General features: G+C 39.8%; 1 protein-coding gene across 1 annotated transcript; it reads left to right on the plus strand.

The window, feature by feature from the left end:
* The first annotated feature begins 421 nt into the window (after nt 1-421).
* foxo6b (forkhead box O6 b) lies at nt 422-28,314 on the plus strand. Its single transcript, XM_043216947.1, has 2 exons — nt 422-1,657; nt 26,190-28,314. Exons 1-2 carry the CDS (start codon nt 1,199-1,201, stop codon nt 27,861-27,863), a joined length of 2,133 nt encoding a protein of 710 aa, XP_043072882.1. The 5' UTR covers nt 422-1,198; the 3' UTR covers nt 27,864-28,314.
* The last annotated feature ends 43,775 nt before the right edge of the window (nt 28,315-72,089 follow it).

Genomic DNA, 72,089 nt, shown 5'->3' on the forward strand with positions numbered 1-72,089 from the left:
TATATATATATATATATATATATATATATATTCCAGTGTTCCTAACTGAGCAGACGCTCGTATAGGCGAACTGTTTATTAGACTCTAAGCTTTATTCGATACATTTTCTTCATCTCACTTGAATTAGGCCTATATTGGCTCCAAGTGTATAACGATGGCGAGCAGGATCACTTAGGAATTGTTAAAGTAATAAATACACTTTTCCCCATTCATAAGCCTATTGCAAAGAAACAGCAAATAACACCGAAGCGTGAGATGTAATATAGCGTTTTCTTGTAGAGCACGCTTTAGTAATTAGTTGCATTTGCTAATTCGCGGATTCTGCACATGCAAATCTGTCTAAAGAGGCACGCATGTTGTGTGGTGGAAGATGCGCGTCCCCCGGATAAACCTGTTCTGGAGGGAGTGACTTGATTCAAGCGCCGTCCAATTATCTGATAGCAGCATTTATCCGCCGCTACAGCCCAGTCTAGTCATCCGCAAACAGGCGTGAACCGATGTGGAAGGAATGTTCGTCTGAATATTTTATCTAACGCAAAGACAAGGGGAGAAAGAATCGCGCGGGGAAATTCGCAATCGGGAGAAGACGCGGCTGAATCGCGCGGCTCCGTTCGCGCCGTGTCTGCTATCAGTAACAGCGACCGCGCTCGTGCGAAGAGAGACCGCTTACAAATCCGCGGAGAGACAGAGAAAAAAAAAAAAAAGGGACGGGAGAGCTCCAGACGAACGGAAACTGTGGCTAGACTCCAGAGGAAGTCAATTGATTTCGCCCTTCTTGATGAGATAGATTTACAAGCGTGTCTGTCAGACCGTCTGTCAAAGCAATCAACAGTTGGTGCTAGCGCGCGATTAAAGGGACTTTGCATGCGCGAGACGCTTCAGTGATGGGTGTGTGATTTCAGCACCTCAGCCCTATGGACACCCGCTTGCGTGTGACTGAATTGTTCAGTAATATGGAAGGCAGACTGTTGCACATCGTGATGCATTGGATGCTTTTGCGCGTTTAGTACACCACAGAAGAGCGGAGACACGAGAATGAGCAGTCTATTCACGGATCCCGGTGCGTTTATTCACGTTTTGCATTTGCTGTAAAAAAAGACTACAGACAGAGAGAACCCCACACAGTCCACCCTCACTGGATTTAAGGGCGCATTGTTGCTTTTCCCCTTGACCTTGCCTTGTGACGCTCAAAAGCAGCATGTTAATGATGGAGAGCGGCGGGATAGACGCGCATCAGGTTGAACTGGACGCCGACTATGAGCCACACTGCCGCCCGAGGTCGTGCACCTGGCCCCTGCCGTGTCCGGAGGAGGAGAGCCGCGCGCTGCCGGTCAAAGTGGAGCCGCGTAACGTGCCGGCGTGCCGGAGCGGAGGGGCGCCGACGGAGTTCAAGCATCCAGCCGGCGCCCCTGCGCCTATTGCGGCCGCCCCTGCGTGCATGTCCGGCGCCGCGCTGGATGTGGCCGGCCAGCTGCGAAAATCCAAGTCGTCGCGCCGGAACGCGTGGGGCAACCAGTCGTACGCGGATCTGATCACGCGTGCCATTGAGAGCACCCCCGAGAAAAGGCTCACCCTGTCACAAATCTACGACTGGATGGTGCGCTTTGTGCCCTATTTCAAGGATAAAGGAGACAGCAATAGCTCCGCCGGCTGGAAGGTACGGTTGCCATGCACCTGATTTCGCGCGCGCTTGTGTGTGTGTGTGTGTATGTGTTAGAACCGCATGCTCTGTAGGCATCTCGTATCATACAAAAGGCAGTTCTTCGCTCGTACCAGATGTCTACATGCATTTGACACGTTGCGGCGAGGGCTGGTCACCAAATCGCGCATTCGAAGCGCTTTCAGAGCGTCGGGGGGTCGAGCTAGAGTTCAATGAGTTCATTGCACTAACAATATTTTAAAGCGTAATATCGGCCGCGCGTGACGCGACGATCGTGTTTTATGACGCATCGGGCTTGATTATGACGCGGTCAGCGCGATGAGCTGGAGTAGGCAGGTCACCTGGGGGACACGCGCGGTCCGGTCCGCTTCCCCGCGCGTCGGCCACGCACGCACGCACGCTCGCCTGTCTGTCTGCTCTGCTCCGAGATCTCCAACACGCACCCTCCTCCTCCTCCTCCTCCTCCTCCTAACCTCCCTCCCTCTGCCGTCTCCTGTTCAGTCCTGACACCCATCCAAAAGACTATGGGAAATAAAATAGGCGGTGTAAAATTGTAATTAAAACATTACATAATCGAAAAGGGTTATTTAGTGAAGCAAACGCAACCGCATAATTGCACCACATCGGTTGGCGATAGAAAAAACCGCGCTGAATGTTTCAGCTGTTCATTTTTTGCGTCGTATGGTTCAAAGGTTTTAATTAGATCAGATTTGATAGTTTGAACTGTACGCACATGTTCTCAGCGCACAAGCTCCACGGAGAACCCAAGGGACCTTTGTCTGTCTCCCTCTCTCTCGGTTCCCTCAGCACTAACATCTAAGTTAGAAAATGATAGCCAGACAACTGAATCTGAATTCTGTTTCTCCCTGTGGTTTGTGGCTTTCTGGCAAGCATTTTAGATCACCGAGATCACATCACAAAACATCCAGAATGACAGAAAATTACCAAGTCAACCAACTAGAGGTATTTATTGTAGCCTTTTATAGGCAAAATACAAAACCAGCCAGAAGAACATTGTGTTTTTGCATTAGAAACCACGGTTAACATCCTAGAACTAATGCAGAAACAAAATCTTAAAAATAAATACAATTTACTAAATAAAAAGAACTGAAATGTATGTTGTTATTACACCAGTATTAACAATATTAAAATGAATTAAATCTAATCTATGGCTCTGTTTGCTCTTGGTTTAAGAGGGAGGCGTGCTCTCATCTCGTCTTACAAAATGTTTTTTTGTTTTTCGCGTATCTGTGCAATAGTTGATACGCGCAGGCCTTTTATTACATCATCAAAACAACAGTTTTTAATATTTCCAAATGGGATATTTACCTCGCGCTAAAGCCTTGTTTTCTCATTGGCTACGGAGGACAAAGAGACGGGCTAAACTAATCTTAAGCCTGTAGTTTTAAACTGAAATTAAATCTGGTTTAATTCCTTACACGACTTGTTTGTGCTACCCAGGCATGCGCAGCTGTATGCCGCTCATATGTTCCCATAAGGCCGGCGATCTGATTGGCTGGCGGGATGAAAAAAATGGAGAAAAACAACTTGATTCAATCAAAATAAGGTTGTGGAAAACAGACCGTGCTCGCACATGTTGGCCTCGTAACATTTGGCGGTGGGTTTTAATGCGCATTTAATTCTGACACATGCGGGCCGTGAGCTCACGCAAAACAATAACAACCAAAAAACATGCGAACGTATAGATACAGATAGACAGAGAGAGCCGATGGAAGCAGTCTTTAATAGCTGTTGCGTAATCCTGTCCGAGGACGGCTTGTCTAAACTGTGGCAGTCGGTTTCGTGTCTCTCAGCTGGCCTGGCTCGGACATTGAGCCTCGCCGTCTTTGGCATCAATTAGCTGCTATTAATAGTTCTGGTTTTGTGCGACGGCTCGGATTATGGCTGTTTTACGGCGGGCAGCAGGGCAGAGGAGAACACGCGTGGCTCACTCGAATGACCAATGCGTGCGGTTCGTGGAGGGACGCCACGTCGGGAGCGCTTCGCTTTCATCTTCGCGTTCTTCTGCGTATCCGTGGCTTGACGTGAGGTTTTCAGAAGAGCCCGCCGACGTGAGGCGTCTCGTATAAAAGTGCACAAAGCGTGTGTCACATCCTGTTGAGACGTATGAAATCACTAATCAGATTTCCTCGAGCCTTCCAAGTATTTATCTGCGATTTAAAAATAAGTAATGGGATGGGGCTCACCGTTAATGCATGTGTGTCTGCAGCGGTTTATAGCTTTTTCCAGACACTGAGAATATATGTTGTTTATAGCTTTATCTATATGCTTTCTTGAAGAACCTATTGGAGATCTCAGTCACGTTTCATTTAAACATCACTTCTTCTCAGATGTTTCTCCTTGAGGAGAAATACAAATAAACAGAAATGTTAATGATATTTGGAGCTATAAAATGAATTCAAAACATTCAGGGTTGGAAAGGTTCTCCAATCAAGAACCTTGATTATCAGAAGAGGCGTTGTTTGAGACGAAGAAGAAGCAAGAGGCTGAATTGTATCTCATCCCTTTCTTGGAGAAGCAGTTGAAGCATCAAGAAGGTCTCATTTGCGATTGCTGTTAATTATCTAGGATATCGATGTAGAATAAAAAGGAAGGCAGATGCTAAATTCAAAGCTAAAGCGCTTTCCTTTTATCTTCACAGTTGTAACTTTGTAACTTCATAACTGTGCTAATGTGAGAGGAATACGCGCGGCGAATGGAGAGGAGGTAATTAACCAAAGAGTAAGAAACAGAGATACACGAGCAACTGTGGCAGTAATTTAGTAATTGTTGAGCGGGCCCCTCATTCACCCCAGCTGTGGCAGCGCTGGCCGGCCTGGCATCGATGCGGGGCAGATCTCACTGCCAGACTGTTTGGCCAGAGCCGTGGTTCAGTTGGATGCCCTCAGCTCCGGAGAAACACTGTCACTGCTACTCCCACAAAGAACGTGTGTAGAAGACGTGACGGCAGCGCAGTCGGCCATACTGAAAACTCAGCATTTACAGTGAGGAAGCTGGGGTTTCTGTACAATTACATTGACAATAAAAAAAAGCCGATAATTAGAATGAGGGCTATTGTCGGAGATAAGACCAGTGGTTGAAATATGTGAAATAAAAAGAACGATTTTTAATCTTAATTTTTGTTCTCAATAGACCTATCTGATTGTGATTGGATGTAGGGTTGTTGATAAAAAAAAAAATGAAATATCAGTATCATGCTGCAGAAATAATTCAGTGCATGTACTGCGTCTGGGTAACTCTCAATCAATCAATCAATCAATCAATCATTTTTATTTATATAGTGCTTTTAACAACACAGGTTGCGTCGAAGCACTAAACTCTCCAGCACAGTAGGTGGCAGTATTGCAGAAAAATGCTGGTTGTTCCCAACATTAAATAAAAAAAGAAAACACTATTATAGACACTGTTATTACTGATAGCATTATAACTCATTTCTACAGATATCATGGCAATATATTACGATTGTGAACCCTTTAATAGCGAAAATCTGCTCCTCTCCAGGCAAATCGAATTCACACAGAGCTGCCGCAGCCGTGTTTTACATGCTATTTAGGTGGTTTCTTAGATGGATTCTTTGGCAGATTATAAGTAAGTAAACCAGACTTTATGCTAATGGTAATCAAATAATTTGATTCCTGCTAGAAGGATTTGACTGCAACTGGCAACCCGATGCACTGACTGGACGTGCTAATAGGTGTTGGTTGGGTGAACCAGGAAAATGCAAAAGGTTGGAAGCTCTGTTGGTTTGGCATCATCTGTTTGCTAGTTTACTTTTAAAATGACTGAATTATTTCTTAGCAGGCCATACATATTTAAAAATTACATTTCGCTTCCAGGAAAATGGACTAAACACTCTGGAGTGTATAACATGCTCTATCGGATCAGAATTCAATCCATCAATTTTGTAGATGCAGGTTATGATCTTATTTTAAATGATGCATCCATACACACACTCACACACACGCGCACAAAATATATATATATATATTAAAACTTGATCTTCCGGTAAAACACCAGCCTCATCTCTCCAGTAATTTAGTCAGTTTAAACTCCGCCCCTCCACAGACGACTGCAATTTCACAATCATTTTTCATGCTACACACGCAATACAGTTTGCAACTTTTACATTTGGTGAATTTGTGGTGAATTCATATCAATTTGTATAATCTCATTGTGCATTTTCTCCTTACATCTGGCAGACCCTAGGTAGAGTTAATGATGGATCGTCACATGCTTATATTTTAATTTTTCAAATATAAATCGTATGTTTGTATGTTATGCAATTCCACTGGTTGTGATGTACAGTACTGGACAGTGAACTTTCCCCTAAGACCATACCTAAAAATTAAAAATTAAATGAGCTCGTAACTGTACAGCAAGAAGATAAAACAGTTTGATGTTCCATAGATATTATATATGTTGATGTTTTGCACCACGGTGCCTTAATATGCTTGGATACTGTTTGTGCGTTATTATATGCATGTGCTGGAATTGTTTGTTTGCGTGTGTGAGAGACAGTCTGACGGGATTTCACGTCCAGGGGGGTGCAGCTCTCGTTAATAATTCAGATGAGGCTCGTTATCACGGCAGCACAGATCCTGCTCTGATTCCACCTTAATTAAAGCCATGAAGCTCTGCTCACACACACACACGGCCTCCACACGCTCTCACACACCCTCAAGTGTCACACGGCCGCTTGTGCCTTTTCCGTTCCCGTGCTTTCAGAAATATCGCTTTCGGTGACGCCGCCGCCCGTTCATTGCATTCAAAATCTCCGGCGTGATTTTTCACCTGGACCTGGCGCCCACAGCGGTTTGGTATCAGAACGCTGGATGAAAGGACAGACGTCTCTGTGACCTCTGACCCCGACCACAGTCTCTTAGATACTCGCTAGAGCCTGTACGCATTAAAGACAATTGACTCTGAAGCCTGGCATGTGCTGCTATTATCAGGTGCTTACATATTTAATCAGATCTTCATAAGATCCCCCCCCCCCACCGGAGCGCCGGGCAAACTGAGATTGATGAGCTGTAATGGGCGAGAGGAGAGCAGCCATGATTAATGCATGCGCAGAGGAAAGCCTGCCAGTGCGGCTCGCTGTAGGACTGACCCTTGTCTCACCGAGCAGACTCCGACTGTTGACTTGCAGATTACTCAGGCCTTAAACCACCAGCTCCGACAGCAAAAGAGAGAGTGGCATTTAAAGCCCGCTTTTTGTTTGTATGTGTGCTGGATTCGTTTGAATCGATTACATCTCAATGAACTTAAGTCCAGGCAGGTGGGAAAATAAGGTCATGAGGTATCTACAAAACAGTGATAAAATGTGCAGGCGTAATTAAATATGGCTTAGGTTTTTTTCATCTTTGGGATGCGTTGAAGTGACAATAAAAACATATATATATTTCGATTTCAGTAATTCTAAAATGTAGACATTTAATCAGTGCTGTCAAGCTATTCATTACGATTAACTGTATCCAAATAAAAGCATATAAGTACACACATGCGTGTATGTATTTAACAAAAATATGTTACGTTTGTATAATAAATATGTTTATATGTTATATAATTTATAATAATATAAATATATACATGCAAATATATGTAAATGTTTTGTGTGTATTATATATATATATATATATATATATATATATATATATGCATAATAAAAATACTCAGTACACACACACATATATTATTATGGATGATATTGTTTGACAGCACTAGTTTCTGTAATCAATCAATCAATCAATCAATCAATCAATCAATCAATCAATCAATCCAAGGGTTATGAATTCATATTCATATTTAAAAATAAACAAAAAAATGTTAGATCCTCTCAAAAAACAATCCCAAACCACCCATTTCGTCTGATATCCAAACTAGTCATCAAGCGAGTCTTCTTCTGAGGCAAGAGCAGGAAGCAGGAGACAAAGTGATTGAAAAAAAAAAAATGATCAGAGTTTATTGAATAATCTGAGCCGGGTCTTTCTCTGTGCTCAGTCTGACTGCATCCTGCAGAATTCCTCCAGCCTCATTCACAATTGAAAAGTGTGTTCCGAGCAATATGTTTTGAGATCAAGGTCATGTTTCTCTTTACGTGAGGCAATTTCTCGAAGGTATTTCTTGTCGCGGAAGGAGCGTGCAAGCGGTTCTCTCTCTCCAAATATTTCATGCTGAAAATATTCGCTTTCTGTCTAGTATATTTTATTTGCATAGCTAAACGGTAGATAATCGCGTGTCTGTGTGCTGATGTGTCTGTGTGTGGTGGAATATTTTTTACGAAGCAGACAGTGTGTGGATTTTGTTTGTCAGTTTGATGAAAATGGGTCAGGATGCGGGCCCAAGCGTTTAATATGCTGCCCATGTCACTGCTAACTCTCAGACTCGACTCATAGCCTGGAATGAACCCTCGTAGCACGTCGCCACTCTCGCTCTCTCTGGGTTTTATGGCTTCTCTTTCTTATGGTTTGTTTTTTACACACTTGTAATGACCTATGCATATGCATATGTATATATATACTCTTAAAAAGGGTTTCTTTTGGAGTTTATATTAATATTTGGAACCAGTCCTAAAGGATTCTAATGAGACCGAAGCAGAATTCTAGAAGAATCTAGAAAATTCCAATTTCATTCATTTTATTTATTTTTCATTTATTATAACTGGTTCGATTTTGTGTTGAATACTCTGATGAACTGCTAAATTTTTCCAACAGAGCTCGCTGTGCAGTGTATCCCACAATGCAGTGCTCTCCGGCTGACCTTTTATCTCCAGTTTTGTTTTGACTACCAAAAGCGAGGATTTCGATGGTTCAGTCGTGACAAAAGCATTTTGTAATGCAATCTGGCATAAATGATAGTCCCGCCTTCGCGATTCCCGACATCTTGGGCCATATCACACTGACGAGCAACATTTATAAATAATTAAAATATATGAGGATCCTTTAGGATTACTTTCAAATTATTATAGAAAATCCTTTAGGAATCTTGACTTGAACGTATTCCTCAAAGGGACAGTTGAACCAAAAATGAAATTGTTATAAAAAATTATTTTTTATTCACGCTTCATATCGTTCCAAACCTGTGCGAAGGATTTATTTATATATTTAGTTAGTTAGTTAGACTTTTGATTAAATATTTGATATTTTGCAGAAGAAAGGAAGTCGAAACAGCGTGGGTAAATAATGATTTGTATTTTTTTTTTTGCTCGAACCATTTCTTTTGAGGATTTTTAGTCTTTAGATTTTCTTTCGCTCAAACAAACGCATTCCCACACTTTATTTTTTTTGAATCGGTTGAGTTACCGTCTCTATTGATTTATAGCTGCACACCAAATTTTGACTACATCAAATCCTGGATTCCATTAAGCGTCTTTATTGTCTTTGATGGCTTGCCATCGGACTCCATCAGTGTGTTAATAGTAACATTAATCTGCGTATTAACTAGTGCCAAGTAAAGAAGGGTGGAAAAGAAAACCATGAGGGAATTAAAAAGAGGAAAAAAAGGCTGTTGGAAGAGGGCTGGTAGAATTGAAACGAGAGAGACATGTACTTGAAACAGTCCTTTTTACTGTTTGAGAAGATTTAGAGTGATGTCAAAAGCAGACAGATTTAGGAGCTTCATTTCTTGAGTGACGCCATTTCAGCTCTGCGTAGCATACTGTTTCCTTGGTTTGATAACATTACAAGTATACTTATTAAACATATTGTGCATACCATAAAACATGTAATCATTTATAATAAATTGCAGAGTGGTTATAATGTAATATGGTCGCTGCACATCGTGCAATGAACGCGTGTGCCTACTATTTTTAATAAATATTTATTTTTAATTATACCGAATACAAAATCAACTGCTGTGGTTGTGCATTACTAAACAATTGAGCTCGTGTGTAGCGTTCAGTTCATTTAATGAAAATTAAAGTCATTTTTGCACATTTGTGTAAACATGTCAGCTTAAGGCAGTTCGAGTCAAATTAAAGATTTAAATTAAACCTGAGGTTGTAAATGCTTCCCTTTCATTCATTTTAAAACGGAAGGTCAACTCAAGTGCACTGGATTTGAGGAATACAGTGCTTTGTCTCTTCTGCTCACCAAGGCTGCATTTATTTGATCAAAAATGCGGTAAAACAGTGATATTGTGGAAATATTTCAAACTCAGTTGGAACTGTTGAATACTATCTTCTGTTGTAATATATTGTAACATTTATTAGAATTTTCATCGGCACAAGAAACATTTCTAATTATTATCCTGCCAATTTTTCGAATACCATAATACGTTCCTTTATTGATGAATAGAGAGTTTAAAAGAACAGCGTTTATTTAATTGTTTCGTAACCGAATGCAAGTCACCGTCACCTTCAATCAGTACAATGCGTCCTCGCTGAATAGAAGTATAACTAAACGATTAAATATGCATGTTGCAGAAACAGTAAGAGTTACGTAGCGCGTTAGTATGCTATTCTGAACGTGGCCAGTGAAAGAGGAAACCAAAAAAAAAAACATTAAACCCCTAAAAATGTGATTGGGAGACACTCAAAGACGTAAACTGAAATGAGTTTGTGAATTGGACGGATATGTGGAGAGACGGCTGTGTGTTTGCGGCTGTAATTGCGTGACTGTGAACAGTGAGCTGGCCGGCCTGCGCTCTTCTTCTCCTCTCAAGACAGATAATGAGAAGCCCAAAGCCAGTGGCTGTGTCCAGAATGACATACTACTTCTACTCCTACTATTTCTGTATTACGTATACTAAGCACAGTATGCAAAATGATGCATGCACAGAATACTCAGATGACCTACTTCATTTGCCAAAATGTGCAGCGCATAAATATACGAGGCACACTGTATCCCACAATGCAGTGGGGCGCCCGATGCGTTCCAACGAACCAGAAATAATACAACATCTGTGATTTTCAACTTCTTCTTTTTTTTAACATGATACAAAAGTTAATCATTTTTTTACCGAGAATACCAAAATGTTTATCACTGCGTGCTGTGCACAGTTTCCTACGCTATTTTAAAATAATATTCACTGTATACTGCATAGTAAGCAGTATGCTAGTATTCCATTCTGAACAAAGCCGATCTCTCTCTCTCTCTCTCTCTCTCCCGTCTCTGTTAATGATCTGCTCTGCCTGCCGAGCTGAATCTGAGCGATGCCCACCGACAGCGCCACTCAGGCGGAAAGACACACACGCTCACACACAGACATATAGAAGAGAGGAATACTGCAGGCCAACGTTTATCTCGAATGTATGAATAAACCCACACTGACACATAATCTCTCCATCACGTGTGCAGAAACAGACCTCAGCACTTCAGACTGTAAGTTTTGCAAACACACACTCGCCTAATTGTGCCAAAAAACACACACACAAAAACCACATATCGCGTTGAGCGACAACTGACGTGTAGGCTCATTATATTATTGTACATTCAGGTCAAAAGAGGTACGAAATGAGGTCAGATTGTGTGTTTTATGACTCAACACGGATGCCACTGTATCTTGAGGCTTTACTGCTCATTGACAAAGAATTGATTTAACACGGTCCACATGGCTTCGCGAGCTGGACTGCTTGAGAAGATCAGCGGTTCGTCAGATTTTTATCGTAAGGTTTAAAATCAGTTTTAGATTTAGAAAAGAACATGCCTCCAAAAACACAGCGTCATGTACTCACCATATTCATCCTCCCAAAGCCGTATGATTGCTTTCTTCTGTGTAAAACAAAAGCAGATATTATTCAAAATGTACGCGAATGAGCACCGAGCTACAAAAACGACTATAAAAGTACTATTAAGCTGCTACGTGAAGTCTTTTAAAGTCGTGATGGCTGTTTGAGGAGCAGACAAACATCTAAGCTATTGTACACTGAAGATCTTCATCTCTTCTCAAACTCACAAAGCTCTTTTGCGCTTGTGCATATTCACATTTTTGAACGTTTTTCGCTGAATAATAATACGCCGCAGCAATGTTGAGTATGTAAATATGAAATTTAGGGTTTTTTTCTAATAAAACACATTTAAAGAAATATGCCAGTCATTCGGAACACATGTAAAATTGAAGACAATTTTTCCAAAAATATTTTATTTAAGAGTTTTCTGAAGTGTAGGTGGTATGTATAACGTCACAGTGTTTGAATGAATGATTCAAAACGCCTTCAATGTGTGCCAACTCTAAAATTATAAAGTGTCATTCACTATTTCGCGACTAGAAATATTTTGTCTGTGGGTATTTAGGAGTCTTTTCCGTCATAGAAGCAATATGCGAGTGTGTATGCATGTGAGGCTGTTGAATATTCGCAGTGTGTGTGTGTGTGCGTGTGTATAGACTTCAGCTTTTTAATGAAGTTCTCCGTTAAGTCTCCCAAAGACTTTGCATCCTCACCCCCTCCCCCACACACACCCCCAAGCGCACACACACACACACACACACACACACACACACACACACACACACAACCAAATGACCCCTCCCCCCCATCGCAACACACACGCTCATGCACACAAACACTTAAAACACACATTCCAAGCATCCTCATTAGCAATTCATGAGCTGAGTCTCATTAGACACTAAGTTTTAGCGCGGGCCTCTGAAGTCGATGGCTAGAGCTGTTATTAATATTTCATATGTCTTCCCATTGAGGAGCTAAAAAAAAAAAAAAAAAAAAAAAAAAAAAGAAGTTGCTTCGCTTCGGCTACAAAGTCGCTCGAGCTCTCCTCTTTTACCCCTCTTCCTCTATTTTCCCTCCTTTTTCCCCTTCGTTAGACTGCTTTTATGGACTGCCTCTTTCTTCGGCGCTCCATCTCTCCGCCCCTCTCTCTCCGGCGCACAGACCCTAACTCAAACTGACTTAATTGGGCTGTCTTTGTTCGAAGAAATGTGGACCTACCTTGCGTTTTCCCATAGATTCAGACCAAAGATTGAGACAAAACCCATAGGAAAGAATAATCACAAATGAGATCTCTTTAATATCTCAAAAAAAAAAAAAAGTCATCTCAGATGCATCTCCTCCAGCGTTTCACAAAAAGTCTCAGAAACGGACTAAAGACTGAGACTAAAATGTCTCAGAGTGTTTGGCAGGACACCAAAAGTTATAATAGACCTAAAGTGAACATTGCTCGTCATTCATTACGTTCAGTTGTTAAGTCTTGTGTCACACGTGAGCATTTTCAGATCCCAGAAACAATAAAAAAATCGTGCTAATACTAACGAAAATTCTCCATTCTAACCTTTATCTCCACACTGAAATCTCAGGTGGCCAGACAGTGATTCATCTTTTCAGAATCATTAAAATATAGGTGTCTGGTACACCATTAGCGGTGAAAATTGTGTATACTATACACTTTTGAAAGGCTAGTTTAAATGAAAAGTGCTTATAAACCACTATTAGGATAACAGAGGCTTGAACCTTTCACGAGTGGATAGCTCTATAATCTTACACCTTGTCCTAACTACATGAAATGTGAAAACTTTCTAGCAACAAAAAACATCTTCCTTCCACGCAAGATGGAATGTGACAGACTCAATTAACTATCACAGCCAATCAGAAGACTGTGTGGGCGGAGTCTCTCTGGGAGCGCACCGCACTCGCAGCAAAACGGACAAGTTTTTAACCCAATTCATGAATATTAAACAGTGAAAATGCATACTATTCTATAGTGACTGATACTATTCATGGAAAACGCTTGTTGGTTCGCAGTTTCAAGTCATAATTTAGGTTTAAGTCATAAGTTTCATAATTTATTTTCAAGATATGGGGTGAACAACTGTTGTTGCTTTCAGTACAGTTATAAATGTCGTGCAATGTGATAATTCAAACTCATATTAGACACTTTTAACATTGAATAAAGCACATAGGCAGTACATGAGATTATCAGTAAGAAATGTGATCGTCACAGAAATAGAAATTTTGGTTGTCACCGTCACAGCTGGTTATGGCAACAAATCAGATTAACATGGAAAAGATACATTTTATTTATTGCTGTCAAACAATTAATTGCGTTTAGTCGCATGCAAAATAAAAGTTATGTTTGCGTAGTGCGTATCTTTATTATGTATAAATAAATTCACGCGCAGATACAGATATATTTAATATATTTACACGTATTTATGATCATGTAATTAATCTGCACTAGTTTTATGGTGTATTGTGTGTAGTTAGAAAAAGGCTTTGAACAGCAACAAATGTCATGATTTCTTAAAAGAAGCTTTAGGAGAAATGTGTAAATTAAGCATATCTGAAAAGTGATGGTAAAAATCTTGCATCCCAGTCTAATATGCAGAGACGTTCCAGCGAAGTTGGTTTTACCCACAAATCTCACAGTGGTGCATTCAAAATATTGCTCTCGTTATTTGAGAATCCTCACCATTGTTTTGGGAGATAAACACCTCACATCAGTTCAAAAAATGGTGTGAGTTTGGGACTGGTCTATATGCTGAGCATCCAGTGGCAGACGGGAATGCATTTGAATGCAATCCAATTTTACCGGCAAAAATGTTTGAAGGTGGAACGACGGCACTCCACTGGGAAGAAGTCATTGGCAGACATAGAGCAGAGAGGCCTTCGTGTTGGATTAGAGAGATTGGGCTAATGTGGGAGAATCCCAAGTGAACCCTATGACCCCTGTAAAGAGGTTGGGGAACAGAGGGGCTCGGCAGACACGGCATGCTCTGGAAATAAACACACGCATGAATAAGTCAATAATGTCCGTGGCTCCAAATGTGTGCATAATCAAATGAACGAATATGTGCGTGTGTGTCCGCGTGGAGGGCCAGACTCCCGTTCTCGACAGACGCCACATTCCCTGCGAATGAGAAACAGACCCGGACGGAGAGACAGATAGATGTCTTTAACAGCCTGATTTGCGTCTGCTCGCAGCCGGGGAATGAATCCCGAGAGCCCCCTCCTTCCCAAACCAACTGTATTCCCACTTTATCTGTGGGAGAATATGTGCCAGTGCTCCTCTGTCTCTCATTTAAACAGCGCTGTCATGAGAGCCGTAATCAAACCGAAAACCTCACAAAGGCAGAAGAGCATGGCAGTATGGAACCAATTGTGATCTAACGGCAGCCAAAAAACCCATTTGCATCTGAGACAGTAGATTCGCCGGCTTTCTCTCCTCATTTGACCCTCTTTTCCTGAGATTGATCAATATCATCTCCTTTCCTCTTCGTCTTCCCACGTTTTCGGATGTCGTCTCCTTGGCTGTAGCTAGCTATGAGGTCACCTCGGTAACTGTTTCCTGTAGGTTCTGGTAACGACTAATTTGCAGTTTAAAACTCCTTATATGAGTGTCTGCATGTATAATTCAGTTTAGACTGTTTTTTTGTCGCCAGAATACCACATTCGGTACGACATACACCAAAAAACAAAAAGCAAACCAACCCCGTTTCAATATGACCTACCGGTAACGTTAGGAATGCCATCAAAAAGTAGTCTTTAACACTAGTACACATCTGTAGGCTACAGAGTAAACACTAGCCTCATGCATTTCTATGCATTTCATTCATAATAGTAAAATTTACAAAAAGTCATGCCATTCAACTTGTAACTTATTTAATTATTTTTTTGGATCACAAAACAAGACATTATCAACATAAATAAATAAATTAAATCGATCAATGCGCACCTAGGGAAAGCACACAAGACAGTAATTTTGTTCCCTCACTTTTATGTTGAACAAGTCAATCCACAAAAAAATGAGTTCGCCTTCGTAATGTTTAATCCATATTTGAAAATGCTCCTCCCCTTTAAAACTACGGGCCTTCTCTGATGATATCAGTTTGACCACACCTTCTATGTTCTTCATTCAATATTCAATATTTCCAGTTCACTATGACTATGAATTGTGTAACACAGCTCTGCGTGAATGAAAGCATCCTGAAAAGTTTTCTATACGCACTTTTCATGAACTTATTGTCTCTCAAAAGAAAAAAAGTTGAATCCGAATCATCGAAACCAGCCATTGGTCTGAATGAAAGAGCGGATTCATTTTTTGCCATTGGATGTCGCTTTTGAAGTGGGAAAAATAGTGGTTAAGCTGGACAAAAAACAGCACTGCACTGCTTTCAACCAATGAAATCAACCAATCACCACAGATTAGCGTCACACAAATCATTTGGGAGTCTTTAATAAAAGTAAGGTAAAAATAATTGGATATTATAAGACAATTAAAGTGTATTTGACCTTGTATGCATGTTTACCTGTTGTTGGAGACTCCCAAAACCAAAATCATTACCCATAACAGGGGCACTGTAACAATGCTCAGTCATCTAAAACAGCGAAAACATCTCACACAAACATCTACACTAAAGCGTTTAGTGTATATGATGAGTTGTATTTGTAGGGATTATTACAGCACAATTCTTAACCCTCGCTGATTTTCAAAGCCTGGTTACGGCCATGGTCTCGTCTCGCTCCAGGATGTTGTTTCCACAGCAGCATTTTGCAGGGGTGTTGATTTGTTGCGATGTTGTTTCTTGCGTCTCCTCTGAATTTGTGTTTAATGAATCTTTTGCGCAGTGCAGCATAATTAATTTGTATTCTGTCAAGTCTTTTATCAGACACACCTGTGATGACACGTCGCTTATATCAGGTGTAGATTTGATAAATGGGAGCCGTGATGTGCTGTAGCGCTTAATGAAGAAAGACAGAATCCGGTTCCTCAAACTTCCCCCAAAAGCCGGGCGAGTTCGAGAGTGGTTTAACGAGCGGGGCCGGGTCGCTTCACAACAAAGTGCATGCTGGGAGGTGGCGTTCGAGTGTTCGCTTTGAACAATTAGAGGTAGTTTGCGGCCATCTTGTGCCGTCGCCGGCGGACGAGCACAAAGGGACGCGGCGCGGTAAGCCGGCGAGCCGTTTCATGGGAAAGAGCGGCTGAAAATGGCGCTCCGGAAGGCGCCCTCGCTCAGTCTCTTTACAAGCGCCTCTTTTATTTTCCCTCTTTCGAACTCTATCAATTTTCCCAGCACATTCTCTCCCCTGGTTTTGTGGTTTGTCTGCCACCCCTCCTCCATCGCTACCCCGCTTGCTGTGTTCTTTATAAAGTCTTTCTCTTTCAACATCATACCCATAACCCCTCTTACACCCCCAACGCACCCTCGCGTGCACTCCGACTCTCCTACATTCAATTCCCTGTCTTCCTTTCTTTCTTTCTGTCTTTCTCTGCCTACTATGGTCAGGTCTCATGGGGAAAGACAGTTGGCAGGAAGCAGGCTTGCTGCCATAGCAACAGGATCACTCCCTCTCCCACAGGTCTCCTTAGCAACCGGTAGCTTGGCATTGTTGTAATGAGCGGACCCTATGTGCCAGGCTAACAGAGCACAAGTGTGTGTGTGTGTGTGAGAGCATGCATGTATCCCAGCGCATATTTAAGTCTTATTGTGAAAAAGGGCCGCTTTGTATATCCAGTTCGTATATGTGCCTTTTGTGCGTTTTCATCAACTTGAATATTAAAGGATGTGTCTTAAACGCATTAATGCAGCAGGTTTTAATTAACAATCATGTGACCAGGTGCTTCCCAATCTGTTTGGAGTTTGATTAAAGCGATCAGCTCATTCCACGCCCTGCAACCGAAATAATCGATGCGTGACTTAATTAATGATTTACTAATTAATTGTGCATGCTCTGCCTAGAACAGAGGATGACTTTGTGCTCGATGATAAAGTCAGTCATAGTTGTGCGCGCTCGTGTCTTTACTCGTGGAGAGAGCGGCAGCACAAAAGACCGAAGCAATGCTGCTTGTTTGTTGTGAATACGTTTACTATACTATGCGTTTATTCACTATTATTTACCTTCGCAGTCGGCCACAAACCAAACAAATTAGTTCAATTCAATCGTGCATCACCCACACTGCAAAAATAGTTTTATTAATTGGTCACACTTTATTTTAAGGACCAATTCTTGCCATTAAGAAACCCATAATCTCTCACTTCTGGCTCAATAATAAACTATTGATTTGCTGCTTATTAATGGATAGTAAGGTAGTTGTTAAGTTTCTGAATGGGGTAGGATTAGGTACGTAGAATAAGGTCTTGCGGAATATGTAGCCAGCATGTAATAATATACATGATAAAAAAGTAACTAGTTAACTATGCAAAAGTGTTGCCCATTTTTAACCAGGATTAATATTACTAGAACGTTAGCTATTTATTAGTACATATGTAACAGATTCTAATGCCTTATTCTGCATGACTACCTTACTAACTATTAATAAGCAACAAATCAGGAATCTATTGATGCGATAGTTAATAGTAAGATTTGGCCTTCAAAATAAAACGCGACCGGATACATTTATTTATAATCCAGTTTATAATATTAATACGTATCTTTATTACATTTTAACTATCAAATACGTTTGGTTATATTTGTCCTTAACACAAGAAGAAAAACATTGCCAGTGGGGTAAGCAAAATAAGTCTTCATATCTTATGCAATTTTGCTTCTCATGTGAATTTGCCTTGCTTTGAGGCTGTTCAGATCCTTTTTATGGAAAACAAGAAATTAATATGTATTTTTTAAAACCTCGCACAATTATTCAGTATTATTTTATGTTGTTTTTATCACAGCAAAGTTTGTGTCACAACAAGAGGTGTGCATCTGCGCACAGGACCCAGGTGTAAGACAGTTCTTCTGAGTGTGTGCGATCTCCCACAGGTGTCTGTTCTCTCCACCTGTTGTGTGAAAGCTTAGCTGGGATCGTCATCGTTTCAGGCTGACGCTGCTCTTAGCGCTGCCCCAGTCTGGGCCGTGTGCCACGCGACGACCGGGCAAACGTATGCCAGGGGGCGGCTGTGCTACGCCGTGCCCTGCTCCACGATGCCGAAGAGCTGGCTTTCATGCCCCGAAGGTCTGGTCAGCTCTGGCATGCAGGGCGGATTTTCCGATCCCCTGCACCGCTCTCAGATGCTCCTTAATCTGCCTGCTCTATTTTTAAACCTCCCTCCCCTCTTTTTGCTCTATCCGTCCATCCTTCACTTCCTCCCACTCTCCCTCCCTCCCTCAGGCTCTCCCCGTTCCCAGGGAACTTGGCCCGGCTCGCCCAGCAGCTCCAATTAGAGCTCGGTCCAAGGGGATGGAGCGCACTAGCTGGCTGCTCCCACCTACAGGCCCCCAGGGGCCCCCGGCTTCTTTTCCATGCCCAGTCTACCTCTCTCAGGTTAGGCTAAAGCTCCAGACGCGGCCCCTCCCTTCCGTCCCGGTCCCGCTGGTGGGTGGGCATTCCACAGGGAAGCGAGCGGAGAGAGAGGCCTTCTGTCGTCAAACGCTGGCTGTAATGATGCTCTGTTTTCAGGATGCATTAACAATGTCTAATTTAGTTGATTTCAAAACAAAACATTAAATGTTCAGCCAAAAATGAAAATGTTGGCGTTTCTCACCCTTATGTCATCCTAAACGTAGATGTTCTCATTTATTAAAATATAAAATTTTTTGCTGGACCACCAAAGGAGAATTTATAAGGCATCTCGACATCGTATGGAAAACAGTCACAGAAAAACTCTTTCAAATGCCATTTTCCATATTTAAACAGATTTTGGGAATAATGATGTCTTTGTGTGAACAACTTAATTTCGGTCTGTTCCTCACACAAATCTATTGTATGATGCAGGAAGAACGCCTTCAAAAAGTGTCTTGAAACTTGCACCGTCTTTCAGTGTGTTCACGCAATTTCCACTGAAACAGGAAGTTAGACAGGACGTGATCCAGGACCATAAAACCAGTCTTAAATGTCTTTTTGATTGAGATTTATTTATTTAATTTGACAGCTGAATAAATAAGCTTTTCATTGATTTATGGTTTGTTAGGATAGTTTATGGTTTGTTATTCGGCCAAGATACAACTGTTTGAAAATCTAGCATCGGGGCGAAAAAATCAAAATATTGAGAAAATCACCTTTAAAGTTGTGGTCCAGGGTCAAATATTGAGTAGCTCATCCAATTTGTTTGCACACAGCATTTGACAGCTTGTGACAGCCACCACTGAAAAAAACTATTAGACTTCTCTATGAGATTTGGTATATAACTTTTACTATTAGAAAGCGATCATTTCAGTGATACATGTAATGTATGCAGGTGCATGACACTGGCGTTATCTCTTCTTCTCATCATTGCTGTTTATAATGCTGAGGATGTCTGACAATTTGCAAAGTTTAATCTCCTCCATCACGGTTTTAAAATACAACATTCAAGAGGGTTTGATATGTTCTGTGGTCCTCGCCGACTCATGCATATGATCCGCTCTGCGGTATTGTTTCTCTGGACCAGCATTTCCAAGGCAGTAGTTCAGGTGACACTGATCTGAAATCAGACTTTGTTTACCTCAACGGAAAGCATGTTTATACTATCTCAATCACTCCCTATGTACTGCGATATGTGCACTTCGCTATAAATACTATAATGTGTAAACAATTTGTCAGGTGTAGCTTTACTGTCTTGTCAATGGTTTAGAACATGCTTGTTTGTGTTGCGTGTTATAAAAAGGTGTTATAAAATCGGCTCCAAATAGATGGAATCAAAGTCTGAAGCTAAAGAATAGACTCTGTGTTTATCGTACAGACAACATTTGCTGACAACTAGTCCAGACTGTAAACAGGGGCAAAGTTTTGGTGTTTTTTAACAGACATGTTTGAACAACATGGCTACTTATAAAGACTCAACTTGGTGTCAACTCGGAGAACAACATGTTTTACTTTAACAAATGAATACTCAAAACACATCCTGTATTACCCAGAAATAACACTGTTAGCAAAGGCTTGTTAGCATCATTATCACATATTAGAACTGTTCTATATCTCTCTGCTCTCTACCGTTCGCATTAATCGCATGTGAGTCCTTTCTTTTCCCCCAAACAGCCGAGCACCGCCCGTGACATCACTCACAGGAAGTGCATCTTTAGCGTTGGCTAATTTCCATCGATTGCCTCCAGACAGGCTTAGCAGACGCGCCCTGTTCCCACACAGAACTCTCATTTTAAGTCTCCTCGCCTGCAGGAGTCCTCTCTCGCTCTCTCCCTCTCACACAATGAACGCAGTCAGCGCTTTTATCTCCTACCCCACTTGTGCTTATTATCAAATAAATGCGAGGCAGAGAGATACCCATTGACAGTAGCATGCATAATGACTGCTGGCTGTGTGAAATGGATTAATAAATAATGGGTGAACGCGGCTGAAAACAGCTTTTCCAGTCCTGCGAGCGCGCAAGAATGCTCGACAGAACAATCCCCCAACACACGAGCCGTGCGTTCCGGACCGCGTCGAATGGAACACTGGGCAGAATGTAAAACAGAATGCTGCCTGGAATACTTGGAGGAGTCTGCTCAGTAAATTAGAATGCTCTTTAAAATGAGAAACAGATCACTTGGCAAACGCTACCCGGAATAGTTCACAAAAACTTCCAGGTAGATAGCGTCTTTTCTTTCTACTGAAGTGCTACTGTAGCTATGGCCTTTTGTGCTGCTCAGAAACTGAATGAAATCTAAGGCACTTTACGTGAAAAATGAGCCTTGATCCTTCCAAATCCCATTCATTGCCCATAGTGAAGTTGATCCAAGGGCACTAATCCAAGGCCTACATCAATGAATAGTGTACTGAAACACTGTATCATAGCATCATTTTATTAAAGCTTCTTTATGGATCCACTCTGAATGGATAATATTTTGGGTATTCATCAATAGGTGCTTTTGGGGAAAAGATTATCTTACTAGGGAGCTAAGCAGGTCGCAGGGCACGTCTGTCTTTTTCACATTAGTTTAATACTGTGACATCTTTGTACAGCCCTTCAATGTATATATGACTCTCTGGATGCAATCGCAAATTCTCTCAGATTTCAAAGCAAACCACTGTGGTAATGTAAGAGTCAAAATCCCTTGTTTTCTCGCTGTACGATATTTTGTTTTTGGTGTGTCAGTGGAATTGTTAAGGCAGAACTTTCCATGTAAGAGCAGCCCTTTTTATGGCTTGTCGTGGGCAGATGTGCCTAACACAACAACAATAGGGTGGAGGCGACCAATGGCGCCAGGCGGTCAGATACATAGGTAATGATCTTGGTTCATAAACCTCAATTTGATGAAATGCACCAAGCTACGTATTAGCATAAATTGTAAAAGAGTGTCATTTAATTGCTCCATTCCACAAACAGGGTACAAGACATGGAAGTATAAAAATGTTCAGTTATAGAAAATGCCAGAACGACCACAGCATTGCAAATAACATGGTTCGAATTTAGCTTAGTAGTAGTTGGTATGTAGCTAATGAACTGAAGTGGAATGTGCCATTCTGAGTACCTTGAATCTAATCTGTAGTCTATTTAGTTATGTAATGAAACTCTCTTAATTTTCATCGCTCTTCCTCTACACACCTCCTGCCTGGCCAACATATGATCCCTTCAATACCTCTTACTTTGTTGCGTTCCAGGGGTTATAGTCAGCTAAGGGGCCGCCAGATTTAACCAGGATTAGCCCTAGATTTATCTGGATTATGCAGGCTGGAGTGGGATTAAACCTGATTGCCAGATTTTTCCGGTTTGTCGGGCATATTTGAAAGTGTCTGCATATCAGGTTAGAGGAAGTGTGTGTTTAAATGTTTTCTCCATTGAACACACATTCAAACACTGTTTCTGTTAAGAATCTCAGCCTTTATGTGCGTGTTTAACTAGCAGGGTGTTTGTGATTAAAATGCTAACAGGTCATTTTTGCCCACTAGCAGACGTTACTCAGCTGCATCCAGTTGTATCAGGTGACAGTATGCTTCACTGACTGTATTTTTCCCATTGGTAATAGTTTTTTCTTAGTCTTTCGTTTATTTTGCCAACTGTCTTTGACAATGAATCCAAGTTTTACTGTCATTGTCAGACCGTAAATCAAAAAGATGTAACGTCTAACTGCCACACGGCTGATCACTCTACACCTCACCCTTGCAAAAATCCTGGTGAGACATCTACTGTAATAATATTGGGATTGGCAAAAAGCGTCACTGTCAAAATACACCAATAGTGTTAAACAAATAACTGTGACACTAATCAGTTAATACCATTATACCTCAGTTTTCATAGAGAGGTCATCATTACTGCAGGATTGCACTGTGACTTTATGTAAGCTTAGATAAGAGAGTGTCAGTTAATAGTTGAAGATCTAACAAGAAGAGTATCTGTAAGGTCACAAGCAGACGGCTACATGGCTGGCCAGCGAATGACTCAGAGGCAGAAGAGCTTGAAGGTGTCTGGGTCAAATTCCGAACCACAGACCTGCTATTTATAACACTCACCACAGGCCACACCACCACAGCAATTGTGACTTCATGAATAATCTGCTTTCATCAAACACCCAGCGCTCTACCTCTTCCCCCGTCTTAATGGAGACACTGAGGGCAAAGATCGGATCTTTTCAGTGACTAAACGACGACTCGTGGCCTTTCAAGTCTGAGAGTTGTCATGTTTTAAAAATGCAAGCTTTCTACAACAAGCTCATGTGCAGACGGCTGTTTGGTGAGCGGAGCCGTGGAGTGGTGGGGTGCTGGTAGCTACTGTGAAGTCATGCAGCCTATAGTTGACTTGCTAATCACTGTTCCTCTGAGACAGCTCAAGCGACGGTGTGACTGCCGATGATTGAAGCTCTCTAGCGAGTTGGGCGAGTCGTCTGACTGTCAAAGATGAAAGGATGTTTGCAGTTTACCTGCAGCATCAAACGGCATCTGCCTCTCTCTTCCCCCCGCTTCTCGCGCGTAGCTCCTCTCTTCCCGTTTCCACAGTAGTCATGGTTACCCCCGCAACAGAGCGCGCTTGCCGGAGCTGTCAGGGCGTCGCGCTCAGATCACCTCACGCAGGTCGTTTCGGCACGCAGTTCCCACTCGTGACACCGCGCTTCAATTTGGCTTTGATTAAGTCAGCCCGGGAAGCATCTGGCTCTTTCACCAGCACGGGGGCTCGTGTAATTTGGCAGAATAACCGAAGGAGAATAAAACCCCCTACCTGGGGGGGCGAGGGGACGTAAATACATCTTGCTTATCCAATTTCTCAGCGCTCTGAATGGGAGCGGCACAAAATGCAGCAAATCTGCCACCGGTGTTGGGGGAAGAATTAGCCCCTCAGGTGTGAGGTGACACTGAAACAGCACGCTCTCCGAGATTAGCCTGCTTTACAGTCGATATCCAGCTGTAGTGTAAATTTTGCCAAGGTAATTGGCTCTTTTCAGTGACTGATATCTGACCACTCGTGTGAGCGGTAATGGTTCTCAGAATCACTACGGAAAACAAGAGGCTGCTTTCCGTAAGGGGGTGCGATGGGGGATTATGGAGTATAGATGGGCTGATAGACGCACTTGAAGCGTAATTGTATTGTGGATGATTGAGGGACAGGAAGTAGATTTGTTTTGTCTTATTTGCATTTTTTTTCTTCAGCCAGAGCAGGTGAATGAAATTAGTAGTGTGATTTGTGGCGGGATGGAGGGCGAGCGAAAAGAGAGTGATAAACAGATGCGGGACACGGGGAAAGAGATGAATGAGTGTGAGAACGAGGGAATCTGAGTGAAGGAGGGTGTGAAGAGGCTGTGCAGCTTTGAGCGAGAGATGCTGTGTGTTTGTAGGGAGTGGAGCTTGCACTACATTATTGTTGCTGTGTACACATGTCAACACATTATGTGCATTGTTTGGTAATGTTGAAAATTTGACAGACAGATGATAAAAAGAAAAAGAGATGGAAACAGACATCAGTTGAAACTTGGATTGTATACCAGGCCAAGAAGGGAGAACTATGAACAATGTCCGGGCCCTGGGATGGCCCTCTATGATCATAACTTTCGCCTCTGTGGGAGAGGGGACCAAACAAAGGGTTCCCTGTATTTAGGTGTGCACACCAGCATACTGTGACAAGAGCATGCAACAGGAAGAAGCAGACTGAGGGATTTGGCCCTTTTGCTTTTTCAGCGATGGATAGGAACAAACTGTCCTAGTCAGTTTTGTATTTGATGCTGTACTGTCTCAGAGAAGTCAGACACATTCTTTTTGTTTGTATTTCTTTCTTAGGATGACTTGTAGCCCTTCCCTAGCTAATCAAAATTCAAAGTAATCCTTTTCAGCCTCAGTAGATTCTAATCAATAGAATTTTTTTTTTATTATATATAAAACTACTCAAGTAATATCATGATAGTTTTAATTAGTTTTGCATTGCATGTATGAAGGTAATTAATAAATATTTTATCTTTAAACTGAGGTAATGCCATTATAAGATTTGCAAAACCTTGCTATAGTGTGAAATTTAAAGTTCATTGTGAGGCAAGATCCACAGATGAATGTTTAGCAAAAGCTTTTGATGTGACTTTATGTAATATATAGTACAGCCTTGAGCCTTTATAATAAAAATAAAAGTAACTTAATTTAATTAAAATCATATTTATTGAATCCAGAAGACATATTAATGTAAAAAAAATTATGGTTATATGAGTTATGTGCAGTATGATACACAATAGCTACTGTATGTGAACAGGTGTTTCATGTCATACTTGCTATAGTGCACAGCTGGAACAATGTATTGACCAATTCACATCCGAGACTACAACTATCATTAACATTCTTGACTCCATTGTTGTTCTACACCAAAGAAAGACATGCATTTCTCAGCTGCATCTGTACCACTGAATCCTTCTCTCTCTCTCTCTTTTGGTTTTCTTTGTCTGGTGCTCCTCCAGGATCGCTAGTGTGCCAAAATCACGCCTCGCTCTCGCTTTCTCGTCTCACTCTCTGGCTTTCCCTCATATTTCCCCAAGACTGCAATCGATAGAGGCGTCTGTGATCAGGTTGCCACGTGTGATTCATTTGGGTAACCTTGACTACGGTTTGATGTGCGTGTGGACTTGGCTTGGCTAGCTGCAGCGTGAGTCAGAGAAAGCGTGTGCCGTGCAGGAGCTGGTCTGCTTACAGTATTGATTTGCCTGAGCAGCCAAGAGGGGTTTCACCTCTTCCTACAATGAGTGCCCTGAACTGTTTTAGAGTTTTTATAGGAACTTGCATAATTCTTGTGAGATAGCACCCTCAATGGTTTTATTTCAAATATTATTTGATTTGAATCACACTTGCTTGATACATAATACTTCTACCTTTTTGTATATATACCTTGTATACCACTGAATTTATTTGAATAATCTTTGTAATATACTATAATTTAGGGGTCTTCAGCAGAGGGCGTCCATCAATTATCGTCTGAAAAAAAGGGAAAACAATGATAGTGTAGCATTGTGTATATCGTCAATGATTATTTGGACACTGTACTGTATTTATTGCAATAAAGTACATAATATATGAATATGTTTTTTCATTATATTATTTTAGGTCAGGCCTAATTTAACACTCAGTTTTATGAATATGTAATAGGGGTCTCTCTCATCTACCAGGGGGCCTTGGCCTGAAAAAGGGTGTTTAAATATCTTCATTTTCTACCTAGGATTAAGACACACAATGTTAGTAAACACCATTTCAAAATCACTAATGCCTCTGTCTTATTTCTTCCTGTTTTCTCCTTCCCACAGAACTCCATCCGACACAACCTCTCCTTACATACCCGTTTCATCCGTGTTCAAAATGAGGGAACAGGAAAAAGTTCCTGGTGGATGCTTAACCCAGAGGGTGGAAAGATGGGCAAAGGACCCCGAAGACGAGCTGTATCTATGGACAATGGCACTAAATACCTGAAGAGCCGAGGCAGAGTCAGCCGGAAAAGAGCAGGAGCCGTGGGAATGGGCAGAGAGCTTGGAGGACCCGGAATACAGGGTTCGCCAGAACATGGAAGCCCAGCTGGTAAGGGAGTAATGGGAGTTGGGGGTGAAGAGTTTGATGCCTGGACAGATCTCCACTCTAGAACAAGCTCCTCTGCATCTACGTTAAGTGGATGCTTGTCTCCAATTCTGGCTGAGACAGAACCTGATGAACCAGAGGAAGGAGGACTTTCCTGCTCGGCCTCCCCGAGACTTTACCCTAGCCCCACCAGCACAAGATCTCCAGCCCTGGGAACAGGGGGACACTGTCCATCTGTTGAGCTCCCGCACCTAGCAGATCTAACTGGAGCCATCAGCTTGGAAGAGGGCTACTCCCAGCCTCTACCACTTAAGCGCAATGGCTATCACTATGGACCTGGACCCAAAGGAGAGACCTCCTACTGTGGAACAGTTTATGGGCAACCATCCATGGGCATGCTTAGGCATCATACGCCTATGCAGACGATTCAGGAAAACAAGCCTACCAGCTTCCAGCGTGCTCTTAGGGCCTACTCAGAGAACAATGCCCTTGAAAGTCTGCTTGCTGGAGGGCCACAGTACTGTGGTAAGGACATGGTTGTGGGGCAAGGAGCAGCATCCCATTCCCTTATGTCACAATCTAACAGCACCGTGCACTCTCACGCCCACAATCAGAGCCAGAATCACAATCATAACCCAGAGCATGGCCACAATCGCAGTTCCAGTCAGAGTCTTCACAATGGCCATGGAGTTACCCACGAGCAAAACCCAAGCCATCATCACAATCAAGCTCATAACAAGCATCACCCAAGTCTTGACTACAATCATCACAAACACCACCGTGGCCATGACTATGTCCAATCTCATGACCACAAACTCAATGCTAGTCCCAATCCTAACCACATGCACAATCACCTGCAACATAACAACTCCAGACAACCAGACATTTCTCCCAGGGTGAACAATGACATGTTGCAACCCTACAACCACAAATCACCCAGCCTTTATGGCTCACGTGCTCACCTCCCTTCTACTGCCCTGCCTCCTAACCCTGCCAGTGTCTTGGATGTTCCCCAAGACCCTTGTCGACTGGCTTCAGCCCCCCACCCTCGCCATCAGTCCTTCCCAGGTTCCCACCTCCACCAGGGCATGACAGAACCATGGCAGGGGTATTACCACCTCACATCACAGAATTCCAATTATCATGGCAACCACCAAGCTAACCATCACCAGGATCCTCACAACCGGTTGCAGTCCGAGCTGGAAATGGATGTGCACCAGAGCAGTCTGGATTGTGACGTGGAATCCATCCTCCTGAATGACTTCATGGACTCAACAGAGGGAATGGACTTTAACTTTGACGGGTCTCTATCACAGGGTGTTGGCATGGGAATGGGTTTGGGAATGGGAATGGGGGTTTTTGCAGGACCTCAGCAATCACACAATAGCCAGAGTTGGGTGCCTGGGTGAACCGTGGACCCATTGAGGACCTACATATAGGCAAGCGTTCAACCATACAGCCTTCTGAAGGGCAGCAGGTCAAGTTGGGAACTCACATGAACGAACTGACCAAGATTCCCTTTTGTTGATGTCAGATTCTGGACTCATGATTATCCCGTGCCCCATCTCTTTAAAAATCCCCCCCCACCTCTTCTATTCCATATACCCTGCTGTGGAATAATGTCATAGCGCCCTGACAGTCCTTTTTGTGGTTCATGTCCTTCAGTTTGTGCTCAATTCATCACCTCCATGTCTTTCTGGGCAAAAGCTCTGAAGCACTTTACATCGCCATCCATTCCGATGCTGTAACGACCACCCCGCGACCTGGGAGGAATCACATTGTCCGCTGGCCTGGGTTTAATGTATGCAAACGACTTTGTTATCCTTCCTGAACAAAAAAGTAAATAAATAATTAAGCGTTGGTGTTGTTTTACTAAACATGAGTACAGGATTGAGCAGTTGCTATAGCTGTCTGAGTGTCTGTGCTGTCATTTGTGTATTCGTCAGTGTGTGCGGGTGTGTGAGTGTTTGCGAGTGGAGCTGCTTTTCTTTGGTAAATGTACGCACCTCCTCCCAAGTAGGTCTATTGGATGTCCCTTTATTGTGGGCCAGGACAGTCATCCATCAGACACACTCTATTGATATTCAGCATATCCTTTTTAATCTCCAAAGTAATGCACCAGCTATGCATCACTGTTGCAAATAGAATGTGATGCTCGGAGAGCGCAGGGCTGTTTTTCCCCCGGACACACAACGGCTTAATGTGTTTTGGCGAAAGTGATGTTTAAAGTCACTCTGCAGTAAGTGGGGTGGGGGTGGGGGTATTACAAGGAGGTAGGGAGGGCAGAGACAGAGAGATAGAGGGGGAAAAGGAGAAATGCAAATATTATCACTATGCCCCCTTCCTCTCTATTCTGTGAATTTATAAAGCTTTCCCTGTAATGAAATAAGGAACGATCCAACACTACCGCACATCCTGTGCAGGGCTCTTTCCTGGTTCACCTCGGCCTAGCTACTCTGTGGCAGCCTTCCTCTGACTTCACCCAGTGCATTGGCTTTATCTCAGCTATGTTAGCATTCTTTATCCTTTTTACCCTATGCAGCTTTGCCGTAGGTCATCAATGACGATTGATCAAATTTGAAGTTTTGTCAACCCTTATTACCTGTGTGTTAACGTGACACAAATCTGGAATTTGGAAAATGATCTTTTATGGATTAACGCTTGACTAACCTGACTTACTAATTGATGGTAGTGCTACCTCAAGGTTGCAAAATGAAAGGTGTCGTCTTATATCAGGTTTTACAGAATGACAATTCCACCATCTTCCAGAGCCTTTGTGTCCTACACTACTGAACTGCGTGCTGATTAATTCAGTCAGCAAGCAAAAAATGGGTGCTATCTTCTCTGTGCAGACTTCCCCTATCATGTTTCCCTTATCCAGTGATCTCCCAGACTCAAGTAATTAAGTGCAAGTGTATATTTTCTCATTCTGGATGCAACATAACACCGCAGATTCAAATAGAAAGACTCCTTTAATTATGACATGGTTTGAGAACATACAGGGCATGTTTATGCGCACATCATAGATAGCAGTTGTCTTAACCTATTATGGCCACTAGATAGGGGTTGATGAAATAATGGAAACACCACATGGAAAAGTAGCTTCACTTTGAAGCAATTAAATCGCCATTACATGACTGTAACCACAAGAGAGTTTATTAGGTTGATAGCCAATTACAAAACATGTCAGGTGTAAAAATGGTCTGACAGTACTTTGATATGAGAGGTTTGGAAGCAACGTGAGGCAACTAACAGGCTTTTAAAGCAGAATACTTTGTACGTGAATTGCTGGTGCATCCATGTCAAAAATTGCTAAATTATTTATTTGCCAAGGGAGACGGGATCAAAAATAATGATATCATATGCCAAACAGTAAAAATGCATCGGCAAAGACAAACAGAAGTCGCAACTCAGTGCACTCTGACAATCAAAAACATACAAAGTACAGCATCAAAAATCGTAGGCTTTATGAATCAGTATTTATCTTACCTTACAAGTCTTTTCAAAAGGCATTTTCTAGCATCAGATAGCAAAGGCACTGTCCACTTGTGATGTCCCATAATTACAGGATTATAATGTCTCCATGCACACTACTAAACAAATGCAAAAGTAATTTCATGGCTGCCAGGATAAAGACACCTTCCATTGCCAATAACTAAATCAGGCATTTTTGTAAATTTCTGGATCACAAAGAGTAGATTCCACGCCCTTTATTACTAGGTTTGTTTCTTTAGCATTCCAACAAGAATGCGCAATTCTTTAAAATGTATATGCTGTTTGGTGTTTAGGTTATTTTGTCCGCTCTTTGTATCATTACTTACTTGTGTACCATTTTTGATGTTCCATCCCCATCCCCCACACTTTTATTTATTTATTTTTAAATATATGTTGCCAGGTGCTTTCTCTGAGGCTGAAATTGTCCAGAGATACACGACTTGGATGGAGCTTTTTGTTCTGCTTAAATTTTGATGAGGAAAAACCTACGTGGAGAGAGAAATGGAAAGTGCAGTTAAAAAAGATAAAGGAAGCTGACAGAGAGTGAGTTGAAAAGGACGGCACTAGGTTGCTTGAAAGAAAGAAAAAAAGGAAGCCCTCACAGATAGAGATGGTGTGTGTTTGTGTGCAGGAGAGAGAGAGTCTGTCAGAGTAGCTTCTCTCAGCAGAGCTGTTTGAATCAGGCCAAATGTCAAGTGGCTCTCTACAGTGTTTCTCACACGGCCCGATCAGATAGCCATCCCTCTTTCTCACTGTCTCTCTTTCCTGCCAAGGACAATGAGCCCTGTCTTCATCCGCTTTCATTCCCGTCTTTATGTTCTTTTCGAGGTGGCCAGGAATCTGTTGTTATCCAACTGTGATTTTGATTGCTGGCCTACGCCTGCTTCAGTGCTCAGCTTCATATGTATGTGTGTGTGTGTGTGTGTGTGCGTGCGTGTGTGTGTATGCGTGTGTAAGCGTGTATGTGTGTGTGTGTGTAGCACAGTGACGTACCTGAAATGATATGAAAATGAATTGAAATTGTGCCCCGGTATGTTCTATGCCTGGCTATCAATAATATAATATACACAGTTTATATTTATTGGGTATAAAGATGGGCTTGTGGATGACAGTATGGAGCTCCTGTATCCCATTCATCTATATTACAAGATCATGATTCTATTACAGCTCATTTCTGTTACATGCTGTACAAAAATCTGTATTGAGAAAATTGTATAATATTTTTTGACAAGCAAATATCAGTTTTATTTCTTTTTTTAAATGATGTATCTGCTCATCTTGTGGCCTGTAAAATAAAACAAAAGAGAACTTGAAAAACTTGAAAGCCTATTTCTGCCAATTTGTGTAAAGAATATTTTGTGATGTTTCAGGCGATTTGGTTCAAACAACAATGCACCCACTTCAGCATTTTGAATTTTTTTTTTGAGTGAAACGAAATACCGACTAAAGAAAAAGAGAGGGAAAGGCTTGTTTTTAGCGTGCCTCCTTGCTATATAAATAAATAATTTATCATAGAAAATAATTGTAGAGAATTTCAGTAGAAACGTCTGAGAAAAACTAAATATTAAATCAACCCTGTAAAATTAGAATTCAATTAGGTCTCCAGAGCCGTGAAACCAATAAATGCTTCCTTTGGGAAGCACGAAGGTCAATGAGAATAATACTCATTATGCGTGTTACCATGTGTGTCATGAGGATTTCATATGGTTTCAACAGGAAAGGCAGTTCATATTGAGAATCAGCGTTCCAAGACCTAGTGAGCTTTACCAACACCTCACAAATCATATCATCATATTTCTAAGCTAATAATGGCATTCTATAATTAGCGAAGCAAATACCGTGGAGAATAATACACATTCAGTACTGAAAATAAAATACATTTATTTAAAATTTACATCGTTTTCAAATCTGTCTTCACCCAGTTTCGCCCTCGTCCGCAATGCTGCCTTAGAATTTGGCTAAAGTGACATAATTATGCTGCCTACTTTTTTGGACAGCCGTCGTATTGGAAGCTCATTTACGATGTAGGCAGTTCAGTAGGTTTAGGAACATAAATGTGTATGCGCCAAAGTAAAAGTGCATCATTTACTATGCATATGTGTGTGTGTGTGCGAGATAAGGCTCGTTAACACCCCTGATGCTGTTCCACAGCTGTCCTCGTCCCTGTGGAAGCATTCTCACTGAGGGAATGCCGGCATCTGCAGTGCCATACTGTTCCACATCTTTCTCTGAGATTCACACACACACACACACACACACTTGCTGCTCGTCTAATTGACTCCGCTCATCTCTGGCTCTGCCTCGCCTCCACAGGCGACTGTGCGTGAGCGAGAAACGGACAACTGAGTCGTGAGAGAAAAAGAGAGAAAAAAGAGAGGGAAACGGCACTGGAAACACATGCTCACTCTGAACATGACTCCTCCCCTCGTCCTTAGGGAAAACCATAACCATAAAAACAGATTATTTTAATTTAGTTTTAAAGGAATAGTTAAAAAAAGGTGTCTAGATGGCTTGTGCGCTATTTTTTTAGTGTTCTTAAATAAAATAGCCTTGTGAGAGAAGTAAACTGGAGTTAATTAATTCATTCAAATGATCTTCTCTTCTGTAACATTGTATTATAATACTATATATTATATTAAATTATATAACAGAAGATCCATATGGCGTACTTTAACAGTGCTTCATGTTTTTTTGTAATTTTATTAGTAGTAGTAGTAGTAGTAGTAGAAGTAATATTTAACTTTTTTGGAGATTGAAAGACGCTGGCCCATATTTACATTCATGCATACTTTTATCCAAATCATCTAACAAAAGGAACCAAGCAATTAATCAAAGAGCCAACAATCACTGAAGTACAAAGTTCCAGTATTAGTGTTAAAAAGAAACGTGTGAAGATTCTTTAAAAATTCTCTATTTGAGTTTCAAGGGGGAACATTCTGGAACAAGATGGCGTAAAAAAAAAAAAAGAAGTCATTTCAGCCAGACTAATGCTTTAAACTCGCATCCCCATAAGATAATCTGTCTGGAAAATAGATGGATGCGTGATCTTTACCCTTCCAAATATCAGGTACATTGAACATTTGAATATTAAGAAACAAAACAATCAGCATTGTGCTTGATCTCACATGCGAGGCTTTATTACAGACCTCTGTCTCCACGTGCTCTCTAAGTATCAAGCGCAGCCATTAACGTCAGACAATAGAAGCTTCCGGATTCACGGGCCCTTTTCATCCCTGAGAGCAGGATTTGTCAAAACAGCATGTGTTATTGAACCCGGGTTTCTCACCGTGCTCAATGCAAATGAGAGCAGCCTGATTTATTCCCAGTGTTTGATGGATTTATTCTGACAGAGGAAGTGACAGCGCTGTGACAGCCGAGCCCCCCCAACCTTTTCTATTTCAATTCTTATTCTATAATGCATTCTATTCTGAAATTCTTTCTCAGCTCTCAGGGTTTTTTTCTCTCAGCATTGTGGTGTAGAAAGGGCTGCATTATTCATGATCATATATTCATTGTCATTTCATATACCACCTCTGATTTGCATTCAACTCCATCCCTGTGCTCTCTGATAACTGCGGAGACTTTGTAAATTCGTTGAGGAATAGGCTGATATGTCTTTTCAATGACTTCATTTGGGGGTTTGTGATGTACACGCCGTGAAGTTATATGGACTTGTTGAAATAGTGTTTAATTTGACGTGGCACATAAGCCTTGAATTACATTTGACCGAGTGAAGGGTTGTGACTCATGGTCGGCAGCGATTTGCAGTGGCAAAGCAACCAGAAGTCATTCATTTTTAATGAGAGTTGGTGATTTGGGACGGCTGGCGTCGCCGATGAAGTCCAGCAGTTAAACTTTATGTAAATGAGAAGTAATGGAGGTAAGCATAAAGTACAACAACGTATTTACGCCGAGAGACCTGCAACAAGCGACTGGAAGTCATTCTTTCCCAAAGGGAGTTGGTTATGTGACATTACAAATGACAGAGATCACTGTCAACGCAACTTTGTGTCCCATAAATATGCATGTGGATAGAGGAAATGCAGTCGCATACAAAACATTGCGCATTCCCCTGCTTACGAACGTTGCAAACTCGTATGACATATGACGTGACCAGAAGAAGATCTGAACACAATGACATAGACTTCATTCGGCCTACTGCCATGATTGGTGCCAAAGCGATTCTTTGAGGCGTAGAAGACCACTTCTGTTCACTACGGCGTACTGTGGTGTACCGGGATGCCTGTCGATCAGTTCTGCAAAACATGAATCGTTAAAAATTAGATTAATATTATTAGTAGTTTTTAGATACAGTCTCAAAAATAAAGGAGCTTTATGATTCTTCCACAGAAGAACCTTTTTTGTCTATATGGTTCCATAAAGAGCCTTCAACATCAAAAGTACCTTTCTGTTTCACAAAAGGTTATTTGTGGTGACAGAAGGTTCTTCAGATTAAGAAAGAGACCTTTGAGTGAATGGTTCTTTATGGAACCAAAAATGGCTCTTCTATGGCTTCGCTGTGGCTTTATTTTGTAAGGATATTGCCATCATGTTAATTATAAATCACGAAACAGCAATAAAACCTTAATGAAACTGTGATATCTTATACGATCAAGATTTTCCTTCTTAGTAAATACTGATGGCACTGAACTTTTTTTTAAACTTTCTGATCCCAGTCTATGTACTTTATAAACTTGTGAAGCACACTCTTATGTTCTTTGAAATATTGGAACTGGACTTAGTAGTTGTCATAAAATATCATAGTATCAAAAATATCAAACATGCTTACGATGTAAGAAAGTAGGGACTAGCCAGCAGGCTGATATCCAGAACTGATTTTATGATTTTATGCAGACAAAGCAATATTCTGAGCTGAAAATAAGATCAGAATATTGCCCTAAATATACGTTCCATCTAATTTGAATGTTTTCTGACATTCTATGTACTTTTATTACAATGAACTAGTATACTTAAAGTCTGCTAAACTGGAAAAACAAAAGTTTAATTTACCTAATTGCATTCGTAAGCCTAACAGAATCGTGTAAGATTGGATATAATGCATGATGTGGCAGAAATGTGTGAAAAGAAAATTGATGCAGCATAAGCAGATCTAAATTTAATGCAGTTTTAATTCATATTCACATTATTGTGCGAAAGATTTTGTTGAAGACATCATATCCTATTGGTTGATCGTTGATCGTTGCTTAAAGTTACAGTTCATCCAAAAAAGAGCTGCATATTAGAGGAGTTTAGCGTTTAATGACATAATATAGTCATTAAACCCTAATATAGGCATAATATAGGCTACTTATGCAAATTAGTATATGTTTGTGTAAAATTGCATGTTTATATAATATTTTTATGAATAATATTGATAATATTTTATGAATATATTTATTATTAATTTAAATAATAATACAGAGTCATGTTTAAAAGCTGTTAAACGAGTGATAAATGCCTGTTGCGACGTTTAATAATGTGTTTTTCATCTTATGTAACCGTAATCATGATATTTTAATGGCTGCATTTTGTGCACTTCATACCAGCTGCATATAAACACTAATCAAAAAGGACATACATAAAGTGCCCCTATTATAGGTAATGAAAGATTCATATTTTTGTTTTAGAAGTCCCCAATAACAGGTTGACCGCATGCAAGGTCAAAAAACGTTTTTATTGGTTCAATTCTTTCTTTTGAGAGACAATATGCGTATACAAGGCGAACTTTCAGACTTAAAACTTTGCAGGATGTTTTCATTGGCTTAGAGCTGTGCGAAAGGCAGTTTCTCAAAAGTCCATAATAGGGGCACATCGAATAAGGCAACCAGAAGTTTTTTACGAGTGGCACACAAGAACAAACTTCACCGATTCTTTGCAGAAGAGTATTTACGCGACGTCTTTGATCACTGATTTACAAAAAACCATACCATTTAAAGTCCTGACCAATGCCTCTAATAGCGTTTAAATATCAATACAACACAATAGTCCAGATGAATAGTGGAGAGCAGTGAAAGCTCGACTCTTCTCTATCCCCGGGCCTGCAGAGGACAGTAATGCTGAACTCCTGCTCTTCTTGTAGGCCGCTGGACTGTCTGCTATGATAATGATGATGATGGGTTGAAGGTGATAATAGCTGCTGTCTGCGTGAATTCTCCAGGGTCGCGCTATGATGGATAACATCGGAGGTGTTTCGTAACATGCCGGACGTGGGTGGAGGTCATCCCTGCTGCACCGATATTGGTATGCGCGATCAAAAAAAAACAGTGCGGTTGCCTTAACTAGTCTGTAACGAATGCATTTTTGCATCGGTTTGGCGATTTAGAATAGCTGTGTGTGAGGGGTGTGTGGTCCCCCGCTGGCTGGGGTCCCGGCTGTTTGAAGCACGTCGGCCGCAGCGCTGGTTTTGATCAGCGCTGGATCTGCGAGATCAGAAAGTGGATCAGGAGCTCCCGGGGGAGTGTCATTTACACGTGCCTCCTACCGAGGAGAGAATGCGCCGCAATTATGCGTTTGTTAAAATGCTAATGCTTAACGTTGCCCCTCCCAACGCGCACTCACTCACTAAAGACGATTTTTTTGGCCTACACTTCACTTTAGAAGAGTATTAAGGCCTCAACTTACAGCATTGAACTTACTGTCCTGGAATCACCAACCAACCCAAGTTAAATCCAGTCTATTAACTCAAGCTAATAAAGTAATCTACAGGGAGTGCAGAATTATTAGGCAAATGAGTATTTTGACCACATCATCCTCCTTATGCATTTTGTCTTACTCCAAGCTGTATAGGCTCGAAAGCCTACTACCAATTAAGCATATTAGGTGATGTGCATCTCAGTAATGAGAAGGGGTGTGGTCTAATGACATCAACACCCTATATCAGGTGTGCATAATTATTAGGCAACTTCCTTTCCTTTGGCAAAATGGGTCAAAAGAAGGACTTGACAGGCTCCGAAAAGTCAAAAATAGTGAGATATCTTGCAGAGGGATGCAGCACTCTTAAAATTGCCAAGCTTCTGAAGCGCGCTCATCGAACAATCAAGCGTTTTATTCAAAATAGTCAACAGGGTCGCAAGAAGCGTGTGGAAAAACCAAGGCGCAAAATACTGAGAAAAAGTCAAGCGTGCAGCTGCCAAGATGCCACTTGCCACCAGTTTTGCCATATTTCAGAGCTGCAACATCACAAGGTGTGCAATACTCAGAGACATGGCCAAGGTAACCACTGAACAAGACACACAAGCTGAAATGTCAAGACTGGGCCAAGAAATATCTCAAGACTGATTTTTCTAAGGTTTTATGGACTGATGATATGAGTGAGTCTTGATGGGCCAGATGGATGGGCCCGTGGCTGGATCGGTAAATGGCAGAGAGCTCCAGTCCGACTCAGCAAGGTGGAGGTGGAGTACTGGTTTGGGCTGGTATCATCAAAGATGAGCTTGTTGGGTCTTTTCGGGTTGAGGATGGAGTCAAGCTCAACTCCCAGTCCTACTGCCAGTTTCTGAAAGACACCTTCTTCAAGCAGTGGTACAGGAAGAAGCATCCTTCAAGAAAAACATGATTTTCATGCAGGACAATGCTCCATCACACGCGTCCAAGTACTCCACAGCATGGCTGGCAAGAAAGGGTCTAAAAGAAGAAAAACTAATGACTTGGCCTCCTTGTTCACCTGATCTGAACCCCATAGAGAACCTGTGGTCCATCATGAAATGTGAGATTTACAAGGAGGGAAAACAGTACAGCTCTCTGAACAGTGTCTGGGAGGCTGTGGTTGCCGCTGCACTCAATGTTGATGGTGAACAGATCAAAACACTGACAGAATCCATGGATGGCAGGCTTTTGAGTGTCCTTGCAAAGAAAGGTGGCTATATTGGTCACTGATTTGTTTTGGTTTTATTTTTGAATGTCAGAAATGTATATTTGTGAATGTTGAGATGTTATATTGGTTTCACTGGTGAAAATAAATAATTGAAATGGGTATATATTTGTTAAGTTGCCTAATAATTATGCACAGTAATGGCCACCTGCACACACAGATATCCTTCTAAAATAGCTAAAACTAAAAACTACTTCCAAAAATATTCAGCTTTGATATTGAGTTTTTTTGGTTCATTGAGAACATGGTTGTTGTTGTTCAATAATAAAATTAATCCTCAAAAATACTACTTGCCTAATAATTCTGCACTCTGTATGTGAGCGAGAGGTTAGAAATCACATTTTTATTTGTGGTTAATCCCGATGAGATTTTTAGGGGTGTGAAAATATTATTTTAGTATATAAAAATACTAAAAATGGTGTTATTTTATCACAATATAACAAATATATGTATATGTGTATATATATATATATATATATATATATATATATATATATATATACTAATAATAATAAACTTAAAAATAATTGTAATTATTCCAATAACAAAACAATAATAAAAATAATTATTGTAATTATTAATTCCAAAATTTTTTTTAAATGACATACATTTTCATTCATAAAGTATTATAGGGGTTTCCTGCATCTTGCTTGTCACTTTTCATATAATTTTTCTTTTGTAAAGACATAAACTAGTAAACAAACTAGAAGTGGCATTATTTCAGATAGAGAAACAATAACTAACAAACACATAATTAAATATTATAATGTATTTTGATAAATTCAGTGATTTGATGCGTTATTATCGATATGATAACATCAAAATGAATTTTATACCCTCATTTAAGTTGTCTTCTGAACGTGTAAATACAGTAATCAAGCTATAATTACATTTAAACGTTCAAGAGCATTGGAACAGAGTACATTTCTGTTATGAGCCTGTTTCCGTTATTTAGAAAATGTTCCTTTCCAGATTTTGAAAGGTACTGCAATGCATTTTGACAAACCTGATTTGTTTGTATGTATTTTGTAGCTTATTACTAAACAATACAGATTAAAGTTTGCCACAAATACTAATGTAGCTGCTTCACGAAGCCACAAAATAGAACAAAACAACATTACACATCCTTCTTTGTGGCAGCCTGAGAATATACACATATCAATCAATCAGTCACTTTTATTTAAATAGCGCTTTTAACAATACAGAATGTATCAAAACACTGCACTGATCAAATAGGAGAATAACATATATATATGTATATGATATATATGTATATGATTCCCATATATAACCAGTGCCTCCAGATATATAACGCAGCCTCCAACAGACACACATCCACTCTGAGCAGCTAATAATGAGCTGTAATGGATGCCGGACTCACTGCAGCTCTCTGGATCACTGGTGCCGTTCAAGACTTATTTACTCAGATGACACAGCAGCCACAGGCCGAGCTCAGGAATGAGTCAGATGATCTGTCAATCACTGGTCAGGTGACTACCGACTGACTGCCCATTAGTGTCCATCACCGTGTCTGCGTGCGCTCGTCACATCGGTAATTGTGTGTCTTACACTGACTATATGTGTGAACGTGAGAGCTTGCTTGAATTGATAGTGTTATTAATGATTTACATTTTAACACTCCCATCAATCACAGCGTGTGAAGCCATGTGTGAAACTGCAAGTCACACCCCCTGTTTTTTCATGCATGTCTGTCGGTGTACTGTAGATGCAGGCCTCTTTTCTTCAACGTTACCTTGCCAATATTTACATTTGTGTAATTCTTAGAAAACATTTGTGTCTGACAATTTTAGGATTAATAAAACTGTTAATAAAATCAGCACCGTAACCACCATATGATGTATCCCCTAATATTAAGGGTCGAAAGACATTTTCAATGTTTAAATTTTTTTTTTTTATATTACTTCAAAGCCTATAATGCGCATATTTCACATCTGACATGATTCTCGCTGATATACCCCTACCGCACTGCTATGGGTGTTATATTGCATTTATACAGCGATATACAGTGTGCGAATAAATATAGTCTTAAACAAGTCTTTTCGAGACAAAGTTTTACAAAAAAAATGAATAAATAAATACAAATGTGTAAAGCTGACAGTTTAACAGCTGAGCCCAAGCCACCGTTACTAATTAGAAAACGTCACTTTAGAACTAGTAATGAAGGAATGTTGAGTTGCTTCATTAAAGCTAATTGCATTACTGTATTAAAAACAGATAATTATGTGTAGCATAATGCGTATTCATTTTTCAGCTCACTCTCATATTCAGCATGATACACCGGTTCGAGTGTCTGCTGAGGGCGATATCTTTGTTGCGCTATGCTTTCATCAGTGATTTCTGATGACAGTGCTGCAGTATATTTATTATCTGTGACCTGTTGATGAATCTTTGTAAATCTTTATCGTTAACTCACTCATTCTTGCCGTCTAACGGTGAAATGATGTAATCGAATCACCACCACAAACGCACAGTTTTCCAACGCTGACAGTATAATTAAATATATTAAATATTATCTATATATCGGTCGTTTTAACAGACAACAACAATCATCGTAATTTCTGCAAGGCAATTCAGTCAAAAGAATATAAAGGCAGCGGCAGTATAGCCGACGATATATTTGCTCAAAATTAATTATATCTCATGTTGAAGCACTACAGAGACATCAGAGCCGGCGGTAAACTCCAGAAGATCTAGCCAGGGACGGGCTGCTCTCAGTGGGTTCATAAGCGCTGAACAACCGTTAGCTGATGCCCTGGAGCTCGCGTCTCACAAAATTAACAAACATCAAATTGGAAGTGTAAACTTGACCGACCTGTATGTAGAATATCGTCTTATGTATATATGTATATATACACACACACAGACACACATACTCCTGCCACGTTACAGGTACTGATTGCTGACTGACCCTTCTTAGCCTTGAGAGCTGCATCAATTTTTTATAGCATAGATTAAACAAGGTGTTGAAAACATTCCTCATACATTTTGGTCCATATTGACGTAACGGCATCGCACAGTTGTTGCAGATTTGTCATGATATAAATCTCCCGTTCCTCCTCATCTCAAAGGTGATCTATTAGACCGAGATCTGGAGATCATTTGAGAACAGCAAGCTTTTACGTTCATGTTCAAGAAACCAGCTGATGATTTGATGAATTGATTTTGTGACATTACCCTGCTGGAATTCGCCCATCATTATACGGGTACCCTGTCATAAAGGGATGGCCTTGGTCAGCTGCAGTACTCAAGCAGGTTGTGACATTTAAACGATGCTCAGTTGCACTACTAACGGGCGGAAAGTGGGCCAAGAAAGTACAAAACATGATGCACTGTGTGGTCTGACACATTAATGAGCCTTGGCTCCCACGACCTCGCTGGGTGTCCTTGCTTGTAGCACTTTTTTGTAGGTACTAACCACTGACATATCAGTAAAAGTCCAAAAGAAGATGCTCTGACTCCAGCCTTCACTATTTGGCCATTGTTAAAGTCACTCAGATCTTTGTGCTTGCCCATTTTTTCCTCTTAATTCGGGATCTGATTGTTCACTCGGTGCCCAATACATCACATCCTTTAACAGAAGCCACTTTAACAATATAATCAGTGCTTTTCACTTCACCTGTAATCGGTTTGTTGTTGGGACTGACCAGTGGTGAACGTTGAAAGAAACTGATGTTCGTTCAAACACTTATCTAATTTGCTAATTAATGAATTGAACAGAACTGGGGTTTTTGTGTGCTGAATTCACTCGGACAGTTTAGGAGACTTGTAGACTCGTTGTGTCTTCATCACGTCAGATTTGCAGCTTTCTAATGTTTTGTGATGGAGGGAAAGAGATATTCATGAAAAGGAATCAATCATGCAATACTGGAATCAGCTGTTAACAAAAAATTTTATAGGTATTTTGCTATTCCCACGTTCTCAGCACTATCATATCACTGCCAGATTTCATTCATGGTTCAACTTACTGAGAGAGAGAGAGAGAGAGAGAGAGAGAGACATCTAAAAAGGTGTCATAGACATCTCATTACATTTTCATGTGCCACTAACTGCCCCATATCCAGCGGGTGGTCACGTGGCAAGAGGCGCAGTATCATCCATGATTTAGGGAACTGCTCTGCCAGAGGCAGACGCCTGTGCTCACGCTCCTGAACGTTAATTAATTTCCCGCTCGTCACTTCGCACTTCCCTCCCTGCAGCCATCTTCCTCTGCTGTGTTCCAGGTAGCATCTTGTGTGCCTGGGATTATTTTAGGGTGCTTTTATATTGACAAGTCAGATCCAACAAAAGTCTGCAGGCTCTTAATTGCCTTGTTAGGGCTTCAGGAAGCTAGTCTGAAGATGAGAAAGTAATCCCTGGCCAGTCCACATGTCTGATGGAGCAACAAGACACAGGCTCGTACTTAGATATGGAGTCACTATTCGTTTTTCTCACTCAAGAAACTGCGTGTGCGGGGAATGAACTTTTCATTCATAGTTAAGGAAGATCTGTTATGTTTCCCCTGAATATATAGTTGACAACATATTCACTTCAACAGTTTCTTTCTTTCAGCATTAAATAAATGTCAACGCTGCTCTTTTTCATGTGAAGATTAATGCTGTGAAGTTTGACTGTAAGCTATATTTAAAAAAAACATAAGTCATATGACAGCTGCAGAACAGATCCAAAACCATGGATAGTAGCTGGGGCATACACAATGAAAACAACAACTTGACAAATGGATCAGAGATTTTATTAGATTTACATGACTATTCTGTATTTTGCTGTACAGTCATAATGTACAGTCAGAGCTTAGCACCACACAGCCGTTTTTTCTTTAAAGAAAGAAATATGAATAATAAATAAAAAAATAACTGTAATCTGATTACGAGGTTTTTTATGTAATATAGTCTGCTTAATTTATGGAACCTTATTATGTATTCCAGATTGCTTGGCTCGGCATATAGTATTTATTATATATTTATTTATTTCGTAGTAAATCTCACCTATTCATATTAATAGGCCTAACATTTTTTTTTTCTTGAAAAGAAAAGACAAATACACACACACACACAACATTTTTTTGTGGGGGCTTTCCTTAGGCATAATGATTTTTATACCGTACAAACCATATTTTCTATTGCCCAACACCAACCCTACACCTAAATCTTTCCCCTAAACTTTTTGCTATTTCAGATTTTTAATGCTCTCAATTCTGTGTAATTTATAAGCTTGTTTCCTCATGGGGAGCAAAAAAGACAAGTTCAAAAACGCACACACACACACACACACACACACACACACACAAAATAGTTGGCATCCAGTAAGACAAGCTTTTATTCACTTTTATTCAAAGCAACATCCAAACTGTAAAGTGTAAATCTTCACTTTTGATTGCAGGCAGGTATTTTGACATCTGATCCAAACCTCTAGAGAAGACATATATGGCATAACTGAGGTCTTATATATATATATATATATATATATATATATATATATATATATATATATATATATATATATATATATATATATATTTTTTTTTTTTTACTTGTTTTACTTTCTTGAAACACATTTATGGTCATATTGTGAACAATTCATTGTTGCACAAAAAAAAGTTTGTCTTTCATCAAAATGTAATAACTTGTTCCAGCTCTGGAGCAACATTCCTGTTTGGCTTCTTAACTCCCACTTTCACAATCCAATCCATTCTGACTAGATAAAATCAAATCACAGCCTACATTTTTCTCATTAACTATTTTGTTCGTAGATAAATCACATAATGGAAGTAAATGCCATCATTTCATGTTGATTCAAAAGTCTCTCTGTTTAATCTCAGAGATTTATACGAGAAATGTTTGAGCCATTAGTGAGACCATTTGTAATTTCTCTCTCCTTTGGGGAGGTGCTTACCATTCACCATGCATTGGAAAGTAAAAGCTGCCTTTCTTGTGGAAGATATCACGGAGACGTGAACAGACACGCACATGCGGTGCCCTGCGGGAGGTTTGAGGAGACGGTAGAATCAAACCCCCCGCTTGCTGAAGGGTTCAGAGAGAGAGAGAGAGAGAGAGAGAGAGAGAGAGAGAGAGAGAGAGAGAGAGAGAGAGAGAGAGACAGTGAGAGAGACAGTGAGAGAGAGAGAGAGAGAGACAGAGAGAGAGAGAGAGAGAGAAGAGACAGAGAGAGAGAGAGAGAGAGAGAGAGAGAGAGAGAGAGAGAGACAGAGAGAGAGAGAGAGAGAGAGAGAGAGAGAGAGAGGAGAGAGACAGAGAGAGAGAGAGAGAGAGAGAGAGAGACAGAGAGAGAGAGAGAGAGAGAGAGAGAGAGAGAGAGAGAGAGAGAGAGAGAGACAGTGAGAGAGACAGTGAGAGAGAGAGAGAGAGAGACAGAGAGAGAGAGAGAGACAGAGAGAGAGAGAGAGAGAGAGAGAGAGAGAGAGAGAGAGAGAGAGAGAGAGAGAGAGAGAGAGAGACAGAGAGAGAGACAGAGAGAGAGAGAGAGAGAGAGAGAGAGAGAGAGAGAGAGAGAGAGAGAGAGAGAGAGACAGAGAGAGTGAGTCTAGAGTACTGGGAGTCTACAGTGTCCTAAGAATACTTTTCAGCTTAACAAAGGTCCTTACACACATGATACACACTCTTAAGGGCATAGATGGGGATGGCTCCTCATAAGGATTTAGAAATATAAAGAAATTATAAAGAAATATGTAAAATGTTTGTAACAGTGTTTTGATACAATCTGTATTATTGAAAGCGCTATATAAATACGCTGTGAAGGGATTGATTGATTGATTGATTGATTGATTGATTGATAATAAGTTTATGTTTAGTTAGGGGCGGGCTTCTTTGGTATGACCAATGGCAAACAGGGGGAGTCCAGGAAACTTGTTTGAAAATAATCATTACTATCTAGTGATTCTAAAATGGCTCACTTCACCCTTCGCTTTCCTTTTAAGAATACAATTAGAGGCATTTTGTTGAAATAGTTATTAGCGTTAAAATATTAGCCAGGTGGATGCCTGTGTGTGTGTGTGTGTGTGTGTGTTTCTAGATAAAAGTCGCATTCAGTGCCTTTCAAGCTTGTCATCATGAATATGGAGAAAAAATGATTTGTGATTTGCTGGTGTGTGAACGAGGATTTGTGAGATTTGCGTGTTTGTGTGTGTTAGTGGGTGGGAGAGGAGGTGTGTGAGAGTGTGTGAAGAGAGCTGAGGTTTCAGTCCTCCTCTGAATTCACACACACCGCATACAAATACTTTCAATTAAAGGCAGTCTATGAATGCCGAACCTGAATGGAAGCTGACTTTTAATTATCCTGTCGTGTGTGCGCGTCTGTGTGTGTGATCTGTCTGTGTGTGGGACGGTGTGTGTGTGTGTGTGTGTGTGTGTTGTCTCTGTGGTGTGTACTCTCTTCTGGAGCTCTGATCGCCTCTGATGAGCTCTGGGCTGAATAATTGATTGGCGGCTCTGAAAGTTTGATGCTTTTGCCTGCAGGCGGGATTAACCTGCAGTCTGTCTGTCACACACACGCACACGCACACACACACACACACAGAGAGACGCCGACCCGGTCGTATCTCCACCATCTTGGTGCTCATCCACAGAAGCTCTATCTACACCCTGTGGCCCTCATTGAGAATGCACCTGCTGTTCACAAACCCATGTTTTATCATTTATTTACACATTTTTATCCAGGGTCTCGTCTGAATATCATTTCTGATGCTTTAGTTCAGTCAAATTCATTTCAGCTCGGTTCGTTTTGGTCGGCTTTCAGATGCAAACGCTGTGCCAGAGTTTTTCTCACAGCTAATTTCACTTTCCTCTGCCATTTTTTCCAATTGCTTTTCTGTTCTCTGTTTCTGTTCTGTTCTTTTAGAAAGTGCACCGTTTGTTTTCCTATTTTGTTATCAGCGTTTTGTCTTAAGTGTTCTTCCTTTCGTTTTTTTTCAAAAGTTAAGTTCAAGGACATTTCGGTCAGATTTTATGTCGAGAATCAGTTCGCTATTAACTATGACTTTTCCTTTAATAAATTCATAATTTGCTGCTTATTAACACTTAAGTTTAGTTAGGATTAAGGGATCTAAAACATAATCATGCAGAATAAGGCATTAATATGTAAGTACTAATAAACAGGCACATTGCTAGTAATTTGCATATTAATAAGCAGCTAGTTACAAAAGTCTCACCACATTTGCCTGAGATTATTGTACACTTATTCACCTCTGAAAAATGTATTTCAGTTATTTCATATTACCACACTGGCCACTATTTTACTTGTATATTCAAAACGTTACTGTCCCTTTAAAGCCTGATTAATTGCTGTGCAGCTAATAGTAAAAATAATGACTGTTAATAATCCACCAGGATTCTTAGACGCGCTCCCCGTCTGCCATTGGTTGGACAAACAGATAGTCCCGCCCCAAACTCGCGCCGTTGGTCAGATACATTTTTCACACCTTAGGGAATAACTTCTTCTCGCAAAAGCTGGGATGAACAAAAAACAAACAAGCAAACAAAAAAAAAAAAAAACCCTGTTTAAAAAAATACACACGTCACAAGATTACACTTTAAGCAGCGTCAAGGTTAGTCGTTTATGGTGTGCATAACTAGGCAACTTTATCAGAAGTGTAGCTTGACTGAACTAATTTTAAATTATGAGTAGCTCGAGAAGCTACAGTTTCAAAGCCTCTTCTCCGACATATTTCATTTCACGTGCATATATAGTCATTGGTAACTGTCCTTGAAAAATGTCCGTCTCGTGGTAATCTTCTCTCGCTGCAACGCTTCTTGCTTCTCTCTCTCTTTTTGTTCTTCTTGCGCTTGTCCTTTCCCCTCGCCCCCCATCCTGACCTCATTCTGCCCATCGACCTCTGCAGCTTTAACTGCCCTCGCTCGAACATTCGCCAACGGGTTTTGAAAAGTCTCTCTCTCATTCTGCGTATTTGTCACTTCGCTGATGTACATCTGCTGATTTATTCATGATATGACACTTAATATTATTCACCATGAGAAGAGTCTGCATTCCGGAGTATCCTTTGGGCTGTTGTGTGTATCTGTGTGTGTGTGTGTGTGTGTGCGTATACTGGCATCAGGCTGTTTTTAGTGTTTGTAAATTATAATGAGAAATTTAAAACAATACAAAGAAAATGCCACCCCACCACACACACACACACACACACACACACACACACACACACTATATATATATATATATATATATATATATATATATATATATATATATATATATATATATATATATATATATATATTCAATATATCATTAGTTTTTGTGACTGATCCACACTTAAAAATAAAGAAAAAAAAGATTATGATTATTTGGGGTAAATATAAAATGTACATGAAAATAAATGTAATATAGAAAAATACATTTGTTTAAATTGCTTCAGTTTAAGTAAAAGTAAATTAATGAGAAATGCTAATATAAAATGAATAAATATTGTATACGCCCATTAAAAAGCAAATACAAATCTCGAAACATATGACATGAATAAATAAAAATGAAAAAAAAAAAAAAAAAAACATATAAACATTTCCCAACAGGAAATAGAATATATGACATAAATTGCCCTATAAACAGTGAACATAATTCTCATATATGTGCATTCTCTGGGTATCATATAATCATCATATAATCTGTGTATGTACATATGATTTTTAGTATACAACTTTTTTATATTTAATATCAACATGTAGTAGGTTTTAGGGTGGACATATGCATTTTTATGGACTAGATATTTTAAAATCTGAAATCATTCCAATTCCTAATAGTTTAATTTTTGCATTTGCTATATTCCATATATGCAGTATGCAGTATATCAGTGGTCCTAAAATAACACAGACCGCTAGCGTATACTTGCACAGATGCATTCTCGTTACCATAACTCTCTACATTCTCTTATTACGCAAAAACATAGGAAGCACGTAATAAACATTCATAAACGCATGTAACAGGTATGTGCCACACATGAACACGCAGATATGAAGTGTGTCACTGAATCCGTCCTGACCATTAGAATGTTTAATGGGAGAGCTGACGGTTTGATATGAGCACACACACACACATCAAAGCGAGACTGTCTTTAAACGCCTCGCTTTCATTTCAGCACGAGTGTGTTTGTATGTGGGTTTGTGTGTGATTGTAAGACAACCTGTGTGGGTGGATGGGTGCTTTTCTCAAGTGTTTTTATGTTTAATTGAGCAGGCACTAAATGCAGCATTGATGTGCACGTGACAGTGTGTGTGTGTGTGTGAGCAGATGTATGTAGAGATGCTGTTTGTGTGAGTTAGCGTATATCCATCATGAGGTCACCGTGAGACAACACGCCGACCAATCAGAGCGCTCGTCCTTAAGTGCCTCACTTAAACATGTCTTTCTTCATTATGTTTCACGTCTACATCATTACTACATTTAGCCGTCGCTGCCTTTAGTATATTAAAAATAGACATGACAACAGTCTTATTATGGGGGGGGAGAGAAAATAGTTTGATTTCTTTTCTTCCGCGGAGCACTTTTTCGTGCACAAGACACGAAAGATAAAAAATTCCTGTCACAAGAATCAACTCAAATGGCTTATTAATTCATGTCCATATTTTATCAGTATTATAAAACTCTTACAAACTCTTGTTTGTCTTAGAGTTGGCATGAAATAGAAATTGCTCTATTTTGACTTCCTGTATGTTCTTATTTTATATATATATATATATATATATATATATATATATATATATATATATATATATATATATATATATATATATATGCATTTATAGAAACAGACTAAAATTTCATTATTCCATACTTCAATATTCATACTCCAATCTTAGTTGTTTATGTACTCACTCGCTTACTTTTATTAAGTCATTTATTTAAAATATTATTGGAATGTTCTTGAAATGACTAATTCATTGATTATAAATGTAAAAAAAAAAAAAAAAAATGTTTACATTCATTCATTCATTATTATTATTATCCTTATTCATACGGATTTATTTTATTTTATTTTATTTTATTTTATTTTTTATTTTATTTTATTTTATTTTATATTTTATTTTATTTTATTTTATTTTTTCCCCAGGGAACACGGCGATGGCATTTGGCATCAGTGATCAAACCCAGAGCTCCACATCCACTCACGTCAAGTTGTCAGTTTTGTAGGTTGGCAGTGCTAGGTCACTGTATTCTTTTGTTGCACGGAAAAGAGCACTTTGGGGTTTCTTTTGTCTTCAGTGGTGGAAAAGACACCCCGACGTAAGGGTGAGTAAACGATAACAGTATTTTTCAGCTTGACGTGAAAATGTTGTTCTGTTGTTGACATCGACCTTGTCCGAAACTCAGTTTGACATCATGGTCTGCTAAGCTCAAAGTCAGACGCAATTGAATATATGTGGGTGCAAAATAATAAAAATCAGCCATTACTGGTCGAGGCATCTGTCATGGCCTCATCTTCAGTCATGCCACTGAACTGGCATGTGTTAACAATTTAAATGCTCATTTGATTCTTTGATGAATCTGGTGCAACAATTATGCATTCTGAGCCTTACGGCCTCTAAAGTCACTTTTCCACAGTCAAAACAATGGAGTGGGACGAAACCAAAGGGGGAACAAGGTTGTAGGGCCAGAGGAAGCTAAAACCAGAGACTGTGCGTGTGTGTGTGTGTACCAGAAGTATTTTGAGAAGGACTAAGAGTGAGTGAGTGAGTGAGTTGGTGTGATGAGACGCGAAGCTTCGCCCTCTGTGTGTGTTTTGATGTTGATGTTGAGCATGCACAGAGAAAGAGTGAGAGAAACGCTTGCCTTTTAATGTTATGCAACTTTGAAGACTGCGCGTTTGAAGTTATGCATGAGTTGGACTCATTTCCAGCCCTTCCTGATTTTTTCCCCCTTTTTTGTTTTGTTTCTTATTCCTTCGATTTCTTTCGGGGTCCTTTTACTGAGCATCATAAGTACAGCGTTTGAAGTGTAGCCGTTTTTCAAGGATATCTGCCTATGTGCCTGTTCTGGTAATGGTTTGATTCCTGTTCATAACTTAATTGTGTCTCACAACTACTTTTTTCCTTTCTTTTTTTTCCACACATCCAGCGTTTTATAGCTCTCCTTTGCTTGCTTTTTTTCCGGGTCCAGCGGTTTATAAATTAATATGTTTACAGTCTTTAAAGCTGGTGCGTATGTTTTTTTCCAATATTAAAATATGTTCTCCCATTCCGGCCTAATTTGCAGAGACAACTATAACTAAAACATTGGTGCCTCGTGCCTCTGTGGCTTATTTTAAACACTTTTGTGTTTGTTTGACCAGCCCTGAATCCGCTCAACATTGACTTAATCAATGGCTCGGTATTTGCTGTGGGACTGTCTGTTTGTCCAAGAAGTTCATTCAAGAAATCTCTTTGAAAACACTCATCAGTGGTAAGTAAAGCCATATGGCAAAAGCCATAGCTTTATATAAAGATCGGGCTACATTCATGCAGATACAGTTGGTTGTCAAATAGTTCAAATAGTGTTCATACAAGGGGAGCGACTTACATATGTCTATATTAAGAAAGTGAAGTCAGGCTTTCTTTACGTAACAGTTATGTATTTTGATATCATCCAGCCATTAAATGTGTTCCACATAGCGTTTAACAAAATTTGAGGCAACTTTGAATTCGTTTTAGCATTACATCACTTGCTCAACAATGGATCCTCTGCAGTAGATGGGTGCCGTCAGAATGAGAGTCCAAACAGCTGGCTATCATCTGGCTAAAATATGAGACCTCTATCCATAATATTGCTTTTTTCAAAAAAGTCATCTCGTCTGAATCAGCCAGACTTTTTTGATATGGAATTATTAGTAGATGCGCTGTACTTTTACCAATAATTTGTGACCAGTATTTTATATGTATTGATTTCTCTTCTCTAAGCACATTATCTTATCACCTCCACTGCTGCTACAAAAGAAGCATTAGAAGTTAGAAGGCACAAGTTTAATTTACAGCTTATGAAAGTAAACTATCTATACCATCCTTCCCATTGCATCATTTTGCATTGGATATCATTGTGTTAATTCCAATCAAAATGGAATTGCGCTGCATCATAATAGGGGTGAATCATATTTTTTATGTGTATGTTGTTGGCTATGCACCAAGACGCTCAGCTCAGCCTCAGTTATTGAGATGCATATCACTAGTTGCGGTAGATGAGTCTGCTGTAGTAGACTCATTTATTTAGTTTTGTAGACCTAATGTTCCTCTCCCAAGATTTTGGGCAGCCATTTCCTTAGAAAGTCCACAGGGCATCACCTTTCTGCTCTTCTGAAAATCCAACAAGATGTTCATTTTGATTTTCCCATTCATCAATTTAGTTTTTTAGTGATTTAATTTTGAGATCATTAGCTATTTCGACATCCGCAACATGTTTCTGAATATCCTTTACATCCAGTTCGAGTTCTTTCTGTTTGGATTTTATGTATATGATTTTTCAGCTTCATCGATTGCTGTTTCTCTATGGATTCTGCAGTCTTGTTCAGGCACCCGTTAACTCCTGGATTCTCACAAAACCCTTTTCCATTTCTGATTGACATACTGTAACAGTGTCCCATCTAGTATCCTATAATGAGTTTTCTCTTTTTTATCATCCGCTTTCTTTGTACCAGGGATGATCATAGGATTGGATTACATCTTTCGTAGCATTAAACACTTCTAAAGGAAATAATTCGGTGGTAATAATTACAGAAGCTGTGACGTCTTGCCTTAGCTCTGCCATAAGCAGAAGTCATCTTGTCTGAATCAGGAGAAAAATATGCAAAGATTACAAACAGCTATTGTGGCCAGAACCGATGGTTTGAAGCTACAGTAAAAAACTTGGATGATGTTTCTTACAAACACAGCTTTTAGCTTCATAAGGTGTTAATTGATAAACTGGAGTATTTCATTGTAAACTGTTACATTGGTATTTGCTCTTAACATGTATAAAATTTGCTTAAATATCCATTGGCAGTTTTCATAGGGCCACATCTTCTCCACACCGCCTTCCAGACTGCTTATTGTGTGTTCCCTTATGTTCTGGTGCTCTGAAGTTGTGCATGCATATGTGTGTGTGTCAAGTTGGGAGAGGCTCTATATGTGATATGCACTTTTAATGAGCCCTATTAAATCAAGTGGCAGTTCCACACAAGACAAAAAAAAAGAGAGTTGCTTAGTATTTAATAGTTCCACCACAAGCTTACATAAGCCTTTTAATTTCGCCGCGCTCTCGCACTCATTTTTCCGGGCAGCAACAGGAGAGAAGTTTCCCTCGTTTCACGGAGAGGCACGCAACAGCAATTAGCGGATCTCTGGAGTCTTAATTAGTCGACCCAGAGACGCAGGCAATCGAGGACCATGCTCACGTTGGTCAACAGCCAAACAAAAATAGATAAAGAAAAGAGTAGCGCCTCCAATTAATGGACAACTTCAAATGATCTATGCGAGAATGTGTGAAGGACTTGACGTGCAAACCTGATGGGTGATATCAGAGCAGCGAATCCAGTCACTAGGGCCGCCGTAGCTATGAGATTGTGCCGCTGATCGTTATGGTGATGACAATCACTGTACAGGCGGTTGCGCTAATGACAATGCGTCGTCATGGAAACAGTAATGTTAATGACTGATTGTGAGATTGCTGGTGGTGAGGATGCACATAACCTGTACAATATTGTCTTTGTTGCGTAGCCTTTAATGTTGAGCTGTTTAGCATGTTCAGGTTACATCACGTGCTCAGGATAGCCAATAGAGAAGGGTTTGTGATTGTGTCATCAACCAATCAGTGTTGCCATTTTCCTGCGACTCCATAGTAATCTGCAGCAAGGCCGTAACCATATCTTGGGACAATTTTAATCTCTCTCCCTCTCGAAATGGGTATGTTTGAGAGAAAAGAAGTGCCCTTTGTAAATATTGGGGGAGAACTTGCCCCCTTCGATGTCTACAATGACAATAGTGCTGCTACAATTAGTCCTAAATTAAAGAAATTGTTTGTTTTTTTTGGTTTTATTAGTTTTGTTTTATTATTTTTGGTTTTTGGTTAAGAGCCCGTGGACAAAATGTTTTGTTAATTTTCACGTTTTGTAAAAATAATAAAAATAGATAATAAAAAATAGTCTTATTAGCTTGCCTTAACTACTATGCACTTACATTTAAATTAATAATTTGGTAAATTGCATGCATACATGTTTTTACATTGTACTTTTATTTTTAAAAATACCTATATGTAGGTATCTGTATCTGTGATAAATGTAATAAAGTGTTACCTTTATTTGTAAGGTGTCCTTATTATAGTGTAATGATACATTTAAGTATTGAGTCATATTAATTAACCACATGCTTAGTTTAACATTCGACAAGAACACCTTACCATAAAGTGTTACCAATAAGATTTGTTGGAAACTTATTAGTGGTGACACGAAAATCTTGTGATCATGGTGTAGTTTGTTTATAGATTAAATTTGAGCTATTTACTTCTATCAGTTCGTCTATCCATCCATTTATTAATACATTCATCCACTATCTGTCTATTCATCCATCCTTCCGTTTGTTGGGAATTTGTTTGCACTTCCCTGTGTTCACATTGTACTTCTCTAAGAATGTGCTGGGTAATATATAGTAAAGACATGTGTTAGGGTAGGCGATCTGATTGGAGCTTGTGATTTTTACAAGTGCTTTCCAATTTTTCTGCAATAGGCATGAAACTGTCAGGTAACCTCAGGTGTGCAGGTGTGCTGTCTGAGATGCTTACATACCCACAGTTAACATGGATGTCAGGCAGATATAAATTGCACATGTATATATACGGTACATACATACATGTTGGGAAATTGGGTCACAGTGTCTACTGGTAATGTCAACTCAGCAGGCAAGATGCACTTCAATGTCTTCTGGCGTTAAAAATATGAATATTGCAGTTTTCTGTTTTATGAAATTGCATTTGTGTGTGCATTCATTTTACATGTGCGTATATACTTTCCCCTTGATATTCTAGACCTTGGTGGACAAAAGTAATAGGTGTGTGTGTGTGCATTAGTTTTGTATTGCGTGAGAATGTGTGTGTGTAAACTGGCCACCGTTCTCGGCTCTAAGTGACAGCACCCTCCCTTGTTGGTGCATCTCTGTCTCAAAGACTAATGGCATGAGGAGAATCAATTACCACCCCACGCTGGTGCAATGGCAGTTGGGGGGGAGGTGAGGGGAGGCGGGGGTCTGTGATGGGTGTAACATACTACACACTGTCCCCACCGCCTGCACACACACTGATGCTACGTTCATTTCAGACATACTGGCCCAGAAGTCGCACCTCAGTGGAAGTTTCGCAATTAAGAGCCAAAGAAACGTCTAGCAGTTCCACCAAGGTGAATTTCACGGGGTATTTCTGGAATGTTTGCCCTTGAGAGGAAGAGAGGCTGCACATTTCCAAATACACTTACATACCTGAAATGCAAACGAATCCCTCTTTGTTTTCGAAGCGGTACCGTCATCGAGCCTTGTGGGACACCATTCGCCTCAAAGGGCATTCCAGACAAACTAAATGTACAGAAGACACACCCTTGCATCTAACAAGAAAGTCTTGGATAAGCGAGGTGTTTATTTTCCAAAAAAGCAAAAAAACCCATTTTATTTGACTCAATTGTTCCTACCCATGTGTTCTAAAGCTGTGCAAAGCCAAAGGTGACAATGACAATGAAGTCGCCCAAGATGTGAAAGTCAAATTTGGAAAGAACCCATAAAATGCCGTTTGCAGATCCCGTATTCATGCTGTGACAAAATATGTGCACGTGGGTGAGTGTGAGGTAAGTCTCGCACTCGAGACTCACTACTGTGGACAAACCAGTTTAAACATTTATCGTTATCTCAAGACAATACGAACATGCAAACTTGTGAAATCCTGGCTATGAAATTGGCCTTAGCAGAAGAATGGGTGGGACATTTATAGGACGCAATGTTTCAATTTGCAATAAGCGGGCATATTATCACACAAAGGTGTGTTTACACAGACTTGTTAATGCTGCATTAATGTATTTACACAGGAATATTGGCAACTATGTATCACACACTTGAAGTTTGATTGCTGATTCCTAGATAACAGGATGTGCACTGACTGCCATGAGACACGCCAATGCAAAACAGTTTACGTATTTAAATAGTTGAAAATGATGAGCACCAAATTGCAAACTGAGAAAAATTTCATGTACATTTCTGCCTGTATTTTAGCTAACCAACTAATTTCAAGAAAATATCTTATTGAGTTAGGGTTGCCATTTTAAAGTAGAAAGACATAGTACAGAATGCTTGTTTTTCTGCTACTCATAATCTTTTATAATGTAAAGAAAACATTTTCAGCCTAATAACAATAACATAACATTAGCGTAGGGTAACAATCGGAAAAACATGAATTTAAATAAATAAATATGATCATGACATTGGTTTTATGCAATTTCTTTACATGAATAATGCATAACGTCCCTTGAATTGAAAAGGACAACAAAACAGACAACAGTGATATAATTTAAAGTTGGATATTCGATTTCACTATCTCTTTTTTCTCTCACTGTACTTATGTTTTGTTATTGTTACACTTTTAAAGATGTATGTGACAGAAATATTTAGACATCAACATATGTAGTAGCAGGGTGAATGTGAAAATGAGATTGTGGGTAACATCCCAAAGTGACGTGCTAACAATGTCATAACATCAAAATAAACACCAAAATATGTTTGCTATGTTAAAAACAACCATATTGAATACAGTATGCAGGATAAAACATTATCGCAGTTTATTTGCACAGCAATTTCAACAGTTCAACAGTAATTGTGCCAACTGTATACAGCAGTTATTAGACCTGTATGTTTAGAACAGTTTTAAAACTGTGTGTGTGTGTGTGTGTGTGTGTGTGTGCATGAGAGAAAGAAAGAGAAAGAAACCGAAAAAAAGAAAACTCTGCTGAAAGATTCCTGTTTGAGAACTTCAAATGCTTTGGCTTTTGATGTGAAGCATAAAGCCTTTGGGTTTCAGATGTCTTTGCCACACACACACACACACACACACACACACATACCTCAGCAACACAGAAATCAGGTCTAAGAGGCTGCGCAAGGTGTCTCTCACCTGATCTTGAAAACAGTGTTCAAAATATCCATCAGACAGATCAGAGTCATTCTCACACCCACCGCTTCAAAAACACCTGATGAGAGCAAAGTCTGAGAAACAAAACCAATGGGCAAGAGTTAAAGCAGACATTTTCCTGCAATTTAATCTCATTTGTAGTTCATTATCCGTATTATTATTGCAATCTTCTATTTTATTTCTATTTTTATTTTTATTATAATCTTGACATTATGAATTTTGTTGATCGTTTCAAAATTTCTAAAATTAAAATCTGGGAGAATTAAAGAAAAAATATAATTTACAGCAGAGATGGTAAAGTTTTAAAATGCTAGGTTGGGTTCATAAAGTGAGGAAGTATGGAGTTATAATTCGTTCTGAGTTTAAAATAATTTCAGATATGTATATTTCTACTATTGTGTTTTGGACTTTATGCACAAGAGCACCTTCCGTCTTCGATTATAAATGAAACATTGCATGAAAGTGTTTAGCACAGTGTTCAGTAATATTCATATTGTCTCGTTTGGATATAAACAAATTGCTTGGTCAAACATAGATCATCTAATTTCTTCGCCCATGTGCTCACACATCCAAAGCATGCAGTAATTTTAAAGTGTATATATATATATATATATATATATATATATAATATCAGTCAACAGGAATAACACAAGTGTGAGTAAATGATAACAAAATGGTTGGGTGGAATATTGCTTTAAGTTGTCTTTAGTCCAGAACATTCCTTTACCAAATCAGCACACAATAACAAACACCACCAAATTGGGTTCAGTTGAAACCAGATTCATCCATACACACGTGAATTATGAGAAGAACCTGTCAGAAGCAGGGCTTGGGATACAGATGTCATTGGTCATAACGTTTCTGCTTCTTGGGTTGGCCAGGCTTTCGGGAAGTGATAAGTGTGTTCTGACTGTCATGGCTCTGAGGTCAGTGTTTGAGACGCTGGTTTGAACCGCAGCGCTTTACAAGATTCCAACTATGTGAGATGCTCCATATACTCATCTCTGGGGAAGCCACCACAGTCCGGGTGGGACACTTCACACACACACACACACACACACACACACACACACACACACACACACACACACACACACACACACAGACAGAGTAAAATCCCTTCAAATGCACAGCAGGTTGATGGATAGCTTGGTGCTTATACACCCATATTTAAAGTTATATCGTAAAATTTTTATCATTTAGTTTTTCTACCCTTATGATGTCAGTTATGTTTTTTTGTGCCAAAACCAAAATAGGTTTTCAAGTTCATTTTCCATCTGTCAGAATCTGTTAAACTGTGTTCATGGCTTCATACTTTAATTGGAATATAATGTCTTCATCAATGTTAGTAAGTACTGTATAATGTAAAATTTGCTGGGGGATGTGTAGCTTTCAGGTGATGTGACCTTTGTTTGAAATAAGGACCTAATCGTCCTCTGCTTTTTTCTGGAGTGCATTTTACCCCAAACTACCACAGAACAAAGAATAAATGAAAAAAAAATTCTAACAGCAACATTTGAAGCTAAAAGCAGACATCCCTACTGAACTCTAAGTACAATGGTGAAAAACATTGTTCACAAGTATGGCTATTGTATGCCATAACTAACTCGGGTAGATACTGTTTGCAATTCTTTTTCTTTTCTGGGGGTAACATCCTTAGCATGTTGTGTATGGTTCTATTAAATCTTCCCATTAACAGTTACCTGGCGGGTGATATGGAGTTGTTTGACTCTTTCTGATTCCATAGACTTTACACAATTCTTTGATGAAGTTGGCTCTAAAATATCAACCTTGGTCAGAATGTAGTTGTGCAGGACATCCATAATAAATAACCAATGCTGAGCGAGGGTTTTTGCCGTGGTGTGGGCAGTCTGATTTCTGGTAGGCACTGCTACAGTGAACGAGTGAACATGACTGTTAAAAAGAAGACATTTTCATATTCTCCCACAGATTCCTCTAACACTGTATAATCCACAGCAAGGACTTTCAAGTACAGAGACATTAGTGCATGTCATCAGGGCTCGTATTTTAGGAAAGACATCCTTTTGTGAGAATACACCTCTTGCATTCCTGTCTTTACTCATTGTCAGCCAGTAATAGCTTCATCTCATGTGCTTCAGCGTGATTCTTTGTCCAAAATGGCTACAACAATCATGCTGACTCTCATACACTTTGTAACACAAGGGTTCCGGAACCACTAGTTGACAAATTTCTTCTCTGTCCCGGGGATCAAAGATGGTACAGAACATCACTCCTTTGTTAAGCTTGAGTTGTATGAATTGTCTAGCTAGCTTTTTTAGCTCCACGTAGACTCAAATTCTTGTTATTAAGTACAGCATGGTAGATAGGAGCTATTTGAGCATTGATCTTTTGGTGCTCTTTTATATCACTCCAACTATATCCAGGGACTTTCCTTGACACACACACACACCTGTGTGTGCATTTCATCCCAGTTCATCTTAATGAAGTCTTTAGCAGAGTCATCCTACTCAGGCTCATCACCAGATGGAATCCTTGATAGTTTTCTCTCCATCCTCCTTTATTTTCTGGGAGGAAAACATTTTAGGTTTCGAAAGGAAGGATTTGTTTCGAAAGGATTTGTTAGGTTTTAGTTTCAAACCATGTCTTAATTGGTTGAACACTATTTCCAGTCTTTGACTATAACTTTTGTCAAACAGCTGTATAACCGAAGTCACAATCGTTCTTCAAAAACACATCACTGTGCTTGACCAGTAGTTCCTGAAGTGTGCAACGTTGAGTATCTGTGAGGTTCTCTAAATTAATTTGTACTAGAACTAGAAGCTGCTCTGTGGTGCTTACCTCCACAGTCACCTGACATTGCTTCACAGCCTTAACTTGTAAAGCATCCTCCTTCTCCTCAAACACGACAAGCTCCTTTGACAGTTTGAACTTCCTATGGCTTGGACAGCGTGGGAGTTTTATGGAGTTTTCACTAGAATTCAACACTCTTTACTATTGGCTGTCTTGGGGAGCACATTAGCAATCAGAACACTCCTTACTTTGGCTTCATGAAGCCAATCTTGTCACCACAGCTCAGTGCCTCAGTCTGCAACATGCACTTTCCATGCAGCATCTTCCCCATGCACTCTCTGTCTGCTTCTATACATTCTATGATGGGAATGTCCAGGCCATTTGCTGCTGTAAGACGGACCCAGCTGGCGGACGACAGCACAGTTTTTCCAAAGTGATTCTTAAATCGGTGATAGTAGTCACTTTTGACCCTGATACCCCCAATTTTCACTTCAATGGTCAGACAATCTCCAAAAGCTCTTTCACAAACATTCTCTGTATCATACTCTGCAGCATGACTTCTAATAACGGATGGACCTGGGCTCTCTAGCACTGAAGTGTCTTGGTCAGCTGTCTATTCCATCTCTGCTGTGTGAGGTTGCACTCTACTAGAGTTTTCTCTGCTCTGAGGACAATGTCAGTTGTGAGACCTGGCTTACCACATGTATAGCAGATGTATCTTCCTTCACTATCTTTTAAAGTTGTTGTTTTTATCTTGCCTTACTTTACCAGAGGTTTCACTTTTTCTTTGCTGTTTACCATCTGAAACAGTTCTGCTTCATGGAGCGACTGGTGAGAGGGGCTGAAGGGCTCTCTGTCACAGTAGTAGCATGAAGTACTGGTTCTCAGATTGCTTGGAACTTGCACTTCCTCTTCTTCCAACCAAGTGATAGGATAAGCTGGATGAATATCAGGTCTCTCTCAGCTTTAACTCATCTCTTTATTTCATACCGTAGCAAATTATCTTTGAGGCCTAACACAAGCTCTTCTTTCAATATACCATCAGAATCAGGAATTCTGCATCGCACTCGGCACTGCATGATACTCAGCTTTTCCTGCAAGTCATAAGCATAAGAAAGGATTGTTTTTCCAGGCATTTGTTTGCAGTCATAAAACTCTTTCAGTCTACTTCCAATGGGAAACTCATTCCCATAAGTTTAGTCCAAAGCATCGAAAATCTCCTCCACTGACTTATCCTTTCCATTGAGCTTGAACTTGACTGCCATCTTTGCCTCGTCTTTTAAATACTGCTTAACAATCTTGATTCTGTCATATTTAGAAACAGCAGCCACTGAACTCTGGAAGCTTATAATCTCTTGGGATGTACATGGTAGATGGTGCTCTTTTTTAACAATGGAAAGCACCTCTCTCAGTTCGTCTCTGGCTTGCTCTAACATGTCGATCTGCTTACCGAAACATATTTGCATCTCTTCAAACTGTGTCTATAATTCATCCAGTTCAGCCATAGCGTTGATTTAAGGACACTAAATTACAAACTTGCAGTAAATCAAGAATCAGAAACTGATCCTGTTTGTGACACCAGTATATTCCACCACCTTGTGGGGGATACTTAACACTTAAAGTTTTATCCCAGGTCTAACAGGACAGGCAAGACTCCCCCACTCCTTTGTAAATGATTTTTTTTTTTTTACCAAAAGAGAGGATCAATCACAAGCTCAATCAATTCTGAATGAAATAAATGGAAAAAATAAAAAGTACAAAATCAACAAATTTGTGTCAGATTCAATTTTGTCTCAAACAACAAAATGACAATCAGTATCTGTTTTTTCACACAGTTTCACACTGTAAATACACGTCACAATTTCAAATTAGAAATGCAGAAAAGTCTACGAACCCCCTTTTCAGTAAAGTTCACTACTCACAATTCCAGACACTTAGCGAATCCTCATCACACCAGTAACAGCATTCAATGCGTTTCAAGTTTGTTTGAACAACTAAAACAAAAACTGAATGTAAATACAAAAAAAAAGAGTATTTTGATCTTACGGTGAATCGCTTGTTAAGCGCTAGCAGGCCTTTTGCACAGCTTTACGTACAAACTTCAAGACGGCTTGTTCTGCTGCGTCTAATAACTATCTCGTTAGTACGACTGGACACTTTAAAGCTGCATCACGCAGTTCTGATGTCTATAGCCCCTTTTCCACCATCTTTGAAGAGGATTAAATTCAAATGCGTCAGTCGTTGCCTCGGTAACACAAATATTTACATATGGTATGAGGTGTAAATAACACCACATTATGGAGGATGATCAGAAATTCAATCCATGTAAACATTCAAAATAAAGGTCTCCAAGTAATAGAATTAGTAGATCTCCTACAGTTACTTGGGTTGTAACTTCTGCACAGCTGGTGAAACCGGCTCCTGTTATTTAAAAATAATAGTATCTCCAATACTACACTGGCCGGGCTGAATTTCTGACCACTGAATAGGCATCACGGATGCACAAATCTTTCAGGGTTTTGATGTCAGAATTCCAAGGGTTTCAGAAGTCATTTGTGGCCCTTAGTTTACTGGACAATTTGGAGTGTGAAAGTAAAAAAAAAAAGTCGCAGTAAGTTTCATAGCACATCAAACCCTTTATATGAAAAGATCAAGAAACATAAGATCTCACCTTTAACACACTCATTTAGAAGTATTTATTGCCCAGGGTCTCAGAATACACCAGTCTCTCTTTCTTATTTCCTTTTCCTCTCTGAGCCTCTCCTGACAGTCAGCGCTCACAAAACCACACTGGATGGCAGACACTTTTCTAAACCCATGGTGGCCAGAGATCCAGCCAACCAAACCTCTCTGCCGGAGTTTCCCAGGCTTACAGGGAAACTTTTTTCTCAGAACTGCGTGTAAGATCTTACCCACGTTTGTGAATGAGAAATACTGAGTGTATCCTGTCTTTCTTAATGATAAGGATTGAGAAAGCACACCCAGTATACTTACGGACGGCGCTTCTGATCGTGCAAACCCTCTGTGGCATTGCTTTTGCGTCTATACATGTGGTTGAAGTAAGACTAATCACTAAGTTTGTGTTTGTGCGTGTGCATGTGTGTTTGCTAGCGAGCGGTCGGACCCCGCCCTGAGGGACAGACATCGCGCTGCACTGCATCCATCATAAAGTTTTTTCAAGATTTTTAAAGAAGCAATTTTAATATGCATATGTGTGCGCGAGAGTTTATTGGGAATGCATGCGTCTTTGTGTTTGTGTGTGTCGGAGTGCGCTGTAGGACCCACCCAGGGGACAACAAAGCAGCACCTCGTTTCACATGAAAAGCTGGAGGCTCGCAGGGAAGCATGTGTATGTGTGTGTGTGGTGTACTGTCTCCCTCTTTCTTTCTCCTCTCTACCCCCTACCCCAACAACCCCTCCAAATAAATAAGAATTTTTGATTACAGTAACAAGCCCATAAATTATGCAGGCCAGCAGCCGATGAAGAGCGTTTGAAAGACGGCCTGTTTTAACCTTTTCCTTCCATACTCGGTCTGTCTCTCTCTCAGGGCCGGGGAGAGATGAGAGAATGAGCCTCGGGGAATCATGTAGGGAAAAAGAGGAAGCCATGGTGAGGGCCAATAAAAAGAGACCTCGGGATGGATGAAGATAGAAGAAGTACATTTTAGGATTGGGTCAAGTAGTGAGTCAATTAGTGAGGCTTACTAGCTTGTCTGTATTTTTGTTTACTCATTTTTGTGCTAGATAAATTAGTCTAAATCGACGATGTTCATACAATTATCTATACATTTGTGCTTTCTTAATGTACATCCTTATGTCATTCCAGATCTCATAGTTCGCAAAATAAACCAAAAAGGTGACAAAATGTATAAATAAAACTATTTACACAAATTAATTCTGTAAGAAATCTTTAGAAATAAATTGAATGACTTGAATGACTTGAATGACTCATCTTCAGTGAATGACTGCATGAAATACATTTTAACAGTCTCCATATTTAATGTTTGCAGCATAGCCTACTGTGTAGGTAAAATTGTTTGTGAAGTTGTTTCGAACATAAAGCTGTACATGATGAGCTCTGCTCTCTCTGGATCAGTGGATGCGTGAAAGCATGGTTATGTATTTCAATGCGACTGTGGTTTCAAAGGTTTAACAGAGGAATCATCAATTATGAATATGATTGGGTGTATTTAAATCAAGATTGCAATATTTTAAAGGGGTCATATGATGCAATTTCAAGTTTTCCTTTCTCTTTGGAATGTTACACACTGTTAGTGAATAGATAAGATCCCTAAAGTTGCAAAGACTCAAAAGTCTTTGAGAGAATTTTTTATAAAAGTTATGACTCACCCCCCCCAAAACAGCTCGTTTAAACACGCCCCCACTTTTCTACATCACAGAGTGGATTTATTTTCATAACACCACCCAAATGTTTACCCAAAGAAAGAAGGCGGAGCTATTACTCTTGCTGTAGTGTTGTCATCGGCGCCATGTTCTGGAGACTCTGTGTTTCGTTGTGAAAGTGGAACTACTTTGTTTGTGCTTCCAAAAGAGGACACGCCTGGAAATCTGTGGTTAAGCTGTATTTGTGTATTTGTGTTCAGCACTTTTACGGAGGACTGATTCCTAAAACCTGAAGAGCAGCCTATAATATGAGGCAATTCTCACTCACCCACAAGAACTTGCTACTTACTACTTACTTACAGTGTACAGTAATGCTTGTCATTTTTCCAATCACTAATGCAGACATGGTGTTATTTTTACGAGGCACGATGCTATGCAACGCGTAACAAGACAGTCGTTATAAACAGCAATTATGCCCCCACTGGATGCAACAAATGCCTAATTTATAATGTCTTTTATTGTTTTTAAGTCATCGCTCCGGGACATGACATCATGTTACGATAAGGGGCATAACATTTTTGTCAGAGGCATGAAGTATTGGGCCAATAATCACCTTGTACTGGATAGCTGACCAATCAGAGCACACCTCCCTTTTTTAGAACGATGAGACATTGACTTTTATTACTAAAAACATTTCCTTTAGTTTTACAAAAATAAATGATGAAAGAATTTACATTTTTTGCTATATACTATATACCTTTAATACGACTAGTCAACTAGTAAATTACGAATGTCTGTATTTTTGAGCATCCTTTATTTATTCACACTTTAAACATTGTGAAAAAAAATAGTTTTAAAGGGTGACATGTCCTTCAAGTGACAGAAGCTGACAATTTCAGCTTTAATCACAAGTGTGTTGTGCATTACAGTGGCATTCAGTAGTTTGTTGCTAATATTGAAAGTGTTCTTCTGAAGAGTCGTCTGTATGGTGAACTCAAATGGGGTGATTGCTTTCTGTGCTATACAGTTAAGAAGATTAATTGTTGAATAGATTATTATGTGCAGTGTCATTCACATAAACACCAAAATGCAGAATTAAAAACAGACATGCTAATGCTAACTTTGCTGTGTCTCACAAATTAGTTTTCGTTGTGATGTGTGATGAATGACGATATAGAAGAACATATTGATCAACTTTGGATGTAACTGTGATTGCAATTTCCGTTTGGAGGCACAAATGTCTCTGATGAAGTGTATAAAGAAGCTCGCTAATCTTGAATCATAGAGTCCGCCTGGATATTCAGACGTTAAGCATGGCGGTATCACAACCCCGCTTGCTAATGCATGTCTGTGTAACATGATATACATGTTAGCACCCTTCCCCCATACAGAAACAGACACACAAATGAAGACACCGCACACCCAAGCATTCTCACACACACTAAGACACTTGAGGCAATTTGGCGCCTTCTCGAACCCCATTTGCCAGTACAAAGAGGCATTGTTAGTTAGTAATGTTAATGAGCTCAATATGCCCTCGACTGGAATGTGTGAAAGCAGAGGCCCAGGCGCTCTCTCTCTCTCTCTCTCTGTGTGTGTGCCCTCATTCCCACATTTTTAAAGGAGTTGCCACCCCCTCACTCACTCTCTGAACATGACTGGCATACAGACAGTCAACGGAGGGGGCTGCGAGGCCAACACAAGCTAGCATGTGTTCGTGATGGTCATGCACATGGGTAAACGGGCAACAAGCACACCAGCTCCAATCATGGATGCACCGCGGATCTTAAACAGACTTGTATTTGCTCATTCACTATAATGCACAAACCTATATTACACAGCTGAGTGGTTTACACAAGCAGGACGTGTCCCTGGCAGAACATTCTTTGTAGTTTCTGGAACAACACTGATATCAGACCATCGCGGCCCTAAATATAACCCTAGAACAAGACATAATGATCAGCCGACCATAGCTCTAACCCTAAAACCAGAGGGCAAAAATAGGGCTGGGAATCGTGAACTTACAATTCTTCTCAGCAATTTTAGTTCCTTAAAGTTTTTTTAGAACTTGAAAGGAATGAACGTTTGGAAAGAATAAATGCAATTCCATTGCTAAATAATTATATTTGCTTATTTATAAAGGCAATTTAAATGGCATGAATGCAGTTAAAAAAAATGTCCTTAAATAAACTGAAAATGTGCTACAATATATGTAATATTTATTAAATAGTTATTGCAGAACATCTATCTTAACTACACATTGTCACGTGAACCAGTCAGAATCTACAGTAAAGATTTTTCTAAAATAATAATAATATTAACCATAGAGGCTGTATATGTTTTTGATACACTAAAAGGAGTCATTGAGTCAGAAATTCGACTAAACTAGTTGCACTGTACATGTCCAATTGACTAAAAATAATCATAACAATACAATTAAAAATAAATAAAAACCATGTATACATTTTCCTGGGTTCACACTATAGATAAATACTAATTCCCACTATTAACTTTGCCTCAATAATCTCCTCAACAGATGCTTATTAATAGTAAGGTAGTTGGATTAAGGGATCTAAAATATGCTCATGCAGAATAAGATATTAATATGTGCATTATAAGTATTAATATGCAACTGATATGTAATACGCATGCTGATATCCAACTAGTTAACTGTGTTCCCTAATTTGAAATCTTACCAAGGTTATATATAACCCCATTAATGGTTATAGCATTTTCAAAGCATAGTTCAAAGCATAGCCAATATTATGCATGATAATAAGCTACTAGTTAATATGATAATTGGTCCCTAAACTAAAGTGTTACCCAGTCTTGGTCAGCATCAGTAGACAGGAAAGAATATCATTTCAAATTGAGTGTTTTCTGAGTAACATCCTGATCTTCCAAACATCAAAAAATCGTATCCCAAGGATTCCTTTGCATCAAACCAGCGTGTTTGAGCTCATGATTGCTCTACGTGCGTTGACCATTGTTCACATGTGAATAAATGTCTAAATTAAACCAGTTCATCATATTGGGGTTGTATCTTTTTTTTGGAAACATTTTAAAATGCTCCAGTCATATGATATGTTTTTGAACAAAATTCATGAAAGGCAAGGGGTTGATTAATTAATGACAGCTTCTTTTTTTTAATAATTAACATTTTAAGCAGAAAAATAAAAGTGTTTGAAGATGTCATAAAAGGCTGCATTGCTTTTACCTTTTAGATTTGCCTCTTAATGCCTAAACAAGTGAGGAACACTTACAAAGATGAGTGGATGTCATGGAAAGATCTACTCCAAAGAGGAATCAGGTGTGTGAATTCAGTGTTAATCTGAACAACACAAACATGTAATTAACATCATTCTTCATTAACAGATGCCCGCTCCTACAAGCCCCAAACTAACTATTTGCCACAAGTTAAACTTTTTTTTTCTACACTTCCTTCGATTCTCGTGCATGTGGCTTTATTTCTTCCCTGCGCTGCTCTCAGGCCCCAAAAATAGTCCAAAAAGTCTCTAGTTATGAAAGAATTTCTCTGTTCAAAGGGAATATCTGAAACCCCGAGCATTCAGTTCCGTCTGGCTTTGGTTTTAACTTTACGAGCGATCTTTCGTTCTGGTTTGGTCTTGTTTTCCTCTCCGAAACTTTCTCTCTCTACCCACTCTCTGTTTTCCAGCAGACACCCCTAGCCATTAAACCATTTTTTTGCTCTGTTCGGCCAATTTATGTTGGTTAATTTAGCGTAAAACGAGGCAGCGGCCGAGGCAGTGGTAGCAGTGGAGGCCTTGTGCTGGATTCCTCGTGTCTCGCGCTGCGAAGGGTCCGCGGGTGGTCCGACGCGGCAATCATCATACACCGCAGCAGCGGGAGACTGGACATCACGCGCTGGAGTCTGGGGAAAAAGAGACGTTTAAAGAAGAACTGATTATTGCAGGGTGCAGCATCGAGTCTTAATGTACGTGTTTGTATATCGCTGTAGATCCATCATGCAGTGGTTCATACCATGTAGGTTATTAAATTAATGTTCAATTATTGCTTGGGCTTTGTTGTACCTCAATTGAAATCATTTTGCTGTCCTAATGATGATAAAATGGCCTTAAATGGTACCAGAGCCCTAAGGCTTGTAACAATAGCAGAACCCTTCTTGCTTCAAAAACAGAGCTCTGTTTTAAGGGTCAAGAAAGAACTATAGAAAACGTAAAAAAAACTTGAGGAAACACTATCTATTTTTGTACTAACATGTATATATATTGGCTGTTTATTAGTACTTATAAAGTGCATATTAATGCTTCTTTCTGTATGACCGTATTTCAGATCACCTAACCCACCATATGCCTAAGCAGAACTACTTACTATCATTCTACAGCAAAAAAAGAGTTTATTAAGGAAAAACTATTAGTTAATTAGTTAGTAATCATTTTTTTTTAATCTAAGTGTTACATTATTCTTTTTAAATAATGATTATCAATATAGATTTTACTATATCTGCCTTGTGTAATAATATCTTGCAGCCACTGTTAGGGCTTTGTATCAAAAAAAAGAAAAAGAAAATAAACTTGTGTCAGTTAGGTACTTTTATTATTTATTGACATGTAAAAAATAAAAACAATGGCTGAATGCATTAATACATGATTACTGACACTGAATATAAATTAATACACAGAGAAATAAAACAAAATAACAATGTGGTTCATAAATTCAATACTCCTGTTACTTATTTACTGGAGAAGAGGAGAGAAATATTCTTACCTGAATAGAGATTGTCATAATTATATAATTCTGTTAAACCAGAACAAGAAGATGACATATGTGAAAGCAGTTACACTTAAAAAAATTAATACACTACACCTACTCAATAAAATTGTGGCCACAGATTACAAGTAATAATATTAATTAAATTCATCAACTAGTGAGAATTGAGTTAGATGAATCAAACTTACTTCTTAAAAATTAGCCATTTAAATTAAATACGGAGCATAAAAAATAAGTAAAATTGAAACTTTTTTTTTTTTAATCAGAGAACTATGGTAATAAATACTACTTAAAGGAATTGTTTTGATAACAGAAAAAAATTACTATTATTTTTAATAAGTGGATTTAAATAATCTAAATGATTTCAGGTATGAATAACAGACACAGACGTTAAAGCTGAATTACTTTTGCTTTATTGCCAATAACAGTTACAATAGCATCTATAATCAGACAGAGTGAACATTCACTAGTCCCTTAACCAACTGTTTTTGGTTTTTTTTTATTCACAACTACTTTCTAAGACATATATGTACAAGTATGTTGGACAAAGTATCATTTGTGGTACTTTTTATGTACAAATTGTTGAAAATACACAATCATCATGCAGAACGACAGTTTAATATTATTTATAGCTCCTAACAGTATGTGTAATTGTGAGGATAGATTAGATTTAACATATCTTTGTAAATACATGCTTTTGCTGTTCCTTGTGTACCCATTTTTAGTGTGGATTCTTCACAGTAAAAAAAATGTCAAAACTATCCAACTATGTTCATAGATTAATATGCGAACGTAAGTGGTTGAAATGGAGGAGAAGTGAACTGGAGTGATGGAAACGTTGTGCACACTGTACAATGGAAGCGCAAATGTTAAATAGTTTTAAAAATGCCATTAATCAGTGTAAAACATGATTTTCCATACTTTATGATCAACACTAGCCAATACATGACATTAAGCCACAAAATAAGAATTCCCACAGCAGGTAATAAACAATGTTGCTTGTACCACGTTAGTTAAGATAGTAATCTACAAAAATACTAACAGTTACATGCAGAACTGAAGATGTATCGACATGAGCCTCTCTTCTACCCTACCAGCCCCTGCTCAAATCAGCACTCCTGTAAACATTGCTGCCATGCCCCCACCAACGGCGAGCCCCTTAACTGGAGTTCTTGGACAAGTTTAAAGGTGATCCAAGTGCAAAAAATTATATTACAGTGTTCACTATTCTTTAACCAACAACCTGCTTTATACCCCACAGATTCCCACACATTCGTTTGCTCCCTGCTTACTGTAAAAGCTCTGGATTGGGTCACAGCCATCTGGAGAACGGATGGGTCAGCTTTCTCCACTTTCGGCATTTTCTTGCTATGTTTGAAAGAGGTCTTGAACACCCAGCTGAGGAAAGAGTGCTGGAAGGAGCAGCTTCTCATGCTAAGTCAGGGGAAAGGAACGCCCGTGGAGTATGCTCTCACATTCCGTACGCTCGCTGCTCAGACCAAATGGGTGGTGGACACGCTGTTTTGTATAGGAACCTGGAATCGCAAGCTGAGTTAGCATGTCATGACAACGGGAGAACTCTGAACGATTTTGTTGAACTGACAATTCGACAACCTTCACTTGCCATACAGAGCCTTCTCATGACGCCTGTAAATCATTCGGAACCGATGCAGCTGGGCTATACTCACTTCTATGCCTGTACTGTGGTCAAGCCATTTAAAGTCCTTCTGCCCTGTTTGACCCACCACAGAGAACTCCAGAATGGTGAGTTCCTTTGTTCACTATCAGATTTCTAACTTCTGTGTAGGAATTCCTGTGAAACTGTTTATCAGCAGCAAGTGTGTGTCAGTAGAGGCCTTGTTAGATTTTGGGAGCAGCTGGAATTTTTGTCAGATGAATTTTCTAGTAAGCATCACCTTTCTCTAACTTTGTGTACATCTCATTTGGCAGTGGAGGCGCTAGACTGCCGACCCATGGGAGAGGGGAGAATCATGAATATCACAGAGGAGCTACAGATGCAAACTGGCATGTTTCATAATAAGACTCTCAAATTGTATGTAATTCACTCCCCTTAATCATCCCCTGATTCACGGCTTGCCTTGGCTACAATATTACAATCCTCACATTTCTTGGAGAGAGAATGAAATCATGCAGTGGAGCCCAGTCTGTCACCAACAATGTCTCCATCACAATTCATCCATTCCAGTCAGCACTTTTACATGACCAAAGAGAGCCCAGAGATTCCTGGGCTTTCCCATGAATAAACTGACCTATCTGAGGCAATCAGCAAAATTAAGGCCTCTCAACGTCCTCTTCACCCTACTAGTGACTGTTCAATTGAGTTGATACCCAGCAGTACGTTCCCCAAGAGCGGAATATTCCCTTTGTCTCAACCTGAATCTGAAGCTATGAAGAATCATACTGAGGAAAAGGGTTTCATCAGGCCATCAACCTCATCAGCTTCATCAGGGTTATTCTTCATCAATGTATCAATTATTGCAGTCTGAATGATATCACAGTCAAGTTCAGGTACCGACTTCTTCTTGTTCCTGCTGCTCAAGAACAGCTCTGACAAGCCATATACTTTACCAAACTCGACCTACACTCAGCATGTGATCTGAACACAAATCCAACTGGAAGACGCCTTTCTCTACATCCACTGGTCACTACAAATACTGTGTTATGAAAATGTGTTAAAAGAATTACAATGCTTCTTTGGCTTTGCTAACTTTTATCAAAGATTCATCAAGAATTTTAGCTCTGGCGCCACATCACTCACATCCATGACCAAAAAAATGCTTCTCATCTCATTTGGTCTTTTGAAGGTCACCAAGCCTTCCAAGAACCAATTCACCTCCATTCTCCATCATCCCAATCCTAACCATTCATTTTGGACGCATTTCACAGTGGACGCGTCAAGCACAGGTATTGGGGCTGTTCTGTCACAACGTCACAATTCATCTAAAATGTTTCCATGTGCATTCTTCTTTCTGAGCGAAATTATGATGTGAATCGCAAATTGCTGACAATGAAAGCAGCTATGGAGGAATGGTGACATTGGCTAAAGGTCACAACATCCATTTACCATTCTAACTGATCATACATATCTGGAAAACCAGGAATCGGTCTCCTAAATCCCAAACAAGCCATATGTGCACTATTCTTTACCCGTTTTCACTTTTCATTCACCTACTAACTTTGGACCAAGAACACCAAAGCCAAAGCTCTGTCTCAGCTTCATGAAGGAAATTATCTCAAAGGGGTACAGGAGAATATCCATCCCACCAAATTTACTCATTGCACATGTCCAATGGGATATTTTGACAGAAATTGACCTTTCCAATACCCGTAATGTCCTCCACAACTCAGGTTTGTGTCCACTCAACACTTAAACAAACCGCTGCATCAATGACACTCCCAGTTCAGGCCATCCAGGTATTATACCCTTCATCTTCTCATAAATCTGTTTTGGTTGCCTGGCCTTTAATGACAGGGACACTGCCACCTATGGGAATAACTGCACCCATCTAAGCCATCATCCCAATTACCAACCAGTCTGCTCCAACCATTACCAGTACCTCAATGCCTGTGGTCCCATATAAGTAAAGACTTCATAACAGATCTGCCCAACTTACTCAGTTACCACCATCCTCACAGTAATAGACCAGGTCCTGCCGTCTCATCTTCTTCTCTAAGATTCCTTTGGCTCTTGAAACTGCTGAAACCTTATGTAACTTTTTCTTTCGGTTCTATAGCCTACCTGAGGACAAATGTCAGACAACGGTCTACAGTTCTCATCTCAAAGTTTGGTCAGTCTTTTTCAGACTCCTCAATGTAATCACGTCCGGATACCATCCACAGTCTAATGGACAGACAGAACATATTAACCAAGAGCTTTCTTATGGCATATTGTCAAATTAATCAAGCAGACTGGAGTAAATACCTAATGTGGGCTAAATATGCACAAAATTCACTTAAAATACCTGGACTACTGGACTAACCCCCTTCAAATGTGTGCTGGGCTACCAACCACCTCTCTTAACCTGGTCAGGAGAACCTTCCAATATTCCTTCTGTCACTAAATGGTTATGTCGCAGTGAGAATGTCTGGAACCATGCACACATTCATTTACAAAGAACATCAAGACAAACGGGTCAACCATCCTCATAGCCCCGGACCCAAGTATAACCCAGGGCAATGGGTTTGGTTATCTACCCAAGACATCCGCCTTCGACTCCCCTACAAGAAACTCAGT

The sequence above is a fragment of the Puntigrus tetrazona genome, chromosome 19 (assembly GCF_018831695.1).
Source record: "Puntigrus tetrazona isolate hp1 chromosome 19, ASM1883169v1, whole genome shotgun sequence".
NCBI lineage: Eukaryota > Metazoa > Chordata > Actinopteri > Cypriniformes > Cyprinidae > Puntigrus > Puntigrus tetrazona.

Bases quoted from the DNA above. Each gene is read 5' to 3' on its own strand.
- foxo6b (XM_043216947.1), top strand. From the start codon at position 1,199: ATGTTAATGATGGAGAGCGGCGGGATAGACGCGCATCAGGTTGAACTG. The intron at 1,658-26,189 runs GTACGGTTGCCA...TCCTTCCCACAG, and splicing joins ATAGCTCCGCCGGCTGGAAG to AACTCCATCCGACACAACCT.